A 72,089-nucleotide genomic window follows, 5' to 3' on the forward strand; every position below is an offset into this window, starting at 1 on the left:
GAAATGGTCTTGGAATCGGCTTTCTGAAAGATTTTCTCAGTTCAAATTAGCTACAGTGGTGTTGTTAATCTCCTTTGTTATGGGATTAGAATATATCATTGCACTGAGATTAGAGCTGGAGAGATAAGTTTGGAGGAGTGTGGATTCAACTCAAAATTCCAAGCAATGCTGTCTTCCCCACAGGCTTCATGGTCTTTGGCTGGGACAATGGCACCATCTTGTGGCCACAATGACCCCTATTTGGAAGGGTTTCCTTTGGGGCACATTTCATCAACTCTTGAGCCAGAAATACAATGATGATTGACATAGGCTAAGTCCTCCCTCAAGGGGCTTGCAGGCTGATGGGCCTAACTAGTCCCAGTCCCATGCTTCCCATCAATGATAGCCCCCAGGGACTGCATGCTGGGCAGCATGGACTGACCTTTGCAGAGCCCAGAGCTGACATTAGTGTGGATGTCTACAGAGTGGGATTTCAGTGATTATAAAATAGCCTCTTAGATCCACCTGCTCTCTGATGCCTTAAGTCCCTTCCACACACAGTTGACTGAACCTGTTCCTGTGCTTACTCATTGATCAGCACATATTTATCATTGGCCTCTATTAACTGGACACTATGCTTAGGGCTGAGACATAGAAATGTTTAAAGACCAGCCCCTACCTTCCATGCATGGCCCAAGAGAAGAAGACCAGTCCTCCCTTTGGCCCTGGTACAGACCTTGGAGCCCTCTCTGAGGCTGGCAGGGCCATGCATCAGCTTCAACTTGCTTCCCCCAACACATTGTGCCCTCTGCCCCACTCCCCACTGTTCCCCATGCACCCAGGCCCAGGCCTGCCACCACGCCTTTCCTGGGCTGCTCCACCTAGAGAAATGCCTTCCTTCTCTCCTCAAGGGTGGCTGCTTCTGGATGCTCTAGGCAGGGAGGGCCAAGCTTGTTAGAGAAAAGTGACTTCCCACAGCAGATACGTATGTGAGCAGCTGCACTCTGGCTGCTGCTCTGGGTGGGCAGGTGAGGCTGGACCCGGGGAGAACAGAGACAGAAGCCCAAGGGGCAGAGAGGGGAGAAGAGCATTCCATGAGCAAAGACTCTGGTTCCACCCAGGGACTATAGGAAGGACATAGCGAGAGGGTTTGCATCTAGCAGCTACTAAGCATGAGGAAATGAGAAGGCCGTGTTTTATCCTGAAACTCAAGAGAGCGTGGGAAAGGAGGAGATGGTAGTTCTGTGGGTGAAAGGTGAGGGAACCCTATAGGGTGGAGAGTGAGTGTGCCTGGATCTGATGACCACAAGATAATGTAAGTGTGGGAGTGGCTAGTGTCAAACCTACCTGTATTACTGGATGGAAATCCATCTTCTACCCCCCTCCCCAATCATCCAGGAAGGGTACTGCATTCACATTAATGGGAAGCCTTGTGTGCATAGAAAAGGAATTACCTAAGAAAAGGAATGTATTTCCATATCTAAGTCATGGAGAAAGCACCCACAGGCCCAAGAATCTGAGTCACATGGAGGCAATGGGTACATAAGCCCCTTGGAAATTCACTAGCTAGAGGAGGGCTTTGAGCTTCCACGTGGCATAGACAGGGTTCTAAGCCAATCTGAGGTCCCAGTGACCAAGAATGCCAGCAGATATCTGGTCCACCCATGCATTTCTACAGCCTTTCTCAGATGTTGAAAATATGGACCCATTTTTATGTCCATGGTTTCTCTGTTTTCTTTTTGTTAACTACCTGGTCTTGAGATGTGATGCTACATAGAAGAAATAATTCAAGTCTTTAGATCTAAAAATATATGAATGTTCTTCCTATCTAGGTGAACTTAACAAATTGCTCAACCTCTATAAGCCTCAATTCCACATCTGTAAGATGGGGCTGTTGGAAGTCTGAGAGGTAATGTATAGAAACAATGTTTTTGAGAGACATCAGCTTCATCACTATGGATGGAAGCTCCTGATTTGTTGTGGACCTTACCTAGTGAGCAGTTGGTCCAAGGAGGGAAAAGAGAACCCAGTCTGGGGGGAGGGAGGAAGCTAGTGCTCCCAAGACTAAATTAATACCATAAGCCCTAAGAATAAGATGATAAGCATCTGAGACATAGGTCTGGTCATAGCTCCACCTGGAATCAGAAATATGTGCTCTGTGTCCTTCCCAGCCCCTTTCCATAAGTAGGTATTTACATACTTCCCTGTCATAACTTGAATTCCAAGGCAGCAGGAGTCAGAGCTAGTTATCCATTTGTGGGGTGAATCTGGGCTCTTGCTAGCAATGTAATGGGCACTTCTTGGATTATCATCCTACTATTGCTTCCTAGGAATTGACCCTTCCTCACCCCATCCATAGGGTTGTAGCAGAAGTTCCATGTGACGATGCAGCCCACCCCCTGCTTACTGTGGACTGGTCCTGGGAAGGGCCCTGCATTTGGGGAAGGGTCAGACTCTCTGGGAGGCATGTAAATTTGGGAGCTGGCAGTGATGACTGTGTCCCAGCAGGAGAAGTGAGGAACACAGGAGGCTGGACTAAGGGATGATAGAAGGACAGAGAGAAACATGAGTGACACAGAGTAGCATCCCGGCTCAGGATAGCACTATGGGCCAGCTGTGGTCTGTTGCCTGGCTTCATCTCTGAGGCTGGATTTAGCAACACACCCTGAGATTCTTCCAACCAAGTTCTTTTTCACTTGAAGTAGTTGGAGTGAAGTTTGCAGAGCTGACATCCAGAAGAAGCCCAACTAACACGCAGACCGAGGTTTCACTGGGAGGAGGGGAAGGACAATGATATTGAATGCATGTCTCCCCAGATGAGGAGCAAATTGCCTGGCAGCTCAGCAGTTTGGGAGCATGGACTCCAGTATTGTACACCTAACGAGCTGACGTTTCCGTGGATGAAAATTCCACTCAGGCACAGAAGTCACATTTTACTGTTTAATAGGCTGCTTAGAGAGGCATTCCTCCACAATGAGGCCATTTCCTATTACAGGAGCAAAACGAAAAAGGAGTCATTCATTCCCCACAAAAAACAGGGGTGTCAAAAAGTGGAAACACTGTCAATTGGGCAGAATCACAGCTGGGATTAAAGACTCCAGACTTTTCCCATTAATGTGTGAGCACATTTGAATTTTAGCCCAACACCAAGCCTGTACTACAGAACGTCTGATATCTTTTGCTTTGAACTTAATGCCAAACATGTTGTAGAAGTAGAATACTTATCGCCTAAGTAAGTGCAAGCAAATTTTGGTCTTTTATTCAAGAAACAGTCACAGCACCTCATTTACAACCTTAACTCAAAACTAGGTCTTCCTAACCAGGGAAATGATGATAAAACTGGTCTGACTTTGTTCTACTGGTGTGTGAAGCATCATTTGTGGAAGAAAAGCCAGACTCTCCTGAGAAGCAATCTTCTACCTCCAGCCCACGACTGCTGTGGCCGGCGATGGATCCATTTTGCTGCTCCGGACCAATAATGACTGAGTCCCTGCACTGGGGACTGGGAATATAAGTGAGACATGGTCCCTGCCCTCAAGGAACTCACCAGCTCATAAAGAATGACACTCAAGTAAAAGGACAATTAACTTTACCAAGAGGCTGTGGGCACACAGAGGAGAGGCCTGGGGCAGGGGGGGCTATGGGAAAAGGCTCCAAGGAGGAGCAAGGTTAGTCCTCAGAAGAGGGCGAAGGCCTTCAGGCAACAGAGAGCGGCATGAGCAGGGGCACAGGTGTGAGGAGCAGAGCACAGGTGGGGAAGAACGTGTCATATGGGTAGCTCTCCACCTGGCCACACTTGCCCAGGGGCATGCAGTGACCTCTTCCCAGAACCTGCGAGGCCAGAAACTGAGGGGCATTCCTGCTCTGAGAGGCAGGGGTGTCCGGAGTCATAAGCAGGCCCAAGGAAAAGAGAGGCAACCAGGTTTCTTTAATGATCTGACGTGCTTCCAGAGATGGCCCTGGTCCAACTGGTGGGCCAACTGAGGAGGAGATTAGAGAGTTTTAGCCCAATGCTCTGATGCATTGAAGGGAAAGGCCAAGGGAGGCCTCAGCTCAGAACCCATCAGCTTTTCCAACCCTGGGGCAGGTGCCTTTGCTGACCGCTCTGGGGCCTCTGCTGACCTCAGGGGCAGTGAGGTCACCACTTCCTACAAGGTCAAGGCATCTTCCTTGAACCCATTTCTTCTTCTGTGCCCCTCCCCCAACATTCATCAGCAATTCCTCTCACCTTTACCTCCAATGCTGTCCCTCCTTTGACCATGCCTGTCCCTCTCCTCTGCCACCGCCGAGCCCGAGCCACCATCAGCTCTCACCCGGACAACTACAAGGATGGACCGTGTTCCACTGTAAACCAGATCACAATGTTTCCCCACTCAAGACCCTCCAGAGATTTTTCTTCCCACTTGGAATAAATCTAAGCTCTTTTCCATGGCCCACAGTCCCTACCTACTCAGGGTCCTAGCTCTCCAGTCCCACCGTAGACCAGCCTTCCAAGCTCACCAGGCCAGGCCCCATCCCCTCACTCCTGTGCCCGCCTTTGCTCTAGCTCTTCTCTCTGCCTAGAACAGCCGTGGGCAAACTATGGCCCCGGGCCAAATCCGGCCCGTTTGAAATTAATAAAACTAAAAAAAAAAAAAAAAAAAGACCGTACCCTTTTATGTAATGATGTTTACTTTGAATTTATATTAGTTCACACAAACACTCCATCCATGCTTTTGTTCCGGCCCTCTGGTCCAGTTTAAGAACCCATTGTGGCCCTCGAGTCAAAAAGTTTGCCCACCCCTGGCCTAGAAGGTGCTTCTCACCTAATGTCTGTCTCAAGAAGCCAATACAAAGCCTGACTGATTGTCTTCACACAGCATCACTATTTCCTTATAGTCTGCTCTCCCATCCCTGCTACTGATCTGTACACCAAAAAATGGTTAAGCTGTTTCGCATGATGTGTGTTTTCACTACAAATATTAAAAATTTTAATAAAATAAAATCAGATTAATGCTGCCAGTGGTAAGAATAAATAGGCTGTTATCCCTTCAGGTCAGCCAAGGATCCTGACACTGCCCAGACAGTGAGGGAAGGGCCCTCCGGCTCTCAGGCCTTCCGTTTACAGGGGTGGCAACTGGAACCCTGAAGGAGTAAGTAGCGCTTGCTCACAGCCACACAGCAGGGAGCAGGGCAGGGACTCAACCCCAGCAAGTCCCGCTCCAGAGCCAACTCTTTATCACTGTGCTACCCTCTGGAGATCAATGCATACCCCGTGGGCAGGTCAAATCACAGAGCTGATGTAAGAATTAGATGAGATCATGTAAAGTGCCTCACATGGCTCCTGGCCAATACTCAGTGCTCAAAAATGTAGGAGAAAATGAAGCTCCACTGGGAGCTGTCACTGGATCCCAGGGCAGGAGGAAACTTCTCCCCTCTCTCCCTCTCTCCCTCACTCCTTCCATCCTCCATTCTCTAACCCCTGCATCATCTCATCACCTTCTCTTATAAGGACCCTGTGATTACACTGGGGCCACCTGGATAATCCAAGATAATCTCCCATCTCAAGATCCTTCACTTAATCACATCTGCAAAGTCCCTCTGCCATGTGAGGTAACATATTCACAGGTTTCAGGGATTAGAACATGGACATCTTTGGGGGGACACTATTCTGACTACCACAATGGCCAAAGACCACACAGCTACTAGGGCAAATATCTCTAGGATTCAAACCCAGGTCTTGCTCACACAATCTAAGGTTTTTGTTTTATTTTTCCACACTACTCCACTCTTCCTTCTAATATATGTGCATATGTTGGTAGAAATACTGTGTTTGAAAACAGAGTGAGCCATTGTGTGGGTGGAAAACGGACTCATGCAATTTCATTTCCTTCAGCTGTGGAGCCATCTGAGTCCCCTGCAGACAGCTAAGGCAAACATGAGGGAGCTGCCCCTTTAAGCTCTAACCCAGACAGAGCATCAGGAATGCAACCAGCAGCCGTAGCCCAGAAAGCCCAGCGATAAGTCACCTGGAGAGCACAGGCATGCATCTCAGGAGTGACGGGGTTTTGTTCAGCAAGGACAATGTTCCTTGGCAGTGTTGAATTTTTATTCCCGGGCAGATGGATAAATAGATATGTGATTCTTATCAGCAAGAAGAATCGCCTGCATGCAGTTTCTGCAGGAAGACATTAAGATAATCCAGCAGCAGCAATCCACTGCCGGCCCCAATCAATTCTTCGTGGGAAGCATTTATAAATCAAACACAGAGGACTCCAGAATACCTCAAGAGCTTGTTCTGTGATGTGTGGTTGATGCAAACGCTGGCACCATCCACTGTGTGGGGGTTGTTAAATCAGAGCGTTTTGCTCATTGATTCCACCTTGTCCCACATCAAGCCCCAAGACCATCAGCCCTCTAAGGGCTGTGGACTGCCTCCCAGGGCAGCACCGGGAAAGGACAGCAGAGACACTGCTGGACACACAAGACCAAGGGCTCCCACCTCGCTGTGCTCCTGGGCCCAGAGCTGAGAAGCTATCACTCCTCTCTGGCCCTGACCAGTGGGGTTGAGGTGTCGGGGCCTGAACAGGAGCAGGCACCTGGCACTTCCTGTCTAACGATGTGGCTCAAGGAGCTGAGGAGCTGTTCCAGAGTCCTCAAGAGACTGCAGACCAGAGCCAGGACCCACCCCAGCAAGCCAGGACCAGGACACAAAGGCAGATGGGGCTGATTCTGGAGCCAGAGGATGTAGAAGAGGAGCTGGAGTCCTCCCTGACCATCTCAGGAGCTCTTTACCTAATCCAGAGTCACCGGGCTCCGGCAGTCCAAGAGCAATGAAAGGGGCCTTCTGGGCCAAGAGACATAGGAAAACATGCTCAAAGTCACTAATCATCAGAGAGATGCAAATCAAAACGACAATGCGGTACCATCTCACACCTGTCAGAATGGCTATGACAAGTGCTGGAGAGGATGTGGAGAAAAAGGAACCCTCGTGCACTGCTGGTGGGAATGCAGACTGGTGCAGCCACTGTGAAGAACTGTATGGAGTTTTCTCAAAAAGTTAAAAATGGAACTCCCATTTGACCCAGTAATCCCACTTCTAGGAATATATCCCAAGAAATTAGAAACACCAATCAGAAAGGATATATGCACAATTTACAATAGCTAAAATTTGGAAACAGCCTAAATGCCCATCAGCAGATGAGTGGATTAAAAAACTGTAATACATCTACACAATGGAATACTACGCTGCTATAAAAAAGAAAGAACTTCTACCATTTGCAATAGCATGGATGGACCTGGAGAGCATTATGCTAAGTTAAATAAAGCTAGGCAGTGAAATAAAAATACCATATGATCTCACTCATTTATGGATAATAAAGAACATTATAACCTAATGAACAAAAAGATACAGAGGCAGAGAAACATTGAACAAACTGTCAAATTACAGCGGGAAGGCTGGGGAGTGTTGGGGGGGGGGGCAAGAGATCAATCGAAGGACTTATATGCATGCATATAAGCATAACCAATGCACACAAGACACTGGGGGGGTGGTAAGGACATGTGCTTGGGGGTAGGGGAGGTTGGGGGAAGGTCAATGGGGTAAAAAACAAAAGAGACATATGTACTACTATTTGTAATACTTTAAACAAGAAAAAAGAAACACCAAACAGACCGTCCAACCTCAGAGAGAAGGCAGGGGAGGGTGTGTGTGTGTGTGTGTGTGTGTGTGTGTGTGTGTGTGTGTTGCGGGGGGACGGTGGTAAGAGAACAACCAAAGGGCGGTGGGGCTTGTCCTGGGGGTGGGACTGGCCGGGGGAAAAAGGAGACTATGTAATACTTTAAACAATAAAAAGAAAAAAGAAAGGGTCCTTCTGCAGCAGTATTAGTACCGCCCTCCCCGCTCCCTTTCAAGACTGCACCCACCTCTGTCTTAGGGCGTCCCATTGGTTGTATGAATACGTCTTTACTTGTCTGCAGGGCTGCTATTTATGGATGCTTGGACTGTGCACTGTGCAGGGCACCTCACCTAAGGAATGCCATTGAGATCCAAACATGCGCTCAATTCTCTGAGAGCTCATTGGCCAGTGTGTAGACTCCAGACACCCCAGCCACATGTGCCCTGGGCCAGCAGTCATGAGCCACCTCTGACATAAACCCTTCGTGAACACAGCCATCCTAGTGCACACTCAGGAGAGAAGGCCTATACACGTTCACTGGCTCACCCAGGTGTGCAGCTGTGCCTTATTCCCATTGCAGTTTAGGCCTCTCTTTCTCTTGTGGACCCATTGCTCTGGCACATATAATTCCTCTCCCAGCACCCCTGCTTCAGCTCTGATCTTAACTCAGTTGCTTGCTGGGAGGTGGAGGCCAGGCAGGGAACCTGGGCATCCAGCGGTGGTAGGTGGGCGTGTGTGTGCTTGCAGCCCCAGGACTGCCTTGTGGGTTCTAGAAAGTTCCCCCAGAAAGAGACATGGCTGCTGGGCACATTGTTCGGGTGAAACGAACGTATTGATTTTTTTTTCACTTAAAGAAATAAAGCACCTTTTTCTTCAATAAAAAACAAGCACCTCTTTAAACTTTTCAGAACGATGGGTTCTGCTCCAGCAGTAACCCTGATTGTCTCCCCCTCCCTAAGCTGGCTGTGAGCTCACTGAGAGTTTGGATTGTGGGCACTGCTCTGTGTCCCCACAACCAGCAGGTGACTGGCTCCTAGACTGATTTATGGACAAAAGGAGGAAAAAAGGAAAAATGGAAAAGAGGAAGGGAAGGAAGAAAAAAAGGGGAGGAGGAACAGATAAATATTTGAATAGGTGGATGGAGGGATGGTGGGTGAATAGATGGAGGGGTGGATGAATTTCCTATACCCATGAGACACAGATATCCAGCCTGCTCTCCCCTGCTCCTTCTGTTTTGACCATTTCAGGTCATGCCCACCGCTTTCCCCTTTTACAGTATCTTGCTTCCTCCTCACCCTCTGGGCTATCCCTGAGCCAGCAAATCTAGACTGAATCACTGCCGAGGTCCATGCATGGCCCTTCCATAGGTGTGGCCTGGGACTCTACCCCTATTTCCACCTCCCTACCCTGTCAAGGAAGCACAGCCCTGGAGCCAGACCCCTGGCCAGAGGGTGCCCTGTGGTATGGCTATGCACAGCTCTGTCCTCAGCACTCACCCCGGAAAGTAAGTGGGTCTCCCTCTCCCATCTCCCTGGGCAGCAGGTACCCCAGACAGATCTTGCTACCATCACCTCACTCCTGGAATACAGAACACCCTCCTCTATTCAGCCCAATCTCCCCAAACCCTACTTCAGCTTCATTTTTCTTTGGGGAGTTATTGTTCCATGACATTCTTAGTGCCTAGTGCTCTGAAGTTTCTTATGAAGCCTATTCCAAACAACACTGAGCATTTTCAAAGCTCCAAGAAGTTAACTCCAAAATGAATCCTCTCAGGGGGCCTTCCAGTGGACACCCAACAGGCTGACGCTGGGCAAGGTATGTTTTGAGCACCTAATCTGTGCTGGACATTGTCCTGCACCCTGGGTCACAACAGTAGACAAGAGAGATCCCAGTTCTCATAGAACTTCCATTCTGATGGACAAGAGAGAAATAATAAAATGGTAGCACGTGCTGCATCATGTCGGATAGTCATGGGTCATGATGGCATGATGGGGGCAGGAAGACTCTTGAGCCCAGGTGGTCTCTGCAGAGATGACTTAAATTTGAGACCTGAGTGATGAGGAGGAACTAATGAGTGCAGATACAAGGGTCAGGTGAGAAGGGAATGGGCTTGGACACCTGGGGGGACAGGCGGAGGCCAGTGTGGCTGGAGCCTTACTGAGCCATGAGAGGAGAGGGGGTGGAGGTGACAAGTGGACAGGGACCTGATCAAATACCTACTCAGGCACAGCTATTGATATCTACATTGATTACTCTGTATTGTGCCTGTTGTGTGCCCACCACTATGCTAAGTCTTTCACATAAGCTGTCATGTAATCGTCACAACAACTCTCTGAGATGGTGATTATTAGCCCATTTAACAGATACTAACAATAATGACATGCACTGAATATCAATTATGGACCACGTACTGGGCTGAATGTGTCATGGGCATTATCTCATTGGTTCCTTCTGACAACCCTATGAGGTTCCAGCATTCTTAATTCTCGCTTTGTAGAGATGAAAAAACAGGCTGGGAACACGTGGGTGATTTGATCAAGGTCCCAACACTACATCCGATTGTCCACACCATAGGGGTTCTCCCTATACATCACCGCCCTCTTGTCCCCTTGCACTTCTGGACTGCCTTTATGTTTCACTCTGGAAAAAATAGGGGCATGATCCCCACCAGAGGAAAACATTGGGGACATGTAAGGATGTGTCCTTCCGTCCGGGCTCTTCCTGGGGCTGTGGGAAGGACGCTGTAGAAAGGCCCCGAGACGTACATGGTGTGGGAGGTGTAGCTGTAGCTGTAGCTTCAAGACTCCCCCAAAGTGGGCCTGGCCCACACTCCATCTCCGAAGATTCAATCCAATCCCACGCTGCCTTTAAAACCTCTGCCACGCTTGAGGAATATTCCTCCTCCAAAGCAAACCTCCCGACAGCACCATTTTCATTCTTCTCTGTCACAGCCCGGACCAAGCCCAATCGACTTTAAAGCGATTTGCCTTCCAGAACTCTCCCAGTCCTCCTCAACAGTTTTCAGGCCAATAGATCATTTGAAATGTTTTTATAACATAAAAATCCAATCCTTTATAGCAAGCAATCAGCAGTCTTAAAATAATTACCCGTAACTAAAGAGAAACCACAGTAAGATCAAATGAAATGTGATTAATGGTGGGAAAGACCAGTGTTCTTTAAATAATTCCTTAGAATAAATTTCAATGAGATAATGTCTGCATGAAGATATTTCTTTAGGGGCTTAAGATAAATAGACTTTTTTTCCAAAGCACCTCACAACTAAATTACACACCGTTTGGGGGAGGTTCTGGTTATTTTTCCTAAGCAGAGAATTTTCTGTGTGCTTCTGTTTTCCCTCAAGGCCATTACAGAAAGAGAATAAAATTTCATTTTCCCCTGCAATTATGTAGCTATATTATTTTTGTAATAGGCTTACAAAGAACAAGCTTCCGATACGCAATCCTCCAGCTGAAGTTCATGGGTTGGAATCAAGAAACAAATCCTCTTTGCTTCTTACTGAACTCTTTTTTTTTTAAGGTCACTGTTGAGACAATTCAGAAAACTCAATTTCTCCTCAAGTACCAAGGTTTCTAGGACACACCTGGTAAAAATTTGGAGCAGGGCCACGCTGCTATATGAGTGAAATGGAGGGCTGGCAAGATCCAATTCCTACCCCACCCCTGCCCTCCACTGGCCTCACACTTTGAGCTCCAAAGTGCTATAACATAGGGGTTGGGGAACTTAATGATGAGGAAATTGCCCAGCTAATGAGGAGATGAGAAATCCAAAGGTGATCAAAGAACCCTTCCAAGATGAGAAGAATAAGTGGCGTTGGTCAGGTAGAGGGAACAGAATATGTAAACACGAGGAAAGGAAAATTGAGACCCAGTTGGAGCAAGTGGTCCTCCACCAGATCTTTTTCCTTATGAGACCAGAAAGAAAAAGACAAAGCTTAGTGGGGGTAGAGGTGGTTTTGGAAAGTGGAGCAAGAATCCCCTCTGAGCATCTACTTTCTCAGCTCAGTCAGAGGCCAAGTCAATCCCCAGTGGTGCAGGTAGAGGTATTGGAATAGAAGGTTTCAAGAGAGAGGAGAAACTGTGGATGAGCTTCTGAGTGGAACAGAGGAGAGCACCACTGGGGAAACATGTCTTCTCATGCAGAGTTGAGCACCTAACTCAAGTAATACAAGTACTGGACCATGAGTTTCTGGTGGCCCAATCAGCAAAGTTGTGTAAATGTGCCCAGCAGCACTTGACCGCCCAGCGATGGAACGGAGAAGGTAGACAGCCTGATCCAGTGTGCAGGATATTCGTGGTGTGGGTGGTCCCGAAGGACAAATTAGGTAAAAGGAGGAATGATAAGAGAGAGATTGAAGTGATGGACCCCAAGATTGGGAGTTGATAGGAAAGGAAGTGAGTAAATGAAGGGTGAAAATTAGAAGTATAGGGGATAGAAATCTTAATATGAACAAAGAGCAGATGAGGGTGAGAGGGATAGAAAGATGGGAGGGGTGGTGAGAGAATAACCACAGTTTGGGACGTCAGAGTGGAGGAGGTCCAAGTGATAACAAGGTTATGGCCCTGGTGTGGCCATGAGAATAGATGGCTGAAGTGGAGGGGAGATGAAGGCTTCTGGAGTTATGGAGATCAAGACTCTGAGGGGGCAGAGCATAGAATGGACTACCCATGAAGACTTTGAAGTCCCCAAGAATGACAGCAGGACTTGACATGGGGAGAAACTCTGCCTGTGCCTTTGTGGAATCTTGGGACAATCACTTTGAGGGACTGGGACCCACTTTACTCCTACCCATAAAACAAGCAAGCATTTTTATAAGAGAACTTTCTCCCTTTGATCAATGAACTGTATCATAAATTACCTGTAGACCTTAAGCTAAGGAACTAAAATTTATTCTTTTTTTTTAATCCTCACCCAAGGATATGTTTATTGATTTTATAGAGAGGGGGAGGGAGAGAGAGAGAGAAACATCAATCAGTTGCCTCCCACATGCATCCCAACCAGGGATCAAACCCAAAACCTGGTATGTGCCCAGACTGAGAATGGAACCCGCAACCTTTGGTGTGTGAGACAATGCTCCAACCAACTAAGCCATACTGGCTAGAGCTAGAAACTAAAATTTAAAAGCAGTATTGTGTTTAAAATGTTAACTCCAAAATATGTCTTAAACCCACTAGCTGCTCTCACTCTGCATGCCCCTTGATCCCTATTCCAAGCTACCACCATCCCCTGCTCTTCCAATAGCTTCTTACTGATCCTTCTATTCTCGCACCCACACCCCAAAAATTGATCTCTGCACTTCAGTCCACTTAGTCTTAAAATGCAAGTCTGGTCGTCTCCTACCATGGTGGTGGTTCCCAAACCCTCACCCCAGTGGCATGTTATGGAGAACTAACATATACAGCATATCAATCTGGAATTTCTTGGTTGAAAAGGGAACTTTAGAGACCTCTGCCCATTTAGCCTCCCCCTCACTTGGTCTTCCGCATCCCCATGAGTCTTAATGCCTATTTTTATGTCCACATACATAAAACAACGACCACATAAGAAGAATGGCAGTAACATCTGACACAAAATAGCAGAGTGGGTACCATTCAATTAAGGGCACAGTACAGCACAGAAGTTACAAGCAGGGGTTCAGGATATAGGTGCTGGGTTTAAAATCTGGCTTCTTCATTTACTGTGTGATCCTTAATCTCTTAGTTCCTCATTTCCCACTATAGTTAAATGAGAATAACAGTACTTGGTAATTGTTAATAACTTATACCTACCAACCCCTGCAACAAAATTCTCAGGCCTCCCTTCCAGCAGTGTCAAGAAGATACTGGTAACTCTGCAGGATGACTGAGCATGCCGAGAAGGACCTGGGTTGGTGGTCCTCCTCCAGTGCCCAGTGGTGGCTCAGGGGGTTAACCCTACACTCTGGAATCTTCAGTGACCTAGACACCCAGAACCAACTTGGAGAAACCTTCACTTGACCCTTTTGAGAGGTTTTACTCTGACCCACTTCCTCAAAGCCCAGGGTTGTCAAACTTTGATCACCTCACCCCATGACCCATCCTGGCAACTAACAGACTCACTGCTGTTCAAGGGCTGGAATTTACTCTCCTTTCAGCATCCTTTGTCTTTCTTGTAATTTCAGGGCTGGCTCTTCTCTTCTGTCTTTATCAGCTCAGGCTGCTATAACAAAATACCACAGACTGGGTGGCTGAAACAACAGACATTTGTTTCTCACATTTCTGGAGGCTGAAGTCCAAGATTGAAATGCTGGCAGATTTGACTCCTGGTAAGGGCCCTCTTCCTGGCTAACAGATGACTGCCTTCTTGCTGTGTTCTCACATGGTGGAGACAGTGCGAGCTCTGGTCTCTCTTCCTCTTCTTATAAGGACACCAATACCATCATAGGGGCCTCACCCCCATGACCTCATCTAAACCCAGTTACCGCTCAAAGGCCCCACCTCCAAATAGCATCACTTGGGATTAGGGCTTCAACATATGAGTTTGGGGGACACAAACATTCACTTCATAACATCTTCCCTTTAGCTTCCTTTCCCCGGCCCCCCAACTCTTCCATGAGGAGCTAATAACTTCCACAAATATACTCAGTTACTAAACCCCAAATTCTCATGAAAGCTAACAAAAATGCACAGATATGAAAGTGCATCTCAGAGAGTGAAAATGCACATTGGGGAAAGCAGGATCTAAGGCCACAAGACTGGGTTGGAGCCTCACTCAGCCACTAGCCTGCCCTGTGTCATTGGGTAAATCTCTTCCTGTTGTCTCACCTGTGATAGGAGAATAACACTCACCCCAAAGGGTTTCTATGAGGACTTAATGAATTAGTTTAGGTAAAGTGGGTAGAATAATCCCTGGTATATAATAAGTGCTAGCTCCATGTTTTCATTATGTGAGGTGATAAGTGAGCTATAGTATTGATGATGAATCAACACAAATAAGGAGCAAGTAGCCAAGTTTAGCCCAATCCCAGACTCACAGAAGGGACAATATCTGAAGAACATGGGCCACCTGTCTTAGCTTGGGTTGCCCCAGAAGCAGATCCTGAGACAAGCCATCTATGGGGACGTGCAAAGAACAGGGGTCGGAGAGAAGGCAAGGGGTATGGGAGGCAAAGACAACCAGTAAAGGCATGTTATTAAGCCAACTACCACAGTGGAAGATTAAAGCTTAGTCACATGGGTAAACTAAAAAATAGCACAAAATCATGGCTCAGTATTATCCAGGCCAAGGCGCCAAGGGGCTGGAATACTCCAGTGATGGCAGGCTGACCCCAGGGGAAGTTAACTCATAAGCACTTGCAGCCAGCTGTGCCCAGGGACACACTGGGTTCCAGTAGCCTAAGTGCAAATCCAACAAAGATGCAGGTGTTGGCTCCCAGATGTCAGGCTGGCATCCAGGTGAAACAGTGAAAGCACCTGAGGACATATAAGTAGAGCACCTACTACAGCTACACTTGTCAAGCTTTTATCGGCTTCCTCATTGGGGTTACAATGCTGATGCAGTTGTCCTAAGGTGCAAATGTTGTTCTTCATTCTCACCCATGCCCTGCCCTTCCACTTCCCTTGAGACCTGTGTGATTGGTTTAGTCGAGTTTCTCATGATAGCGCCCACTCTGCCCTAGCTGTATGTACTGCTGAAAATGCTCAGGGTGAAATCGCTGGGGGCTTCCATCAGTAAAGGTTAATGTTTGTGCGAAGAACACTGTGCAACACTGATACACTGATTCTGTGCCGTGAGTGTTCAATGTATTATTTACAGTGCCAATTGGGGGAGGTGGGGCAGGGGCTGAGCAAGAAGAGAGGGAATCATATTTGCTGAGCACCTACTATGTGCCAGCACGGTGCTGGGTCTTTTCACCTTACTGAATCTGCAGCCAGCTCTGCGAGCCAGCCAAACTGAAAGTGACAACTGATTCATCTCAGTGCTGTTTGGGCTTGAGTTTGCTTATAAATGAGGCTGAGCAGCGTTTTGTGTTTATTGTTCCCCAGCCTTTTAGCCTGTATATCTTCGCCTTCCTCAGCATGCACATACCTCCCCTCTCCTGTTTACATTGTTCTCCTGGGAAAGCAGACTCTGATCTGAGATGCAGTCTGGAGGAGCCAGCTGTGTTCCAAGCCTGCTGTGCTCACAGGAGAAGCAAAGTCAAAGGGCAGAACAAAGGGGTCAGGGCAGCAGTTCCTCTGTGCCTTTGGGATGGATCCCCTGCTACCCCTGACTCTGAACTTGAGGGATATGGAAGCCAGAGGCAGGGCTGGCTGTGCTTATTCTCCACTTACAGGCACCCTCCACTCACTCTCCGCCCTGCCCTGTGCCCCGAGGCTGACCTCTAGGGACCACATAGCCACTTCCCTCTCCTGCTTCCAGGTGGGTGTGGCCAGTGAGAGGCACCATCATGAGAGAAGGCAGGAGGGCAGAGATGAAGGAATTGTTCCATTCCTGCCTGTTTTGGTTCCCTAGGGCTGCCATAACACTACCACAGCCTTGGATGGCTTAAAACAACACATATGTATTGTCACAGTGCTAGAGGATGGAAGACCAGAATCAAGGTGTCGGCAGGATTGGTTCCTACTGGAGGCTGAGGAAAACCTGATCTGTGCTTCGGTGGTTGCCTGCGATCCTTGGTGCTCCTTGCCTTGTCGACCTATCACTCCAATCTCTGTCTCCATCTTCACATGACATTACCCCCGTGGGTCTGTATCTGTGTCTCTGTCTTCTCTTCTTATAAAGACACCAGTCATTGGATTAGAGCCCACTATTATGGCCTCATCTTAACTTGATTTTATCTGCAAAGACCTATTTCCAAATAAGGTCACATTCACAGATACCAGGGGTTAGGCCTTCAACTTATCTTTTTTGGGGAGACACAATTCAAATCATAATACACCCCAACTGGCCACTGCTCTAGCTCTAGCTGGTTCCTCGTAGCCACCACGTCTGTCCAGTAGCCTGTCTTTCAAGTACACCCTTTCCTCTCCTATTCCTTTGGGGGCACAGTGCTAGGATCTGGGAGCCTCACCACCTTTTGTCCTTACCCTGCCACACCTCTGTCCATAGTCCTTTCATTAAACCCTCCTTGGTTGCACTCTGAATGCCCACAGCCAAATTGTGAAGTCGAGAAAATCCAAAAAGGACATCGCCTTGTGCCTTTGGAGTGTGACAGGTACAGAGACAGGTGCAACACCTCGGTCTAAAGAAGTGTAGTGTATGGCTTGAATGGCCTGGGGGAAGTTGCCCTCCACCAACAGTGGTGCAAAGAGGCATGTTCTATTTTACCCAGGGCTCCATCATGGAAGCTGAATGTTTCATTTTAAAAAACCAAGACTGTTTTCTATACCAGGACAAGGCAACCTCTGGAGGTGGAAGCTTCCAGGTAAGCTGGATCTCCCATCCAACTCAGGAGCAGGAAGCAGTCTGGAGAAGAGGGTGGGAGTGGTTAGAAGAGCAATTTAGGGAAAGAGCGATGTTGACTGTAGATGCTGGGAACCCCCAGTCCCACCCCCCAACCACCTTTAACAAAGTTCCCATCCAAAGTAGGCTCAGAGCTGAAGACATTTAACCTGGAAGGAAGTTCTGAATTTTGGTTAAAGCTCTGGACTGGACATTGTCATTATTAAGATGAGACCAATCTTATGATTGAAAATGAACAAGGGATGATTTTCCCTAAGAGTGGCAAAAAAACGTTATGGGACTTAATAGCAATTTCATCTAAGGTGCAGGGAGAATGGTCCATGAGTGGGTCTGCTGAGACAACGATGGAAAAAAAGAAATACAAAAAACACTTGTCTTCTACTAGCACTCAATTGGGATCTACTCATTCTGTATGTTTGATTGAAGGAGCTAGAGCTAGAGACATGCATATAAATATACATCAAGTAAAATCAGAAAAGATGAGGTGTTAATAAATAGAAAGATGAATCAAGGGGCAGCAAATATAAATATGGGCTCCCAGGGTCGTCCACTGGTAAAAAAGTTGGACTGCAAACATGGCCCTGAGTTTCCTGGCAGCCAAAGCAAGACGATCAATTACAAAATTGAATCTGTCCACAGAAAATGAAGCATAGCAGTTTTTCAAATGAAACAATGCCCTTCTTGTACTCAAGCCTTAAATTTTTCATGTGACTCTCCAAACGGGCTCCACTGATTTAGTGGACAATATCCTCCGCAACAAGCTGCGATAAATATCGTAGAGGGTTTCACCCATCAGTTCCTCGCATCATCTATCAGAGGAAGCCTACAGCAGGGCAGAAAGGCGCGTTGTGGGAAGTTCACACAATTGGATACAAACAAGTAGGCAGCTCCCGTGGTCTGACCTGATAGGGTTTTACTGTTGTGGTCGGAACTGCCATAGAGCAACGCACACCTGATGAATTTCACACAGCGGGAGGCGGGGGCAGGGGCAGGTGGAAGGGTCCTGGGCAAAGCAGTGGGGTCACCACTTTTCATCAGCTACCTTCTGCCATGCCCAGGAAGGGAAATTCATCCATCACTCATTGCGAACACTGGCACAAATGGCCTCACCAGCCTGGCTGAGTGAAGCAATGTCAGGTTTTGCAGGGTACCCAGAAGGCACCATATATAAAAATTCTATTCTCTTTTTGAGGCAATTTTAAAAATTTTTTCTCTAGGTTTTGATTCACAAAGCACAATTAGAAGCTCATTCATGTTAATTCCGGCTCAAGTGAACACTCAAACCGAATGGTGTCAGCAAATGGAAAGATAGTCCACCCAGATTACATATGTGTGTCCTGAAAGGCTGTTTCAGAAGTGTGGGGTTATTCTAACAAGGAATTGATTTGGATGTACAAGTATACTATTATTCAAATAACTTTCAAACATAACGGGGCTTAAAGAAAAATGCCATTTTCTACCTCAGCAGAGCATGTAATGGTTTGTCACTGCACGTAAAGTTTAATTTGTACAAAGGCTCAATATGCCTTCCTGCAGGCCTCCCTCTCTGAGACTCACGCTGGGTTATCTGGACCTTCTTTCTCCTCTGTCTGCCTGTGAAGTTTTAGGAGAGAATGACAAAATAGGAGAAAGTGTGTCATCAGCTGGGCTGCTCCACTTAAACTAAAAGAAAGATCAAAGGTGCTGTTTGAGCCCAGCCGGCGTGGCTCAGTGGTTGAGTGTCAACCTATGAATCAGGAGGTCATGTTCAATTCCCAGTCAGGGCACATGCACGGGTTGCAGGCTCCATCCCCAGTAGGGGGCATGCAGGAGGCAGCTGATTGATGACTCTCTCTCATCATTGATATTTCTATCCCACTCTTCCTCTTCCTTCCTCTCTGAAATCAATAAAAATCCTATCTAATAAAGAGGGAATGTGCTCATTGATCCTCACGCCGTTGCAAAGATGGTGGCGCCCACAGCCACAAGATGGCGGTGCCCAGTCCCCTCAGCCCTGCCTGCCTCTGGAGTCCCCCAGTCCCCTCAGCCCCCCAGCCGCCCAGGGCCAGCCTGAGGTGCAGGCAAGCCTCAGATGGCAGCTGCCCAGCTGCCCAAGGCCACCTGAGGCTCAGGTAACCAGGGCCAGCTGAGGCTTGCGCTGCCGATAGTGGCAGCAGCAGAGGTGTGATGGAGGTGTCACCTCCCGCCCCTGAGGGCTCCCAGACTGTGAGAGGGGGCAGGCTGGACTGAGGGCCCCCCCTCCAGTGCATGAATTTTCATGCACCGGGCCTCTAGTGTGTGTGTGTATGTGTGTGTGTGTGTGTGTGTGCGCGCGCGCGCGTAATTTTTTTAAGTGCTCTTTGGGAGGAAATTCCCAAGCCCCATGGGTGTAGCGATGGGTAGAAACCAAGTAAGAGTTAGCCAGATGGAGAAGGGTAGCAGGGGTCAGGTCAGCAGGAGGGCACATAAGGGCATCTAGACAGAGAGAGCAGCATGGCCAAGGCTGAGAGACTGCAGAGCCCCAAGGGCAGGACCCTGTGGGTGGTGGTCCTGGAGCACCCAAGGGGCTGGTGATGGCAGGGATCAGGTCTCAAAGGGCCTCCTTGTGTGTCCTGCAAAGAAGCTGGGGATTTCTTTCTCCTGAAGGTGACGAGAGGCATACCAGTGAAGGGCTTTGAGCAGAGGAGCAAACCTGACCATCAGGAAACCTGGTAGAGCATGTCCCCAGACAGAAGCCCAACATCTAAACTACCAGCTATATTGCCGGTACAGTACATCATCACTGCATTTGGTCATTTGCTTACACTTGTCTCCGGTGTGTGACTTTCTCCCCAGGTGGACTGTCAGCTGCCAGAGGCAGGAGCCAGGTGTTCTTCAAGGTCCCAAGGTCCTGCCTCACAGCTCACGCTCCCATGGTGTGGAGTTCTCCTAGCTCCTTGCACACATGGCCTTGAGTCACCCTCCTGCCTTGCTCCAACGTTACACTAGTTTGGTCTGTTCTCTAGTTACACCAGTAGCCTGGAACTTTCTCAAGGAACCAATGCCTTTGTCGTAATGAGGAAAAGCCATCCTTCCTTCCAGGGCCCCTTCCCTGGCTGCATGAAGCTGGGGGGTAGGGGGGCCATGAACTTGGGCAACAGCACAGAGCACAGCCTGTGCAGCCACACCCAGCAATCCCCTTTGCTCCATCATGCCTCATCTCCCTACTCTCAGGGACTATGCACTGTCACACCAAGCCACAGGCACACACAAATGTTTCATAAATAACTACTCAAATCCTTCCACCTAATACATGGGATGAACTGGGGTGGGGGGATCCTTGTGCTTTATTTGTGGCTTGGATGTGTGTGCTTATATACACTAGAGGCCCAGTGCACAGGTAGGGTCCCTAGGCCTGGCTGGTGATCAGGGCCGATAGGGGCCTTCCAGCTGCCGACCAGGGCCTTCCTTCGTTCCATGCCGCCCCCTGGTGGTCAGTGCATGTCATAGTGAGTAATCAAACTCCCGGTCTCCTGGTCAAACTCGCAAGGGGACACTTTGCATGTTAGCCTTTTATATAAATAGATTTTAAAAAGATCTGGAAGGACAAAGAGCTAACTGCTATGAGAGGTTATCCTGCCGAAGTGAGACCAGATGGAAGGGAGTTTTATTTTATTCCGTAGTTGTTTTTTATACAAAGCATATATATCTATTATAATGTAATCTTTTAAGTTAAAAAAATTCTTCAAGGCATAAGTTTAGGTCCCAGCCTCCACAGGAAACCTCCGCAGACTCCCAGATCTGGTGTCCTGTCCTATCGCTGAACACCCCTCGAGCAGACCCGAGTCCCCAGCCAAGTTCATTGCCACATGTGATCTGATGCTGCCCACTTGTCTATGCATGAACACAGGGTGAATGTGGCCCAAAATCGCAGCCTCATGGCTAAGGGTCTTCAGTATTAAGTGCCCCAAACTATAAAGCAAGCACCAAGATTCTTGTTAAGAAACAAATTAGTGATCCTGGTGTCTCCCCTGTTCTCATAAAACAGCTGAGGACATTTAGAAAATACTGTCCTACGCATCACTGACCCAGCATATGCCAGGGCAGCTTCTCCCAGCCCCCAGCCATGCGACCTTCCTTCTTTCATTTGTTTCAGAAACATTTCAGCATCTGTACTCTGCAGCAATGTATTAGGGCTCTCTTTCCCTCTCCCTTCCTCTCTGAAATCAATAAAAATATGTTTTTAAAATTAGCACACTGATGCTAAACTATTAAAAAAAGAAGAAACAAATTAGTGTCCTGTAACACTGACCCCACCACCTCACCCTTCCTTATACACAGCCGAAATAGTCATGGAGGGGAGAGGCAGCCCTTGGGGGAGATGCCTGGGAAAAGGAGGTGGGTTTCTGTCCAATGGAGACAGGTGAGGAGGGCTCTTGGGGCACCACTTGGAAAGGTGGGTGATGCTGCCCAAAAGGAGCCTGCCTCAAGGCTGCCCCAGTGCAAAAGGTTGGGAGGCCTGATTTGGGGAGGCCTGGCCATGGGTCTTCAGGACATTGGAGGAGAGGGGCCAGTCTTTTGGGTGCTACCTGGAGACGTCTGAAGGCGAGAGGCTGAGCAGAGCAGCCCAGGACAGCCCCATGAGGTGAGAGAGCCACTGAGTGGAGGCCGCAGCCAGTGCCAGGGGAGGAAACAGACTGGCAACACCGCAGGGGACAGCCTGCCGGGCAAGGGGCCCCAGCAGGAACGCCTGTGTGGGAGGGGCATGTCACAAAGGGTCAGGGACATGGCAGCCCTCTCCTGATGGGCTTTGAAAAGCTCACAGGTGTACCTGAAAGCCAGCCAGCCGGTCCCTGCCTGTCCCTGGAGACTCTATCGCCAGCCCAGGAGCAAAGAGCCCATTAAGCAAAAAGGCTTTGGCCCTTTAATGTTATTCTCCTCCTCCTGCCCATCAGAAGAACTGACAATAAAGAGAAAATGAAAGAAGTGCCCTAGCTGGTATGGTTCCGTGGATAGGGCCTCGGCCTACGGACTGAATGGTCCCAGGTTCAATTCTGGTCAAGGGCCCATGCCTGGGTTGTGGGCTCGATCCCCAGTAGGGGGCGTGCAGGAGGCAGCTGATCAATGATTCTCTCTCAGAATTGATGTTTTTCTCTCTCTCTCTCTCTTTCTCTCCCTTCCTCCCTGAAATCAATGGGGGGGAAAATTTTTTTTAAAGAAATAGAAGGATCACAGGCCACCACTAAGCTGGGGGAGGAAGAAGCACTGGATGGGGGACAGGCCAAAGTGGTAATTCAATCCCAAGGACTGCTGCTGCCTGAATGTGTCAGCGGTGAAAATGGCCATTCCTGCAGCTAAAGGGACCATGAAATTACGGGTCTACAGAGCCGCTGTCAAAGGGTCAGGAAGGAAAGCACAGCACAGCATGTTTGAAGGCTGTGGCTGGGAAATAAGTTTGAGTTTGGACTACCTAAGATCCCAGTTGCAGATAAGTATCTGTATCCCCAACACGATGAGTCTTTTGACATGGAAGGGTTGTGTCTCCTATGCGTCTGACATCACCTTGTCCAGCACAGGGAGCCCTTGAAACACCCAAGAAATCCATGTTGGTCGGTGAAAGTGGGGGAGGAGAGAGAGATGCTTGGATTCAGTAAAACTCACGACCCAAATAGCCTCCCCTGGCCCCATTTGGAAACCTTGGCCTCAGTTAAACAATAGTTACCCTTTTTAAGCAGATCTGGCAGAACCTTTACCATGGTGATGTGCACCTCAGCTCTCCTAGAGGGGAACAAAATATGCCACTTTTTGAAACTTATTTACCCACCAACATTCCCTCTGTTAGAATCTTTAGTAAGTTCTCATAAACCAGCTGAGGAAGGTTAGAAAATGCTGTCCTATGCATCACTGACCCAGCATCTGCCAGGGACAGTGTCTCCCAGCCCCCAGCCATGCACCCCTCCTCTCTCCTGTTCTTTCATTTAGTCCAGAAACATTTAGCGTGTGTACTCTGCAGCAATGTTCTGGGTGCTGGAGACACAGCGAGGACCAGACAGATGCTGCTGTTTTCCTTCTGGAGTTTACGCTCCAGTGAGGGAGAGTCATAGTGCACGTGCACCATCAATGGGAAGGGGACACAGCACTGAGGACAGCTGGGGGCCATGGAGCCCATAACAGGAGACTTGATGCAGGCAGAGGTGTCAGGGACCGGGTCGCTGAGGAAGGGGCATTCAGGCTGAGAACTGGAGGATGGATAGAAGGCAGTGGAGGAGAGAGAGAACTGGAGGGAATTCCATGCTGGAGAAGCAGCATGCCCAAGAGGCAGGGAAAAGCTTGGCTACTTTCCAAATGTGTGTTTCAGCCCCTAAAACCAGTGGCACCACCAGACACTACGGAGAAAAAAAAAATACACAAAAGGAAAAGTGCACTTCAGAAGTCTCTTGAAAGTTACAATATATATAGACAATCTTTGTGTTTTGCAGGAACCACTAACATTTTCCTTCCATGCAGAGCCTACCGACTTTAAATTACGGAACAGCACCCTCCCTGCGAGTCTGGGCATCTCCTATCTCCTCAAGTGAGGAGGCATTGATGGATGTGCCAGTGTTTTCCTTTACTGCGTGGCCCAATCCATCATAATGCGTTTTATAAATTAGTATTCTTAAACTCCCATCGTGCATCCATGTCTTTTGATTTATATAATACAGATCTAATTTATGGATCATTGCAGTAATTTATAGCTCAGATAACTAATTTGTCTACTCTGCACCAAAATGTGTAAGTCACCTAGTACTTTTCTCAGTGACACAGATGGGTCCTAAATGATTCGGATGATTTATAATGGCCGGGCATGAAACCATGGGAAGCCCTCGCTTGCAATCACGCTGAGGATCCCTCTTCCAAAAGGTCCCAAAATGAGGGGTGATCAAATGCCCTTGAACCCACACACCCCACTCCAAGCAATTTTCTCTAAAGCAAATAAACAGTCGAGAAGAAATGGCCATCAGCATGCCTCCTGCAGTACAATTTAGAATGGCAAAATGTTAGATGTCCAGTAATAGAAAATAATTTGACAAAGAGTCTTCAACTAAATGTATATATTGCTAGGCAGCGTATAAAAATTATTTCCAGAATTCAGTGGTTCTCAATCAGGGAAGATTTTGCCTCCCAGGGAACATTTGGCAATGCCTGCAGGCATTTTTTATTGTCACACTGGGGTGTTGGAGTCTACTGGAATCTAGTGAGTAGAGATCAGAAATGCTACTAAGTATCCTATAATACACAGGAAAACTTCCCACAACAAATTATAATCAGGTGCAAAATGGCAACATTGCCAAGGTTAATAAAGTTTGCCGTCATTACATACAACATAAACAAGGTGCTTTACTGATATAAGTGAACCACAAGAGCACAAAATTGTATCCATGCTATAACTTCAGCTATAAAAACTGTGTATGCATATGCACCAGGACCACAGAGAGACAAGATAAAAAGAAAGCGGTGTGTTGTTTGGAGGGTGAAACTATGGGCAAGTATTTAAATTTTATTTTTGCAAACCAGTTTTTCAAGAAATAAAAATGGACAAAGTACTTTATGGCAAATGAATAATATTGAAGAGAAAGGAGATAGATGACAGGATGAAAGAAAAAGAAAAAGTAAAGAACTCAAACACAAAACAGCTGAGTTAGGCAAATAGTTCACCAACCTGTATGAAGCTCAAAATCCTTTATAGAGATGTTTGAACAAAAATGTAGCCCCTCACTACGAAATTATCCTTTTATCTCTGGTAATGCTCCTTATGTGAGATTAATATAGCTACATCAGTTTTTTTTAACGCTTAGTATTTACATAGTATTTAAGTGTGTATCTCTTAAACCCTTGTACTCTAGGTTTGAGCCTTGCTTTTTTATCCAGTTTTAGAATCTCTGCCTTTTAAATAGCATGTTTAATCCACTTATAGTTAATGTAATTCTTATTTTCTACTTATTTCCTCTGTTCTCTTTTCCTTTGTTCCTCCTCTCATTTGAGTTAATCAAGCATTTTTTAGTTCTAGTCTATCTCCTCCATTGGCTATATAACTAACATTTTTGTTTATGTTTTGTGATTGCTCTCATAATTAAAATATGCATCCTTATACAGTCTATCTGGAATTAATATTACATCACTTTCTTTATAATGAGCAAACTTACAAAGTATAATTCTCTTTACACCCTTTCCTACCCTTGCACTATTGTATATTTCACTTCTACATATATTTTAAATTCCACAATACATTGCCATTATTTTTGCTTTAAACAAACAGTCAATTGACTTTTAAGGAATACAGAAAATAAATAAAAACAGCATTTTCTAGTCTCCATTTCTAGTGGTCTTCTATCCTTCTTATAGATTCAAATTTCCATCTGGTATCATCTCCATGCCACCCAAAAAACTTCCTTAGCATTTTGTGTAGCATACGTCTGTTGGAAGCAAATTCTCGCAGCTTTTATCTGAAAATGTTTTATTTCACCTTACATTTTTTATCAACTTTTTACTATAAAGGCTTTCAAACATATAGGAAAGTTGAAAGTTTAGATTCTACATGTCAACACATGTACAAGGCATGCATCCCCAAGTCTCACTCCATCCCTTTCCAAGGCTGGTGGCCCCAAGTCTGCCCTGGGCCAAGGCAGCAGAAACTGCTTGGATGTGGAGCCTAGCGCTGCCATTGACTGGCCAGGTGATCTTGGCTAGCTTCTTATCCTGTCTGTGTGTCAGTTTTCTCGTCTGCAAACTCAGTATAAACATAATAACACCTACCCCTTTGAGTGGTTCTCAGGATTACACTAGTTATTTGTAGAATGGATTGTGTCAGAGGATGTGCTAATCATTACCAACCCAGTTAAACTTTGAGGTGGGTGCTATGATAATTCCTGTTTAGCTGATAAGAAAAATGAGGTTTAGTCAGGTGAAGTAACTTACCTAATGTCATTATATGGCTAGCAGGTGAAAGAGTCTGCTTTCAAACCCAAATCTAACCAGAATCTAATCTCTTAACTATTCTGCAAATGTTCCCAAGACTTACCAGAGTGTAAGAATCCCCTGCAGCACAGAGTAATATCACAGATTCCCAGACCTAACCCCAGACACACTAAATCATCTCTGGGGTAGGGCCTAGAAATCTGTATTTTACCAAGGGCCCTGGGTGACTCTTACTAGACAGTCTTGGAGGCACTGGATAAGCTCTACCCATATGCACTGTACAACTTCCACTAATTGTTAAAACAATGTGTGCTAATGACAGCTCATGGAGAACCAGACAGGTACATGCATAGTTAATTCTGCAAAATGTTTTCCCTTCATCTATAGAGCTAAGTGTGGGCATTCTGGGAGGACAGAGGAGGGACACTCAGCTCACAGGGAGAGATTCCCAGAAGAAGCAGTGCATGAGCCGAATCTCAAAATGACTGCAGCCCTGGCCAGTGTGGCTCAGTTGGTTGGGTGCCATCCTGTGCACCAAAAAGTCCCAGTTCGATTGCTGGTCAGGGCACAAGCCCAGGTTAAAGGCTTGATCCCTGGGGTGCGTGCAGAAGGCAATGGATCCATGTTTCTTTCTCTCTACCTCTCCATTTCTCTCTCCTTAAAATAAATAAATAAATAAATAAATAAATAAATAAATAAATAAATAAATAAATAAAATAAAATAAAATAATTACCGAAGTTATCCAGCAAAGGAGGCAAAGGCATCTCTGGTCAAACTCACAGCTCTGGCAAAGGTACAGAGGCATAGGAATGTGCTTCTATGTGCAGAGGACCCCATGTTCCAGGCACACATATGGTTAAGTAGCCAGAAACCTGGTGGAGACAGAGGTGGGGTCCAGGCCTGAAGGGCCACTGGCCTTGGTTTCACACAGCCTGTGAAACATGACCTGTATGTTTTACATCTTTTTTCTCTCCCACCAGCAGTTTCATATGAAGTTGGTGGAACAGGCCTCACCATTCCTGCCTCCCCACCCCCGACCAGGCCCTGTCTCTCACTCCCTTTCCTGTCTCAAGAAACCATTGCTAAAGGAAACCCTCAATCAAATCTTCTTATGGGACCCTGAGCTATCACCCTGGCATGGTCTCTCCTTCTAACTCGAAAACTGATGGGAATAACAGGCTCTGGCTACTTTTTACAAGTCTTAAGAAAACTCACTGAAGATCTGTGTGCTGATTCCCGGGACACTGACAAGGCAAATGCGACATAGGAAAGGAGCGTGTAATGTTGGCCAGGTCTATGCGAGCCATGCCCCTTTGTCTAGCGTTGAAGAAAGCGGGAGAATGTCAATTGGATACCACCAGTGACCCAACATTTCTGCCCCAGGAAAGCCATCAGGAGAGTGCCATCCCCTTCCAGCTTTGAAATGATTGCCCAGGAGTGCTGGCAGAGACTCAGAGCAGATAGCAGCTGCCTGCCTGCCCTGAGCACCAATAACAATAAGAGCAAACCCTTACACAGCACTCGCTGTGCCAGGTACTGTTTTACATACTCCACATGAGTGAGCTTATTGAAACCCTTCAACAGCCCTGTGAGGTGGGGAGAAGTGTAAGCGTCTCTAGTTTACAGACAAAGAAATGGAGACACTGACATCAAGTGATTTGCCCAATGCCACACACTAGCAAATGGCAGAGCTGAGATTTGAGCCCAGAGTCTCTACTCTGAGGCCCTGGACCAACCAACCAGGTAAGTGATCACCTGGCAACATAAATGAGAGCCAATTTTGACTTGACTTGATTGTTGGTGTCTGTCCCTTAGCCTCCTAACCAGTCAGAATGTATGATGTGGCCAGGAGAGGGGAGGCGTGAAGACCCCCACTGAGAGGTGAGTAACTGGCAAACACCAGGGTAGAGTTTTTGCTCTTTAACAAGTGAGAGCAGGAAGCTAAAGGGATAAAAGGAATAGAGAGATTTCAGGTTTGATCCAGGAAGTCTGAAAAGATTTGGAGTTAAGTGGGGGAGGGAATAAAGGTCTTCCCGGGCCTACTGCCCACCTGGGCAGGCTGATGGCTGTGTTCCCCATGGCTGCCTATGAGATTCTTTGATGTTCAATTTAACTGAACCACATCTGCATTTACTGAGCATCCACTATGGATTAGATGCTGCACTATGTGTTATGAATAAGGCCTGGGACATAGTCCTCATGGAGCTCAAAACCCAGGGTGGGGGGTAGGCGGCAGACATGCCAATTAATGGCACTTGTGTAGTAGAAAAGTATCGAAAAATAATGTTAGGATCCATGGTATGGGAGATCAGATCCCCATCAATCTGACACCTCCTAAGCGACTTGCAGTCTGAAACGGTGATGTGCTGGCTCCCTCGAACCATGGTTGCATCTCCTCCTCATTAACCTCCTGCCCCCATCAACAGCATTAGAGGATGACTTCAAAGCAAACCCTCAGAGCCTGCTGGACTCTCAAAAGCAACAGAGGCCTCCGAAGGCCATGCTCAGCTAAATGTTTTTGCTTCTTGCCTTTTCCTCTTTAATTACAGCACAATTTGCATTTATATGATTTTATCCTGCCATATTGTGGGCAGCGTTGATGATGATCGACACTCCATAACTTCCCATCGTAGCTGGAGAGTCAGGAGGGCGGCCGCCATCTCCAATAAAATTCTTTCCAATTAAACAGTTCATTGGACATGTCATGGTTTGGGGTTCTCGTTATCCTCTAATGTGCACGTCTCGTGGATATTTCTTTACACCCATCACCGTAAGAAGGTCTTAGTGCAGAAGACGCTTGGAGAATTATGCTCCCCACTGAATGGCTGTAATGACATTGACTTGAAAACGGGCCTCCCTAGACTTGCACTAGAAGCAGAGCCATCCTCCTCCCTTCATTGGAACTTCCTGGGCTTTACTTTCCCAGGTCTTCTGTCCTAAATGGTATCAGATGTGCCACAAGGTGAACCATGGCAAAGATGTCGACAAAATAATGTCGGACCACTAACAGGGAGCATCTACAGAGGGCAATGTGCCTGCAGGTTTCTCCAACCAACACCTCAGCACGTAGCCCCTGCTCTAGATGGTGTGGCTCACCTGGCCAATGTGCTTCACCTGGCCAGATCACATGGTTGAAAATACAAGGTCAAGAATTGCCTATTTACAACCGAAATAGCATAAAGAAAATTCACCAAAATACCAATGCTAGTTACTCTGGATGGTCTGATTACTGGTGTTTTTTTCTTTTCTTCTCCCTTTGTTTTCATGTTCTCCAAGTTGTTGTTTTTTAACCATTCGGTACATTTTATTTTTATAATAAAATATTTTAAAATAATACCATAGAAGAGGAAAATAAGCAAATCGTAAGTGTGGTTTATTTACAACTGATTCTATAGCCACAACCGTGACAAAGGGAAAGGGAAATAAACAATGAGAGGCCCCTTTATAGTGTCTGACTGGATCCTATACCTTTAGGGCCACCTAACAAGCCTAACTACATCAGTGCCCCTCCTACCCCCCACCCCTCTGCACTCGAATCAGCAATCACAAACTTAGAGTGCCCCAGTGCCAGCAGCAACCACCCAGACCACAGCACTGTGTTCCAGAGCCACTCCCACTTCTCCCATGCCCAACCTGACTCCGGACTGACCGTCCAGGCCTCTTTTACATCCTTCCCCCTGTGCCATGTCTCGCTGTTGATTTCGGCTTTGACTCAGACACTGGTTTCTGGTCACTTCCACCCAGACCACCTCAAGAAGCCCCTCCCAGTACTGGCCCTGGTGGGCACCCTGGCTCTTGTAGGAAAGAGCTGACTTAATCCATAGGTGAGATTGTGCCAAATGGCTTGAGCCAGGCTGCCCTGGGACCCTAATTAGTGAGCTGCTTACTCCGAAAAAAGGCATGAATGCAGCTTTTCTTAACTTCCTCCTCCAAACACTCATTATGGCTCTTCTTGAAGCTTGAGGCCTCCGTGAGAAGGATTACCAACAAGAAAGTGTTGCCTCCAGAGGGACCCCAGGGGGAGAAAGAAAAGTTTGTGAGGGTTAGACATGTCTAATGCTTTAGCATCCACCAACCCTGCGGCTGCCCCTCTCCCTGGACTAAGTGATACTTCAGTTATTTTTAATTAGGATAAAATGAAAGTTTTCAAAACCCAATGTGACCGAGACTGGCTAACAGGTCTCAGGCATCTTTTAAATTCTGTCAAACGCAAAATCCAAGCAATACCTTGCTATAGCCTGTATTTCGCCCAACCATTTCCCTAAGTCCTGCAGAGTGCTCCCTTCTGTGGAAGTCCCTGACCCCAGCTCCGACCTCTCTTCCTCAGTGACTGGAGCCAGTAACAAAGGGATTGCCTGCAACTTTGAGCTGAAATTCACAGGCCCAAGCAAGTTGTCCAGGAAAAGGAGAACTTCAATGTCATGACCCTTTGTATTCCTTTTCCTGGGCGAAAATTGTGGGTTCAAGGCAAACTCCAACAGAAACTTCCTTTCACTTTAATTGGGAGTCAAAGGAACCCATTTCTCTTTCATTCATTTATTCTTTTCTGTAGGGCTGTAAAAACCAAATACAAATTCCTTTTGCTATAAACTACAGACGTATCAAAAGGTAAAACAAGTGGGATTTCTAAACATAGGAGCTTTACACAGGAGAATGAGCACAATGTTCTCCCTCCCCCAGTGTGGATACCCAGCAAACATCCCAAGCCAGGGTGCAGTGGTTTGGGCCTCTCTTAGTTAAAGACAAGACTCTAAAATTATTAATGATCTGTGTTCTTACAAGAAGGAAAAATCATATATGGCCATCCCAGGAGTTTCGGGCCCCATTGAAGGACTCAACTAAAGAGCCCATATAATACTAACACCACCTTCAGCTACTGCAGACACCAACTGTCACACCCCAGCAGACATCATGATTTAGGCAAAAATCTCATATTTCCAAAAGTACTTGGCGGCAAATGACATGCATGGCATGTTCCAAAAAGAAATAGAGCCCGGCCAGCATGGCTCAGTGGTTGAGCATCAACCTATAACCCAAGAGGTCATGGTTTGATTCCCAGTCAGAGCACATGCCTGGGTTGCAGGCTCTATTCCCAGTGTGGGGCGTGCAGGAGGCAGGCAGTCATTCTCTCACATCATTGATGTTTCTATCTCTCTCTCCCTCTCCCTTCTTCTCTGAAACCAATAAAAAAAATTATTTTTAAAAAAGAAGAAATTTCCTTATAAATGAGCAAAAAAGTCACTTCTAGCCCTTTTTGTGGAAATCAAGCCCTTCTATTTCTCTGTGACATACTCTACTCAAGGTCCCACTCACCAGCATGTTCTGTTCATCAGCGCAAAAGCATGAATAAAGCCATGCAACTCTCAGGCAGCACACTCCAATGCCCTAGCAATACCTCTAAAAACCCCAGTTGTCTGGAAATTCCAGTGCCAGCCAAAATGAATGAAGTCCAACTGAACCCTCTCGCCTACTGGTTACAACTAAAAATTTAGGTAAAATGCAAAAAGCAACTACTTGCAGCCTCTGAAAAGTTAACAAAAGTAAGTAGATTAGAGAAGGGAGCCAACACTTAAAGAGTGATCCATACCAGTGAGTGAGAATCCTAGTTTTTCCTCTTTTTTCTTTTTTTAAATTTTTTAAATATATTTTATTGATTTTTTACAGAGAGGAAGGTAGAGGGATAGTTAGAAACATCGATGAGAGAGAAACATCAATCAGCTGCCTCCTGCACACTCCCTAATGGGTATGTGCCCACAACCAAGGTATGTGCCCTTGACCGGAATCAAACCTGGCACCCTTGAGTCTGCAGGCCTATCCACTGAGCCAAACAGGTTAGGGCCTCTTTTTGCTTCTGACTTTGACCAATGGATTGTTTCACTGCAGAACTACACAGTAGACAAGGGTCTTAAAACACAGAGGGAAAAAAAAGCACAAGATGTGGGAAAGGGCTGCTGGGAGTTAAAAGAGTATGGAAGAATCTTAGAGAGGGGAGAGCTGGAGAAAGGAATCCTTTATTCTGTCACAAGTCCCAGGAACACCTCTAAGCTGTTTGTGCATAAGATCAACCCAAAGCACATAGCCAAGGCCCTGGCCAGTGTGTCTCAGTTGGTTGGGCGTTGTCCTGTACACCAAAAGGTTGCTGGTTTGATTACTGGTCAGGGCACATGCCTGGGTTGCTGACTCGATTCCCACAGCAGGGGGGTATGTAGGAAGCAGCTGATTGATGTTTCACTCCCATCAATGTTTCTCTCTCTGTCTCCCTTCTCCCTTCCTCTCTCTCTAAATATCAATTTTTTTAATTAAAGAAAAAAAAAGCACATAGCCAAGACCTTGAAATCTGAAATACAGTATCATCCACTGCCTATGTCCCAGGGAGGCACGTGCCTGGAATAGACCCAAAAAGCATAATGAAGACTTGAAAACCAGATTAACATTGAAATCACTGCCCATGTGTTGGCAAGAGGTAAACTTGCAGTTTGAACCAAATCAGATTGATTGCCTCCTAAAACAATAGAATCAACATTTTGCAGAGAATGTAATAGTAACTGGAGATTCACCACACAGTGTTCCAAATACCCAAAATTATTATAATGAAAAAGCACTCAACTTACAAAGAAGCAGGACAATGTGACGAATTCTCAAGAGAAAGTACTATCAACAGATGCCAATTCTGAGATGATTCAGATGTTGGAATCATCAGATACTTTAAAATTGCTATTTGTAAACATGCTCCTCGAGGTACAGGTAAACACTCTTGAAATGAATGGAAATGCAGGCATCCTCAGCAGAAAAATAAAAGCTATTTTTAAAACGGAAATTTTAGAGCTGAAAAAGAGAATATGAGTATGTGAAATTTAAAGGTCACCAAATGAGCTCAAAAGCAGAATGGAGATGACAGAGGGAAAGAGTCAGCAAACTTAAAAATAGATCAGTAGAAATTATAGAGCCGCATGTGGCTCGCAAGCCGCAATGTGCCAACCACTGCCCTGATGGGACAAGCCAGCCACCTAGTGAGACAATACCAGAGGTCTAACCTTGTAACACTGGAGTCCCAGAATTAGAAGAGAAAGAGGTTGGTGCGGAAAAAAAAGACCAAAACCTTACTAAATTTTTTTAAGGATATGAGAAAGAACCTCTGTATGAATGGGCCCAGAAAAGAAAGATAGTTATGTTGCAAGGACAACCACTGTAGAGGAGACTCTTCATAACATGGACAAGATGAAATGTTACCCTAATGTTTGCTCAATAAATGGTGTACAAAGTGGGCATGTTGGCAGGGATGGCAGCTACCCACAGGCTCAGCACCAAGGCTGAATTACCATTCTACTACCAAGGGTCTTATTTGCCAACAGGGGGCCTAACTCTGAGTCCTTTGTATGACACAATTCCCTAGCAGTAGTTGGCAAACTGAGGCTCGCGAGCCACATGCGGCTCTTTGGCCCCTTGAGTGTGGCTCTTCCACATCAGCCCGGCCTGCACCCTCTCCAATCCGGGACCCCTCGAGGAATGTCCAAATGCCTCTCGCAATCCAGGACCACTAGCTCCTAAATACTCGCCTGCCTGCCTGCCTGGTCGCCCCTAACTACTCCCCTGCTGGCCTGATCACCCCTAACTGCCTCTGCCTCGCCCCACACCTGGGACCCAGGATTCCCTCCCTCTGGCTGGCCGCAGGCACCCAGGACCTGGGCTGGCTTTGCCTGGGCCGGCCGCAGCCGCAGGGGACCGTGGGCGACGGCTTCAACCTGGCCGCAGCCGCTGGCATCTGGGACTGCGGGGGGTGCGGATTGTCCCTCTCCCGGGCCACAGCCTGGCTGGTCCCCATTCCTCTCTCACAAGCTCATTTGTGCCTGGCTGGTCCCCATTCCTCTCTCCCCAGTGTTGAGTGTCTGAGCCATTATGGCATGATGGCGTGAGTGCGTGATGACCATTTGCCTATTAGCTCTTTATTATATAGGATTGCCAAAACTTGGAAGCAAACAAAATGTCCTTCAGTGGGTGAATGGATAAATATATGGAGGTGCGTCCAGACAATGGAATATTATTCAGTTCTAAAAGAAATGAGCTATCAAACCATAATAATACATGGAGGAAACTTCAATGAATATTACTAAGGTGCGGGGGAGCCAACCTGTATGATTCCAACTATATGACATTCTGGAAAAGGCAAATCTATGGAGAGAGTAAAAATATCAGTGGTTGCCAAGGGGTAGAGGGGAGGTAGAGATGACTTGTCGGAGGACAGAGGATTTTTAGAAGAGTGAAACCACCTTGCATAATACTATAATGTGAACACTTGTCCTTATATGCTTGTTCAAACCCAGGAATGTACAACACCAAGAGTGAGCTCCAACATAAACTATGGACTTTGGGTGATAAACATGTGTCAATGTAAGTTCATCGATTATAACAAATGTACCACTCTGGTGAGGATGTTTACAATGAGGGAGGCTATTCATGTGTGGGAGTAGATGGTATGTATGAAATCTCTTACCTCCCACTCAAGTTTGCTGTGAACTAAAACTGCTCTAAAAATTAAGTCTTTTTTAAAAATGCACTCCCAAAAGGTTATATACTGTTATATAAATGGTTCCATTACTATAACATTCTGGGAATGACAAAAGTATAGATTCGGAGAACAGATTAGTTGTTTCCAGGGGTTTATAAGGAGGGGGGTGTGAGGAAAGGGAATGTAGCTAGAAAAGGGCAACAACAGGGATTCCCACCTTGTGATGATTGCCTCTCAATGTCAATATCCAGTGTGTGACAGTATACTGTATTTTTGCAAGCTGTTGCCCCTGGGGGTAACTGGGTACAGGATATGCAGGATCTCTCTGTATTATTTCTTACAATGCACATGAATCTATAATTTCTCAAAAATATTAATTTTAAAAAAGAATGGCCTAATATACTCAACAACATGGATAAATTTTAAAACATTATGCTCAGTGAAAGAGGCCAAACACAAAAGAAATCATACTATATTATTTCATTTTTGTAATATACAAACTATTCTATACGTGGCCAAAAATAGATCAGTGGTCACATGGGGCCAGGGGTAAGGGGAAAAGGAATGCAATAAGGCAAAAGGCGATAAAAATGTTTTTTGTCCTGATGTGGTAGTGGTTTTGTGAATGTAAATAACTGATAAAACTCATTGAATTGCACACTTTAAATGAATGTGATTTATCTTAAATGAATTGTTTTGCAATAAGGTTGATAAGAAATAGAGATAAGTTAATGGTCTGGAAATTAAGGTCTACAGGTCATTATATTGTAACTGAAAGCCTCAGCCCAAGCAGGCAGGATTCACCAAGGTTCTGAGAAAGTTTTAAGAGCCAATCCAGCAATTACTAGTAATCAACAAACATCTTTTTATTCCCTATTCACATGAAAATTACACAAGGAATTCTCCACAGAACAGAACCCAGAGGAGCAATGAACCCACGGAGATGACCACCTGGTGGAGAGATGTGCACACACGAGGGATGGATATGGCTGTGCAGGGTGCACCTGAGCCAAGGACAGTGCTCAGAAAAGGGGACAGCACCAAACACTCAGAAGCTGGGAGGTGGTACCACAATGAAAGAGAGATTTGGACAGGGCCCCATCAGCATCCACTATAATGGCCTTTCCAACAAACTTATCTAATTTCATCATGTCTTTGATTAAAACTGTCAGATGATTCCAACTGCACTGGGCTAGGCTGGGGGCATATAGCCCAAACTCTCTCCATCTTCATGTAAAACTATCACAATCTAATCCAAATTAAATTAACTCTCTCTCTCTCTCTCTCTCTCTCTCTCTCTCTCTCTCTTTCTAAAAATCAATTTTTTTAAATATATTTTTATTAATTTCAGAGAGGAAGGGAGAGGGAGAGATAGAAATATCAATGATGAGAGAGAATCATTGATCAGCTGCCTCCTGCATGACCCCTACTGGGGACCAAGCCCACAATCCAGGCATGTGCCCTTGACCTGAATCAAACCCAGGACCCTTCGGTCCGCAGGCTGGTGATCTATCCACTGAGCCAAACCAGCTAGGGCTAAAAATCAATTTTAAAATCTTTAGAAAAACAAAGAAAAAGTAATGATGACAATGTGCCATGCAGCTAAGTGCCGGTGCCCCTCCTCAGGGAGGAAAGACCTGTCCCCGAGGAGCCAGCAGATCTGGCCACTCAGCCCAGGACCTCTGGATCAGATGCCTACACTGCTCTACCCAAATTTAACAATTACAGCATCCCTGTCACAGAGTGTGGCTCATGAGTTCTTCTGCCACACCGTGCGGTAGGTGCTCTTCTGCCCTTTTCATAGGATGGGAACCCGAGGCTTCAAGACAGCCACCTGCTAGCCCCCCTAGCGCCTGAGATTCACATTCAAACCTATTTCCTTCTCCTAACCATTCTACCCCACAGAGAAGAAAACACAACAGCAAACAAAAAGGCTCGGACGAGCAAGACTAAGTCCATGTAATTCCTTTCAGCCCAGGCAAGAAGGAGGTGTTGACATAGGGTTCTAATGACCCTCAACACTGCCTTCCCATGTTGTTCTTCATGAAGCAGGGAGGAGAGGGGGTTCCCTTTATACTGCTTTGGGAAGGGGGCCAACCACAGGATGAGATCAAAGGCGCAAAGTGGGAAGGAGCCTATTGGTGTATTCACAGCGGGGAGATGGAGCAGAGTGGGTGACCAGTAACAGAAGGAATGTGAGGGGGAGCCAGATGGTAAGGGGCCTGAAGGAAAGACAGAAGTCATTGCTAGGAGCCCACAGGGGCTTTGGAAGTGAGGATACTGACCACTGCTCTGTTCCCGTCATGCAGCATGGCACCCAGCTCACAGAAGACAATAAATGAGTAAATAAAGGGGAAATTCTGGAGATACAGAGAAAGGTGTGGCTGCAGAAAGCTATCCTGCTGAGAGCCAGCCCCATTTATCACACCATTTGCCAGAAAATATTCCCCTCCCGTAAACCAGCAGTCCTGTCCTATAAGCCAGCACCAGGCCAGCTGCTGGCTCAGGACCTGTCGCCTGCCTCCTGCCACCCTTAATGAGATGTGATTGCTGAAGGGAAGCAGCTAATTGCATGATGTTTTATTAATCCTCTCTCCATAAAATATTAATTGCAAACTTTCACAAATACAAAGATCTGCCTGCTTTTTAATGGCTTGGGTTTGCCATCTCCCAAGTGAATGTTTGAGAGTTTGCTGTTGAGAGACAATGGTGACAAGCATGATGCCAGATCCGGTAGAAGGAGCACAGCTGACAGCCCAAAACACAAGGGGATGCCAGGAATGCATCCCTCAGTGAGACCTCTGCCCCGCAGTCAGAGTTCTGTTCAGGGGGAAGGAGGGGGAGCATGGCTACATCATGCTATGCAATGAATTAGACTGAGAGATTTATGTTCAAATACCCCACCCCTGTGGACCCCTGCAAGAGGAGGTCATCAGCACCAACATAGCAAGGGCTGTATTGTGAGACTTACTTCTTCCTTCCCCTCTTTTCTCTGAGACTGGTTCACCTGGGGGGGGGGGGGAGCAATAAAGAGAAACATGAGCCTTAAGCCAGATGTTGACTGAATTCTAAGGGTGGTAGTTCCTGGAAACAGGAGGGAAGAGACTGGCTTGCAGGATGGAGTGGGACAGGTGGAGAGAGCTTTAGGAGGACCCTCAGCCCACCTCACACCTAGCCCTGGAAGGCTGCTATGGGATGCCTGCTAGCCTGGAGCCAAGACCCAAGCATTGTACCCCCACAAAGGGACTTCTGTATGAGTGGGAGACGTGGGCACGGCCACTCCCCTAAATCATCTCCACAGCCAGGACCCAGCACCAGATTCAAAGGCTAGTTCCATGGGAATAAGAGATGGTTCCAGGGCCTCAGGAGAGGACGCCCAGCCTGGAGAAAGGGTCCCTGGGATATACCTCTAGGAGCCAAAGGGTGGTAGGGCTGCCCCTCTGGCAGATTCCCTAGAGGTGGAGGGGCCACCTCGAGCACTGGGCCTACACCCCACACAGCACCATCATGGAGACAACCAGCAAAGGCCCTCAGCGATGGCTGGAGCGAGCCTGAAGCAGGATGGGGTCTGCAACACTTCCCATGGCCAACATGAAGGAGGCTAAAGAGGGAGCCTTCACCTCCCCATCTCTCTTCCCTACCCCCAAACCCCTGATGAGATACACTGGGGAAAGGGGGTCATCCCTAAACCAGACCACACACACCCTCCTCAGTCTAAGAAGGCAGGGCCACAGCTCTAGCCTGCACTGGAGAAAGGGGAGAATTTTTACCAAAAAGCTTGAAACCAAAGTAGATATTTCATTATAGAATTGGGGAAATGGTGGCACAGAGAGATGAAGTCACTTATCAAGATCCCACAGAACATGGCGGAGCAGAGACCCAAGCTCCCGGCCAGGCGGTCCTGCCTCTGCCTAGCAGCTGCTGCTCTGATCAACGCTGAGGAGGAGGAAGATAGTAATAAATGACAAACTCCTCACAGGCAGATGAGACTGGATGAAGACTTTTAAATGTTCAAAGCAATGAAAAGATAATGAGGCTCCTATCCCCAAATACCATTAAAATTAAAAATTATAGTGCTCAGTGAAAATAGTCACAAAATGCCCATGTATCCTGAAATTAAAATAGCTTTTCTCTAGATAGGACTGAAATATTCTGGAGTTCACCAAGCTGAGCATTTTGTGATGTACTTTCCATGACCCTACTTAGCTGATGGCCTAAATACTAGTATGTTTGGTACCTTGGGGCCCTGAGGGCGGGGTCCAGGCCTGGTGCTTCTGTGTCCTGTGTCCAGTAGAGGGCCTCACACATTCCTTCTCTAGGAAGGTTTGTTGAATGAATGCTTGACTGTGTTTCCCTATCTAGTTGGGTGGCCAGATTAAATGTGGGCTACCTAGTTAAACTTGAAAATTCAGATAAACAATAACTTTTTAGTGTAAGTGTGTCCCATGTAATGTTTAACTGGCATCCTATATTTTTGTTAGCTAAATCTTGCAATCCTACCCTCTCGGTATAAGAGGAATTCAGAAAAGGGAAAGTTAAGCACAGCTTGGAGCCAAAGCAGAGGCTGTCATGGAAGAACAGAGGTTGAGCTGATTCAAGATGGAAACATAAACCCAGTGTTGATGGCACCTCCTAGAGTTGTGCAACCCAGTGACCCTGAGAGATGGAGGGCATTCCTGGCAGAGAAACCGGCATGAAGGAAGGCCTAGAGGCTGAAGTGAGCATGGCAGGGTGGAGGCAGCTGCCTGGAGCACCTACAATCCAGCATTTCCAAACAACTTCCATTTCCCCATTGCCTATTTTCCTCTGTGCGCCCCGCCCCAACTCCCCGCCATCAAGCCTTTGACCTTGCAGTCCCTCTGCCTGGACTCCTTCCCTTCCTCTCTGCCTGATCACCTCCTTGTGCACTAATGAGCTTCGGTGTATCAGTTGACTCATCTCTGCCCCCAATCCTATGTGTCGATCTTAACAAACTTCCCAATGCTCGAATGGCTTTCCTATAACCTTCCAGCATGCCTCCAACAAATATTAAAGGAAGGAGAGGATGAATCGTGCAGTGACCATATGTGGCCATCATCTGAGGTCTTGTCTGCCCAGAGGAAGTCCCCCGAGCCTGTACCTGCTGGTGGGGCCCCGGCTGCAGGTCACCTATTGAGTGTATAGCCCAGCCTCCATGAGGCTGACAGCAATGGGCTTTAGTACCATCTTGAGAATCCTACTTCAAAAATGCAAGGGTTTAATAAGCCCAAGATCTGATTTACCTGGTTAAACGTTTCCCTGAACCATTCTGACTGGGTTCTTTTTAAATTCCTGACCACTTCTATAAAGGGGGCCCTTAGTGCTGCCCCACAGTCACGTCTCATATCCCAGTCCATGCTCCCCCATTCTCCTAGTCAGCCACCTCACACATCCTCCTCTTTCCTCACACCTCCAACACCTCCTCCCCATCCTTATGCCCATCTTAAAACCCAGCGTCTCATTTCACTAAAAAAGTAGAAAACATCAGAAAAGAATTTCTGCATCACCCACTCCCCAGGCCCCCACCCACCTTCCCGCCTTCTGCAGGAATGAGCTGCCCCCCTCCTGTCCACTTGGTTACTGGATCCCACGCTCTCTCGCCTGCTCAAGGACATCACTCCTGCAGTTATCACTCTGCCCTTCATCATCATTTCCCTTGTCTACTGGATCATTCCCATCAGCACACAAACACGCTGCTCCTCACCCACTTGGAAATATCCTCTCTTCACCCCACTTCCTCCACCAGCTGGAGCTTCACTTACCTGCCCCACCTTTTGCAGCAAAACTCCATAGAAGAAGTGACTCTAATGGCTATCCCCACTTTCCTCTGCTCACACTCTCTTAAGCCCACTCTGTCAGGCCTTTGCCCCACTACTCCTCCACATCTGCTGTGGTGGGTCCACAATGACCTCTAGGCCTCATCTCCATTGCCCTCTCCGCAGCATCTAACAGAGCTGGCTAGTCCCTCTGAAACCCCCTTTTTACTTGGATTACAGGCAGCACACACTTCTTGTCTCCACCTCACCGGCTGCTCCATCTCCTTCGCTAAATCTTTCTTATCTCCCCAACCTCTAAATAATAGAGCTCCCCAAAAGGTCAGACCCCATTTCTTTTCTCTGCAGGCTTACCCAATTGGTGGTCTCAACCTGTCTCGTGGCTTTAAATGACAACTCCCCAAACTCTCCCTTGCATCCTTACTTATTATGTAATGATCTGCCTACACAAAATCTCCAGGTGGATGATTGCCAGACATAATAAACTTCTATCTTTGCTTCTCAGAAACTGTTCTTCTTTCAGTCTTTCCAACTCAGTCAGTGGCAAATCTGATTTAACAAAATCCTTTGAGTCATCATTGATCCCTTTCTCCTCTCACACCCCCACCTAATCATCAGCAAACCTGGCCGTTCTATCTTTAAGTATCCTCAGAATCCAACCATCTCTCCCTCTCTCAACGTGACAAGCTACGTTGCCTGGACCATTGCAAAAGTCTCCTAATCGGTCTCTCCGCACCCACTCTTGCCCATATCAGACCTCCACACCACAGACAAAGAGATCCTCTTAAATGCAAATCTTGTGTGAGACAAGAATGACTTTATCAAGCCCGCAGATACCTCTACAACCTCACCCATCACTTCTGTCTTCCTAGAGCTCTAGGCACCTGGCCTTTCTATAGTTCCCAAACACTCCTAGCATACGTCCTCCAGGGAGACTTTGCTCTAGTTGTTCCTTCTGCCTAAAATGTTCCCCCTCAACCTGCCACCCAGAAAGCCACATGAAAAATTCCTTTAATTCATCAGTTCTCACTCAAGTATCACCTTAACCGAGAGGCCCACACCACCCTATTTAAAATCACATGCACACACACATACAAGAACACACACTCTAATATCTTACTTTCATTTTTTTCAATCACACCTAATATATTATCTATTTTTATTTATTTATTCATTGTCCACTCATCCCTATAGAATGTATGCTCTGTGAGATCAGGTGATTTGCTCATTTGGTTTACAGAGCCTGGAACACTGTTTAGACCGGAGACCTGCTCAAAAAATATCTATTCAATCATTGTTGATTGAATAGATAAATTGATATCCTCTATATGATGGCAGCCAAAGGCAACCCAGCACCCTAAGGTCAGGTGAGGTACCTCTCAACAGCCTTAGGGAGGGTTTGAACATCTCCAGTCACACCTTTAGGTCTCAGCTTTTCTGACCCCCTCCTCCCCTCAATAAGATTAAGTGCTCTTGCTATCTGCTCCCATAGTATTCTATGTTTCTCATTCCAAGGTACTTATCACATCATGTTATAATTGTGTCTTCACTGTCTTCCTTATAAGATTGTATATTTTCTGAAGATACATATGGAATCCCCAGTGAATAGTTGTTGAATGAATAGATGAATGAAGTTGAATGAGCATTGTGTGGCCATGAAGTTGTAGCTAAGGGAACTGAGCTTGGCATCGAGGAAGAGGATGAACTGAAAGGAGGGGGGTGTTAAGCTTGAAATATTTCATAATAATAAAGGAAGGAGGGAAGGACAAAGGTGAAGGGAGAAAGAAGAGAGGAGAGAGGAAGAAGGAGAGGAAAGATTATTTTACACTCTTGCCAAATGTCAGCAAACTAACTTTGGCTCCCTCAGTGCCTACACACACAAGCGGGCGTAATCTGGTCAAATGTCCTCCATGCAGCCACAGCACCTGCCTGGCTGGCTGTACTGCCTTCAGTTTTCCACCTGCCATTCTAATGAGATGTTCCTATGGGGAATTCTCCTCCTCTAGGCAGGGTGCCCCAAAGTGGAACGGAATTGATTCTGAAAGCAAAGGTACAGAGCAAGATACCCTTGCACGTTTTATGGTTCTGCTGGCCACCTGCATGCGCCTCCAGGTTCCTCCACTGCCTATCTAACCTCATTTCTCTCCTGCAATCTCTACCCTCACACTGGGAAATGCAGCCTGTCTCGCCTCACTAAAGCCTTCCCACCAACAAGGCCCAGCCCTAGAGGGAACTTCCAGACTGATCCAGCCAATACAGTTCTCTCTTCTCTGACCTCTAATTGTTTATTTCGAAATATGTTCTGAGTGATTTCTTAGTGTATTCTATCAGTATGCACATAGTAAGTAGTAGATAAACAAAAGCAATTAGCATCAACATCACATAATTAGAATTAATGTGGCTTTTGTCCCCAACTAAACCATAGGCTTATCAAGGGTAGAGATCATATATTTTCTTTCTTTTGACTCCCTCAGAGAACTTACCCCAGGGCTAAACAAAATTAAGTACCCAGAAAATAGTTTTTTAAACCTGTCCTATTTAAAGTTATTATAGAATAAAACCAAGGAGCATAAAAATGGCTTCCCTGTTGTAAGAGATGGGACGTTATCTCACAGATGTCTTTAAAATGCTGTGTGTTGCCCTGGTCCTTTCTGAGGAGCACACGGTTTACTCCAGGAGAGAAGCCGTAATAGATGGAAGGTACGTTTCTGCTGAGTCAGGGGTTATCATGTTCCCTGGATCCAGACTCCAGATTGATGGGCTATGCCTCTATGATTTATAATACACTAATCTCACCGGAGAGTGAAGCACAATTAATCTTAGAATCTTGCAGCTTGCACTTAACAATGTTAGAACCTTCTTTGTGTACTTGGCCTGTATAGCAAACGCCCGTGCCTCCCCCAGACGCTGGGACAACTGGGCACTGAGAACACAAAACGCCCCTCTCTGCAAGGCAGTAGAATGCTACTGCAAATGTTTTCTTTGGGCCTTTCCATAGTATTTCCAAGGGGAGGAGACAATATGATGGAATTTTAAACTAGAGTTACAATGTTCATCACAATAATATCATTAAGCGTATATGTGATCAAAACCAGGAAAACACCTCATGTGTCAGAAATGTAACTATTCAACCTCCTTTCCCTTTTGTGATATGTCCCTGCTAAATGTCAGCAAGCTGACTTTGACCTCACTAGTGACTACACGCACAACCCAGCCGGCGTAATCTGGTTAACAGGCTCTGTGGAGCCTACAGCACCTGTCCATCTAGCTGTATTGCATTATTCACTTTTCCACCCGCCATTTGATGAGGTGGTCCCTCATGAATTCTCTTCTTCTAGGTGGAGTGCCTCAAAGAGAGATGGGGCTGCTGAGATCCAAGAAACAACAGATTCCCAGGCAACTGAAGCAGTCTGGGCAGTGAGTGTCACTTTATTCATGGGAGAGTCCCTCGGATCATGCCCAAAGTATACTCACTTTTACTCCATATGTAATTCCAGCAATCTTTGTTGTCTGAATCATGAGCCTCCATCAAATTCAAAGAGGATAGGCAAATACTATATACTGCAGCAGCAAGAAAGGACCCCATAAAGAAAATGTACTCACAGGATAAAAGGGGGAAAACTATGTTTGACAAAAACACTCAAACATAAACTTCAGAGCCCCTTCTTATGGAAGGCAACACCTTCACTCCTTTAATAAAATAGCCATGTTTTAGCACAAAATATCATAATAACCCCTCGTATCCAATCGTCCACACAGAGTACGTTCTTCCAGCTCCCAAAAAAAGCAAGAAATATGTTAGTGTTTAGAAAGATTTCCTTCCTAAAAGATTCAAGTAGAAAAGATTAGTGCTTAAAGTTTTAACTCAGATTTACCTAAAATAATGCATTATTCCTTTACTTTACAGATAGCCAAAGTCATGAGTGTTTTTAAAAATCTGTAATCGCATTTATTATTAAGTCTGGGGTGGGGGGCAGTCTTCCAAGGACTTTCAAACCACAGTTCTTCAGTGTTTCACAAGAAAAACCCTTAATGATAAATAACCTTAAAATCATCTTAGGAGCTTCTTGTATGAACATGGCAGCATAGTTCAGCTCATGTGTCCATCCTCTTCATAAAAATCAAGTGAAAGGAGCAACGAGAATTGAAAAATATCCACAACTTCCATTTTCATTGAAACTAGAAGCCAATTATAATCTGCACACTCCAAAATAGGCTTATGGGGTGGACAAAAATAACTGAAATCAGACAGAAACCACATGGGGAAAAAAAGAGGAAAGAAGAAAAATTGAGTTGAAAGAGAACTTGATGGCACATCTTAAAAGTGCCAGCAGAAATAACTCCCAGAGGCACGCAACTCACCATGAAGTATGTAAGCTACATACCCTATTTGCAGCAGGGTGCAGGAAGTGAGGAAAGCAGAAATCACAGGAGGAGTCCCCACGGAGTTTGTAGAAACAGAAGAGGTAAGGCCACACAAAGAATAGCACAGTCAAACCGTATTTCTAGCAATCAGTCTTTTGGGGAAACAGCAAAGAAAGAGAAAGTTTTGATTTGTGAAGTATTGCATCAGAAACCTTATGTAAATAGCTAGTACTAAAAAACTCAACACATTTAATAAGTAATTTTTCAAGGTGAACTGGCATAGCATCTATACAAAGTTACTGTAAGGTAAAAGTTTGAATAGAGTAGCAAAATTTACCAACAGATGAACATCATCCAAAAAAAAAAAATGTTGCTATGAAGCAAAAAAAAAAAAAAGTATGTAAATATTTCACATGACTTTTTAAAAATTAATAAAGCAACTACCTCTTTAAATAGAAATGCCGGAATTCAGGGAAGTTGTAGCAAGAAAATAGGAGGATGTGAGCTGCGAGTTAGCAGAACTATAGAAAGTAATTGACAAAACAGTTTAAAAGCCATCAGAAAAACAAAGACAAAATTGGAAAGTTTATAAGAGATTATACACTGCAGAAAAGACATTAAAGGATATAAAGGGCAGATACAAGAAATGCAACAGTCCTAGCTGGTTTGGCTCAGTGGATAGAGCATCGGCCTGCGGACTAAAGGGTCCCGGGTTCGATTCCGGTTAAGGGCACATGTCCAGGTTGCGGGCTCGATCCCCAGTGGGGGGCGTGCAGGAGGCAGTCAATCAATGATTCTCTCTCTTCATTGATGTTTCTATCTCTTTCTTCCTCTCTGAAATCAATAAAAAATATTTTTAAAAAAGAAAGAAATGCAACCAAGATTACATGAAATAAAGGTAGAATTCAAGGGGACTAGAGAGAAAATATTAGCCACAACAAGCAAAGGAGAGCCAACACACACAAAATCAACGTCAATAAGCAAGGAAACAGGAGCAATGATGCTGAATAAACAAAGGAAGACTTGATTCTACTCAGTAAGGACATATCATGAACCAGGGAAAACTGAATCGGAACAGCAGCCATGAGACATACAATGCAAGGCTGGAGAGAGAAACAGGAAGACAAAGAAGGGAGAGGAGCAGCAGGGAAAGCAGAAGGGAAGACAAGGGAGGGCGAGATAAAGGAAGGGAAAGAATCTTCTGGGCACCCAGGCAAAGAGATAAGCCCTAAATAGGGGGGAAATTCAGACAGGCCTCAGACTTCTCCAGGGCAACATGGAAAACAGGAAGACGATGTACTTAAACAACTACAAGAAAGAGAGCTAAGGCTTTTCTATCCAGCAAAGAATGTCCTTCCAAAAGCAAACAAAGTTAACAGTTGTTAAATCTCTGAATTTGTGTAATCTTGTCCCATGAATCTTTCTTGAGGAATTTACAAAAGGTTAAATATTCATCCACCAAGAGATAACAGAGGAGACGAATTGTAGCAAAAAGATGGGTGAAGGGCACTATATACCACAACTGCAAAGTTAAGGAACATCCGGTGTTAACTAGACTTATTGTGGTGATCAGTTTTCTACATATACAAATAACAAGTCATTATGTTATACATCTGAAATTAATATATTGCTATATGTCCATTACACCTTAAAAAGTAAAAGTAATTAATTAAAACATTAAGCAAAGCTGAAGATTGAGGTGACAGGTAGAATGTAAATGATATATAGTTGGACAATGTATAAAGTAATAAAAATGGAACGGGTAAGGAGTAGACAATATAAAAAGTAGAGTAGCTTGCAGGTTGTTGCATTTGTAATAGTGGGAGTCAAAGATATGATTCAAAACTGACAAACCAAGTAAGGAGTCAACATCTTTAACAAGACGGTGGAGAACACTAACATTAACTAAAAGTGTGGGGTGAGAGAGAGGGTAGGAAAATGAAACATATCAATTTCATCGTTATTCATACAAAATAATTAATTAATCCTGTCTAGAGAAATAGAGCACTAACAATTTTATGTAAAGTTATAATTATAAAGGTAGTCATGAGAACAAAAATATAAATCCTGCCAAATATCAAAACTGCAATTGTTTTAAAAGCAAAGAAAACTCGTTTTGTAACAACATGCTGATAAACAGTAAAAGAGAAACATTGCATAAAATAAAATGACATACTAAGATCAAATATATCTGGATCAAATAAATGGGCTTAACTTATCTATTTAAAAATATATTTCAGATAAATCACAAAGCAAAAGCCCTAAGTTATATATAAAAGATACACAAAAAACACAGTGATTCAGAAAAGTTGAAAATAAAAGGAAGGGCAAAGGTAAAACAGGAAAATGCAAACAAACAAAGAAGCAGAGGGCATAATGCATAATGTAAGTATCAGACAAGGTTAAATTCAGGGCATAAGGCATTAAATGATACAAAGAAAGGCACTGTTTATAAGGCCAAAGGGTGCAACTTACATTGAATACATAATAGTTATGAATATCTATGCAACAAGAGACATTAGAAGCAAGAGTCAAAAAACAGTAATTATAGCACCTTCAAGGAGAAATGGGTTTTAAAAAACGACTGGTGGTAGGGAGATTTTAATTCCTCTCTCCATCTATGATAGATCAAGTAGATAAAAGTATTAAATCAGCATATAAATGACCTAAATAACCTAAATACTCAGTAGACCCGATTGATATATGATGAGCACTATATCCTGAAATGCCCTTGCCATAAACATGAAAACCAACAATCATTTAGGTCACACACAAAGGGAGCACTAGATTCTAACACAGACAATACTCTGGTCACAATATAAAATGAGAAATTAAGAACAGTAACAGAAAAGAGATTTAACAAAATTTTTTATTCTTAATCCCTGGTTCAAAAAACAAATAAAAACTACATTTTTATAATTTCTAAAAAACAAAATGTATAAAATATTTACATATCAGCACCTATGGAATAGAACTAAAATACTCCTCAGAAAAAAATTCAAATAGTTAAATTATTATACAAATAGAACATAAAAATCAAAGTGAATGAATTAAGCATCTTAATTAAAGCTGATTCAAAGCTATTTTAAGTTAATTAAATAACTTAAAAATAAAAATCTAAATTTGAAGAGAGTAAAAAAAGTGACATTATCAAAGATAAGAAGCTGAAATGAATTTTTAAAGAGGAAAATAGATCAAAGAAATATTTCAAAGTTAGTTATTTTACTTCACATCACATACAAAAATTAGAATGTATCACATACCTAAATGTAAAAGCTACAGCTATTAAAAGTTTTAGAAAAAAACAGAGACATAAATCTTTATGACCTTAGATAATGCAATGGTTTCTTGGAAAAGACAACAAAAGCACAAACAACGAAGAAGAGATAGATACATTGGACATCATTAAATCATTACCAGTACATTTCAGGTGCCTTGGCCAACAGGCAAGGGGAGAGGGTTTCTGAGTCTCTGTCTCTTGCCCTGCAGATCTCGTGACTAGAGGCATGACAATGCCTTCTACCCTGTCCCCAAGCTGAGCTCAAGAAACTCACAAATTGGGCCAAGTTCAATGATGCTGTACCCATGGCTCTCAACTGCTCATCTGGAAACTCCCTGAGGAGAGGAAGCATGTCTTTCACCTGTATATTCCTAGTGCTGAGCACACAGTGGGTCTTAGCAATCGCCTGATGAATGCATGTGTTATAAACTGAATGTCTGGGACCCCCAAAATGCACAAGTTGAAATCTAATCAATGGAAAGGTATTTGGAGGTGGTGCTTTTGCAAGGTAATTAGACTTAAATGAGGTTATGAGGGTAGAGCCCCATGATGGCATTAGCACCTTTATAAGAAGAAGAGAGACCAGAGCTCTCACTCTCTCCACCAGGTGAGGACAGCTGTCTGCAGACCAGGAAGAGGGCTCTCATCAGGAACCAAATCTGCCAGCACCTTGATCTTGGACTTATCTAGAGGTCTCCAGACTGTGAGAAATAAGTGTTTGTTGTTAAGCAACCCATTGTATGGTACTTTGTTATAGTCACCCACAATGACTAAGACACCATGTATTGATTAATGCATGAAGGCTTTGGATCATTTGTATTTGTATTTTACCCTCAAGAGGCATCATGTCAGACCTCAGTGCGTTGTAGCAAAAGTACAGGGCTATTCAGACAGTGCACCCAAGGCCACCCAGCCTGGTAAGATGGAGAGAGAAAGGTCAGGAGCCAAGCTCTCCTGATGACCAGGTTAGAGCCTTTCCCATGCCACAGTGCTGCTTGCCTGGGTGACAAGGGTCAAATGGAATGCAGGCACAGGACTCACTACTGCACCTCAGAGGCCACCAAGATATCCCTCCATGAGCCAAGTGCCTACATAGGGACACAACAAACACTGATCTGAGCCCTGGGCCCAGCTTCACTGCTAGGAGCTCTCCCTGATACAAGTCACATCCCCTCCCTGAACCTAAGTTCCCCCGTCTGTACAACATAAATATAAGACCAGAGTAGCTCAGAGATTTCCATCTGCTCTAAATTTTTCCAGTACAGAGACTGACTAACGAAGAATGGCTATAATCAGCATTGTCATCTCTCCATTAGGCCCTATAGATGAGTCAAAGTATTTGGAGTGTGTAGGTGGGTGTGTAAGAGATTGAACGGGAGCCTCCTCAACAAAGAGAACAGAGGCAAATTTGAAGATTAGTTCTGAATAGGCAGTTTTTGAACACAGATCAGTCAAATCTGAGAAGCTGCCCTAAAATCAGAGGAAAGGGAAACAGCCTTGAAAGGCTCCCTGAGCAAATCCTGGAGCCACCGTGGTCCACCGAAATCAGGAATTCCTCCTTGGATTTCTAGAGGAAATTAGCCACACACAGAGTCATGCCACAGATCCCTTCCCATCAGCCCCTGGATATCAATAAACAACTGAGGGTGCTCTAGTGCAGAAAACTCAAAATCACCAAATGCTCTGGCCCCTGGGGCCAGATAGAGCCAAATGAACAGAAATTACTACACCTTCACAGCTCCCATCACCCCCAGCCTGCTCATACAGGAACTCCAGCTCCCTGAAAAGTTACCTTGACCAGACCTCTATCAGATATGCTCCCAACACCAGAGGTAGTTGACTACTGGCAGATGCCACTGCTGCCCCACTCACATCCACCAGGCGTCTGCTGGCCATTCCTCATAGGGCATCTGCCAGTTAACAGAAGCAGGCTTGCCAGCATTGTATCAGGTCTGTTCAGTCAGGGATTTCATGATTTTATTGCCCCTCTTCCATATCTTATTCCCTGGGGAATGGCAGGAGGGAGGCAACAGGACAACGGCAGGCAGGAGTCAGGAATGTGACCCTACTGCAGGACTCTCCTGAGGCTTTAGTTCATGGTGCTGACCTTCCCATCCATTTATCTAGCCCCTCGTACCTCTCTGAACCTCCAATTCTTCCTCAGTAACATAGTTTCATAATACAAACCATATCAGCCTATCATAAGGAAAATATAAGATAATGTGTCCAGACCAGTGCTGAAAATAGGAATATAATGCAAGCCACGTATTAATTTTAGATTTTCTTTTAGCCCCATTAAAAAATTAAGTAAAAATTGATGTTAATAATATTTTATTTAACCCAGTATATCCAACATGTTTATAATGTCAACATGTAATTAATTAAAAACCGAATGAGGCATTTCATATTTTTTTCTTTAAAATTCTGTAATTATCATATACTTATCATACATCTCAATCCAGTCTGACGCTTTTTGGGTGCTCAACCGCTACATGTGGCCATTAAATGCTACACCTGGACAGCACAGCTCTAGTCTAAAGTTGGACTTCACTCTATGGACAAGGCAGAGCTATGATGGATTTTTGCCAGAGGAGTGAAGTGCACACACACACAAAAAAAACAGTTTAGGGAGCTTTAATCTGGCCTTGGGGTAGGGGTGCAGCTGTTCTGCCTCAGTGGTCCAAGCAATAGACCAAGAGACAGCAGCTCTATTTTCTGTCTCCTTGCCACTTACGCAGAGCCTGTCAGAGTCGTTGGTTATTGGGTTGGATGAAACAATCAATCAACAAATCGCTAAAACGGACAGCTGCCTGGGTCTGTAGAGCAAGTTAAATAGAAGGGTCAAGATATGTCTGAAGGTCAGAGCCTGGAATTGGGGCAGCAGGATGGGGTGCTATGAGAAATAAAGAGGCTGGATGAGAAACTGGAGAGTGGCAGAATGACTTTCACTGTACATTTGTGTTCAACTATGACAGGAGGCTTCTGAGACCAATGAATTAGGGAACTGGGGCTCAGAAAATGTGAGGCACCAGGTAGCTGGGAGGCGCCAAGCACTCCTGAGCCACTGGGAGGGAAGCAGTCACAGTAAAGAAGTGAAGAGACAGTGAAGGCTTCAACACATGTAACAATGAAAGAAAAAATTCAAGTTCATGTGGACACTGAGGTCCCAGATGCTCAGAATGGCTGGGAGACAGGACAGATGAACTGGAGAAGTGAGGAGCAGACTAGGCAGCTGGTTGTTGCTGCAGCCGGCAGGGCATCTTCCACCAGCAGAGCCCTGGTCGAACCCTTTGCATTCATTACCCACTTCTCAGGGTACCTGGGGTGAGGCTGCTTAGCAAAAGCAGCTGCTTTCACGTTAAATAGTTTTAGATCAAACCCCGTGGCATATAAGCTCTGTGACACTGGTAATGAAGAAGAAAGTCTCCCTGCAGCTCAAAAGAAATAATGAAAATAAAAGGTTTTGACACTCGCCTTGAAGAAGCTTGCTTCTCGATATTTGCGATTTCCGTGTGTATGTGTGTCAAGGCTGGGAAATGTCGGGGGTAATGAGTTAACAGTCTGTGGTCATGCCAGGACCACAGCATGCTCAGGGAGCTGCCTCGGACAGGGGCTGTGGCCTTTGGACTCAGCTCGGTAACCTCCTAAGTCACCCAGCCCAGGCGCTCAGGCTAACTCCAGATATCATCCTTGGGGAGAACGGAAGTAGAAAATGCACAGTCCCCTGATCACAAAGAAAGATCTCAAAGAACTTCTGTAGACATTCTCTCCTTTGAGCCTCGCAAGAACTCCCTCAATCAACCTGGTTGAACACCATTAACCAGATTTGACGGGTGAGAAAACTTAGGCTCGTTATTCACCATTGCCAGTGAAAGAAAACCAAAACATGACAGGCGTGGCCAGGAAAGGCAGGGTACCTGGCCTGAATGCCTGGACCCAGGGCTCCCAACACCATCAGGACTCCCCCACTCTCTGCCTCATACCTCTGCCTCTCTGGCTTCGTTTTCTTGGGCCAGCTTTCCCAGCAGCTCCAAGCCAGCATCCTTACAGCCTCATGACTAGTGAGGGAAAAAAGTCTGTGTTGCCAGCCTCAGTTAGCAGAACCTTGGGGAAGCACTCTGGTTGATCAGGCTTGGGTCACATGCCCATTCCTGGGTCACATCTGAGGCCATGCGGGGAGAACCATCGTCTGCCCAGCCAGGTCAACATGCTTCACCCACTCCCTCCCGGGTGTGTTTCTAGACTAAATAAGAACAGTTGCTGGGCAACCAAGAACAGTAGCATCTACAGCCACTGATAGGACGGCTATAACACACCAAAGCCAGAAAGCAACCTCCTGGCTGGACTTCATCCATTATTATCAATTCAACAAGTATATGTTGCTTTAAGTAGGTTTCAGTAACCAAGATGCATCTGGTCCCTGTCCAAATGGGCACACAATCTAGGGATAGAGGCAGACAATAAAAAGGTAAACAGATAAATAATTGCAAATTGTGACAAATGCCATGAAGGAAACAAACAGGGTGAAGTGACATAGGACATTGGGGAGCTGTTCAGATAGGATGTTTAAAGAAGGTTCTCAGAGGGGGAGCCATGAAGCTGTGATTGAGACCTGGAAGAGATTCAAAGTCAATGAACATTTCAGTGAATTGGAGGTAGATTCAATTTATCTCCTTTATAAATTGGCTGTCTGTGGTGAGTTCTCATTTGAACACAGTGTTCTCGGGCTTTAAAATGTGTACCCATGAAACTAGATATTCCCCAAGGTCCCTTCCATATGTGTCATTCTAAATTTCTACAAGAAATCCTTTTTCAAAAGTCATAAAGCAATTATCCAAGACTGGTGCCTTAGCCTGTTTGGGCTGCCATATCAAACTGCCATAGATTGAGGGCTTAAACAACCAACATTTATTTCTCACAGTTCTGCAGGCTGGGCAGATCGAGGGGCCAGTAGATTTGGTAGCTGGTGAGAACCTGCTTCCTGGTTCATAGATGACCATTTCTCATTGTGTCCTCATGTGGCAGAAGAAGCAAAAAGCTCTCTGGAGTCTCTTTTTTCTAAAACAATATCAAACAGCGAGTGTATTTAATCATATTCAGCTCTTAACAGAGTAAATGGGTGCTTGAAATAATAATTCATGCTGTAGCATGTTTAGTAAGTTGGCAACAGAGAAAGTTGGTTGAAGGAAAGCGGAGAAACTTTGTCATTTAAGAATTAGAACTGAAGGGCTCCACAGTCATCTGGTATCTGCACAATGTTGTACCTATAGTTAGAAATGTACATGATGGGAACTCCACGGACCTTCCTGATTCTTCTTTTAAGGTCCCAGTCGACTGTGGCCACAGTGTAACTTGTGCTGAGTTACTCTCTGTCTAAGCAGCCATGCAGCACCTACACATGTAGTTCTCATTCAATATCCACTCACCAGACATGAAGCATCTGGCACCTGCCAGGCTCTATGCTAAGCACACCTCAGTCAGCTCCTCCTTAAAGTGGGAGAGATGAGACTCTGCTCACCCTTCCTCACAAGATCATTATTATGAGACTCAAATGGAAAATATGGGCTAAGAAAACCTTTGCAAATACTAGAGTACCTTAGAAAGCTAAAACGCCCTCAGCTGCTTGTAATGAAACTGAGGGAATGAGAAAGAAGCACAGGAGGGGGTGGAATCACCACGGTGGGCATCAGGCACAGGCTGCTTCACATGCCTTCTCTCAGCTGTTACACCCACACCTTGATGTGGGCATCATCACTCCCACCATAAAGATGCAGAGACTGGTGTTGGAGAGGTTAAATTGCAGAATTCTAGTCAGATAGTTAAGAGTCAAAAATGGATGAAAAGCTAGGTCTGTTTTCCAAACCCTATCCTTTCAAAAATATTTTCTTTCACATAAAAGTAAATCCTGGGAAGCATTCAAAGTCATGTCCCTGAAAACTGGGAATGGGGTGGGTGAGGGAGGAGGAATGATTGTTTACTGCATATTTATTGAACACTAAACCCTGTGCGTTACATCAATTCTTATTTGTGATATAGTGTCTACCCCATTTTTCACACTAACACGAATGTCAGCTCAAGTCCCCAGTCCACTGATGTTTACCTAACATTGGCTCAAGGATTTCCTCTCATTCTATGGAAAAATCCTACAGTCTTTTCAAGATTTTTAAAAATTCCCCGTGAGTTCATGCAAAGCCACTCACCACCTGCAGCTTCTCTCCCCATTCTGCTGGGCACCAGTCCAGACATAAGATCAGACCCTTTTATTTCACCCAAATCACTAAGACAGGCATTAAAAACATGTGGTGGGCTTTGCAGTATGGTTGGGAGACAGAGTAGTGGGACATCCCAGCAAAGCAAACAGCTTAAGACTATCAGTCATCCCTGCTCATCATGTCCTTTGTTCAGGGGCTTCTAGGGGCTTCTCACTGCCCACCTGTTTCTAGAGGCTCCAGCCTTTCCGTCATGCCAACTAGCACCCCTTATTCTAAATCCCCATCCCCTTAGCCATTCATATGGATCCTAGAGTTATGGGAGGTGCAGAGTTCTTACGTGATTGCAGGTGATTGGTCAAGGTGTGGCTGTCTAATTCCTGTTCATCCAATGAGACCCTTCCCTGGGAGTTTTGGAATTCTGACCAGAGAAGCAATCAAGTCATCCCTCCTCTGGTCACAGAGGCTGTAACATAACTTTCAAAAGGCTGGCTGCCATGTTTTAGACCATGAAGAAAGCCACTTTGCAGGAAGAAAATGAAGCATATATACAAAAAAAAGGAGCCATACCACAAGATGAAGGGAGAGAGAGAGACAATCTAAGGCTGGTCTGGAAGCTCCTGGAGCCCAACTGCATTCCTGTTCATCAATCCCATCTCTCCGGCTCTTGCCTTATGGCTGCAGGAACTGAGAGGATGTGGAGAGCAGGTGTTGCTTCTCTCCTTCACCAGACTTGCACGTATTGACAGCAATAGACAACTGCATCCCCCTCCCCAATTGATTTATGCCCGTCATGTCTGAAGACAGAATGAGCTCACTCTGGGTGAAGAACTAGGCAAGCACAGACCACCCTGCCAAATTCTGAGTGAAGCAAAGGCACATTTTCAAGCCTCTCATCAGGCATCCCTACCCAGCCCCTGGGAGGGTCCGGTGTCCGGTTCCTACCACCACCCTGCACCCAGGTAGCTGCTGTGATGGCCTTATCCATCGTCCATGAAACACAAAAGGAAACAGAGTCTCCAGAAATGTAAAGACCTTTCCAAAGTCGCAACCAGTAAGAAGCAGAAGCAGAAGTTGATCCCTGTGTGTGTTTCACTAACACGCTGTTGGCCCAGAAATGCAGACCCAGGAGAGCAGGGCTGGGTGTGGGGCTGGAACCCATCCATCAGGGGACTACCATGCTCTGCCTCTTCCAGTATTGTTATTCCTTTCTCCCCTTCCTCCTTTTCTCTCCTCCTACCATCCCTTTCTTCCTCCTTCTCCTCCAAGGCTTCTGGGGCCTCAATCAGCAGGAAGGGACCCAGGTGATCCCCACTCTGAGTGCTGACCATCCCTCTAAGGCCTGTCAGGAGACCTTGACCACTGGCTCATCCTGAAGAACAAGACAATCTTGTGCAGAGGTCACTGTGCTCCCCTGAGGACAGGTCACCACAGAGAAAATTCTGAGTGAGAAACAAAGGGGCCTGGGCAGAGGGCCGCACTTTGCTCTCCGCAGTCCATGAATGGCCTTCCCTGGCCTCCTTGGGTCCTCTCTCTTCTCGTTTCTTAAAAAGTGAAAGTTACCCCACAGCCTACTATCTATTAAACAAAATGTTTGTTCTTCGTCCTGCACACCATAATCCCAGCTCCCACCCGCTTCCTCAGTGGGAAAAAACAGGTGTTCCTGTCCCCAGGACTCCCTATTCTTCTGCAATCCCCACGCCATGTGTGTGCTCAGCTCTGTGCCTGCTGGGTGGCGGGGAGCCCATGAATCTGGGCTCCCTGAGGGGCCAGGTGCTGCTCATCGAGAACACGGCCTGGCTCTGAGGCACAAGGGGTCCGACTATACCAGCGGTTCTCAACCTGTGGGTCGCCAACCTGTGGGTCGCGACCCCTTTGGGGGTCGAACGACCCTTTCACAGGGGTCGCCTAAGACCATCAGAAAACACATAGATAATTACATATTGTTTTTGTGATTAATCACTATGCTTTAATTATGTTCAATCTTTAACAATGAAAATACATCCTGCATATAAGATATTTACATTATGATTCATAACAGTAGCAAAATTACAGTTATGAAGTAGCAATGAAAATAATTTTATGGTTGGGGGTCACCACAACATGAGGAACTATTATTAAAGGGTCACAGCATTAGGAAGGTTGAGAACCACTGGACTACACCCAAATGAACGAGCTGCAGCAGCGACTTGGGTTGCGGGGCCTGGTCATGCTCGGCTTCCCCTGCAACCAGTTCGGGCATCAGGAGAACACCAAGAACGAAGAGATCCTGAACTCCCTCAAGTACCAGTATGTCAGGCCTGGTGGCGGGTTCGAGCCCAACTTCACGCTCTTTGAGACGTGCGAGGTGAATGGCGCACAGGTGCACCCCCCCTTTGTCTTCCTGCAGGAAGCTCTGCCCGCACCCAGTGACGACGCCACTGCGCTCATGACAGACTCCAAGCTCATCACCTGGTCTCCGGTGTGTGTGCCACAATGACGTGGCCTGGAACTTCAAGAAGCTCCTGGTGGGCTTGAACGGCGTGCCTGTGCCCAGATACAGCCACTGCTTTCCCACCATTGACATCGAGCCCGCATAGAAGCCCTGCTGCTCAAGGGGCCCAACAGTGCCTAGGGCACCCCCACCCAACCCACCCGGCCATCTGGGGGGTTTATCTATGAAGGTGTTGCCTCTAAACCTACACGGAGGAATGCCTGATGTCCAGCTAAATCCCCCGAGATGGGCCCTGGTCCTGTCCATCCCAGCCCCCCCCTCCCACACCATGGCTTTTCACAATAAACTGTCAATAAACTGTCCAGTGTTGGCAGAAAAGAAAAAAGAAAAAGAAGAAAAATAAAAGTCAAGAAGTGTGAGCGTGGACGTGTGCTTGCACAAAGGATAAAGGCCACGTTTAAATGCATCACAATGTTCCATAGAAGGGAATTCCGGTAATTTCTTCTTTAGACTTTGCTGTGCTTTCCACTGTTGGTACAAAGAGCCTGCATTACTTTTATAATTAGAAAATCCCTCCCTGAATATCTCCGGGTACCAGTGTGGATCGCACCTGCCATGCTCTGTCATAGTGCTACTTTTGGAATGATGAGATAATGCCCGAATCTGCCTGATCCACATCACCAGCTGAGGTTACAAACACCAGCATGTTTCTTTCATTTTCCCAATTAATCACTTGAGCAGCTGCAAGCCTTGTTGTTAAGCAACACAGTGCCTGCCCTCTTAGGCCTCTCCTTTGTGGCTAAGAATGGGATTCACTGCCCATTCTAAGAAACAAAGCAAATGAACAAACAGAAACAAACTCATAGATGCAGAGCTGATGGTTGCCATGTCAAAGTGCGTAGGAGGATGGGCAAAAAAGATAAAGGGGAATAAAAGGTATAAATTGCTGGTTATAGAATAATCCAAATAAGTCAAAGGGATATGATGAACAGCATAGGAAACAGAGTCCATAATATCGTAATAACTATATATGGTCACAGATGGCTACCAGACTTATCATGGTGATCACTATATAAGATCTATAAACACCTAATCACTATGTTGTATACCAGAAACTAACATAATATTGTATGTCAACTATAACTTTAAAATATATGTTTTAAATGAATGGGTTCCACTACAAGCAACAGGAAATTCAACCAACAATGCCTTACACAAATGAGGTATATTTTCCTCCTATAATAAGAAACCCAAAGTTAAGCAGTCCAGGGCTAAAATGCTGCTCAGAGATATCCTCAAGGATCCAGGCTCCTGGCTCAGCAACCTTAGTTTGTGATTCATCCTTGTGGTCACAGAAAATCTGCTTCCTCTCCAGGCAAGGAGGAGGAAGAGCAAAGAGCAAAGGGTTTTGTCTTGTCACTTCAAATGGGAATTCTGCCTATATGCTAATGGCTAGCACTAGATCACATGACCACCCCTAGCTGCAAGGGAAGCTGGAAAGTTCACTTTTTTCTCTCTATGGTAGAGAAAAGCAAGTTGTGAGTGGTTTGTAGGTATGCAAGCCCCCAAGTCTACCACATCATTGGAGTTTACTCAACTTGAGGGCTTCCTTTCCACTTCTGAAGGCCAGGGGGGGTGAGAACTGAAATGTCTGACCTGTCCACAAGAAAGCCCAAATTTTCATTTGTCACTGTGTGGCTGCCTTGCAAGGCTGCTGTTAACAACTGGTCCCACACAATCAATTGACCCTTGTGCTCTTCAGAGGTGATGCTGTTACCATGCCAGTTCCCTCCACAAGCCATGGTGGGAGAACAGTCAACAGAATGGCGTATAATTCATCAACTCCCTCCCCTCTCGCAGAATGAAGATGACAAAGAAGCCTGCTACCCTGAGTGATACAGGCAGGTGGGCAGCTGACTGTACCACACAGCAATGGGGCTGGAGGAGGCACTGTCTATGTTGTCACTGGGGCATCTGAGACTCCAGTCCTAAGTTGAAAAGCAGCCAGAATCCTTGATAACTGGACCTCATGCCCTCTCCTGGATTCCAGAAGAGGGCAGGCCACATGCTGGTTTCTGAGAGCCTGCTGGGATGAACTCAGGCTGATTCAATAAGGAGAACCTCTCTCTCCCTCTAATAAGAAAATCATATCTAATGAGGAGGAAACTATGGAACAATTTCTAGGACCCAAAAGCACTTTTTAAATTAAGATGCTGTCTGTAAAATGATAAGAAAACTGAATATTCGCATTTTTTAATTAAGCAAAGAACTTTTGTTCAGCTGACTGACAAACAGAGGTGAAGGTCCTCCGTAAGAGGAGACATACCACACCCTGCTCTGTACTGAGGTGCCTGATTCCCTTCTGAGTGTTTCAGAGCTTATCTTTACTCACCTAAGTGGCAGCCCATTATCTGCATAGATGTCTAAGTGTGAAACTTGTTTAAGAAAGTTGTGGAATGCCATAAAATTTGTAAGAGTAGGAGATACTCATAGTTCATTAATTGCATTTATGACTTATCATAAATTGAGATGTTGGGATGTTAACTCAAAATGAACATTTAAAAATTCTTTTCCTGACTCTCTGGGTTTTCCAAACCATAAAATCCCAGCAGTCTTCGTTTCTGCAATGGGCAATTATAATTTGTGACTTTCCTTCTGAAGAAGTTTATAGTACATTTAAACAAAATTAAAAGTGCTTCCACTACTTTTTAGATCTAAACACAATGCAGAGCTTGTTAAAAAGGTCCTTTTTGTTACTATTCTACCTGATTCGAGCTATATTTGAATGTTTTAATGTAGCGCTAAACCAGGCAGCTTTAAACATGAGATCTCTTCCTGCATCTCTACCCCTTCCGTGTGGTCTGTGTGGTCGGGTGGAGGTCCTGGGTGGAAGGCTGACTCTGTGTGATGGTGGGAGAGGAAGACAGGTTGCCAGGGCAAGAAGCTTCTGAGGGTACCCATCACACCTCTCCACACAGCCTCTCTCCCCAACTGCTGACTGGCTTCCTCTACACCAGGAAATAAGTTTTTATTCTGCAATTAGAGAAGGCATTGATTTAAATTATTCATTGAAAGAAAATTGTGATGAAGTTAGGGGAGAAATAATTCAACACTCAATTTGTATAAATTCCAAATAAGGTAGATTGCTACTGAATGTTGTACCCTTCCAAAATTCAAATGTTAAATCTTAACCCACAATGTGATGCTATTAGGAGTTGGGGCCTTTGGGGGTTGTTAGATCATGAGAATGGAGCCCTCATGAATGGGATTAGTGCTTTTGTAAAAAGGATCCCAGAGAGCTCCTTCCCCCACTCAACAACGGGAGGACACAGTGAGAAGGTAGCCATCTATGAACCAGTAAGCAGGCCCTCCCCAGACACCAAATCTGCCAACACCCTGATCTGGGGCTTTTAGCTCCAGAACTGTGAAAAATAAATTTCTGTTGTTTATATGGTATTTTGTTACAACATACATGCATGGTCTTTTTCTAGTCCCCACAAGCCTATTAGGTCAGCAGTATTAATATTCTCATTTTACAGACAAGGACCCCAAAGCTTAGAAATATTCAGCAACTCTCTCCGGGTCCCAGAGCAAGTAAAGAAAGAGTAGGGATTTGCTCTTAGCCACCATGCTCGGACCCTGAGAAATGGTATAGGAAATAGCAAATGCAAACCGATCCTGTCCAGGCTGGGTGTGCAAGTTCTGAGAAGGTACAAGATGAGTGGTTGTACCAACATTCTGTGTCTGCTTCCATACTCATGACACCCGATTAAGAATGCTTTTCATGCATTTTCATTTGAATGTCATTCAAAGTTGCAACCATGGAGGTCACTGATTACTTTGTTTGCCTAGCCTGAGTCTCCTGAAAACAGAGCTTCCTCACCCACCCAGGTGCACTGGAAGGCCTCCTCCCTGACCCACGAAAGAGGAAGTAATGAGGTTAAGGTGGGCTTCTTTCTTTTCTCTTGGTTTCACCATTCGGTATTTTGTGGAAGAGCCGGTATTTTGTGGAAGAGCCACACTGAAGGGGCCAAAGAGCCGCACGTGGCTCCAAAGTTGCAACCATGGAGGTCACTGATTACTTTGTTTGCCTAGCCTGAGTCTCCTGAAAACAGAGCTTCCTCACCCACCCAGGTGCACTGGAAGGCCTCCTCCCTGACCCATGAAAGAGGAAGTAATGAGGTTAAGGTGGGCTTCTTTCTTTTCTCTTGGTTTCACCATTGAAATCCAAAACTGAGATGGGAAAGACAATAAATTTCCCCATGTTCTCAGTTCCGGAAGTCTCAGCAGTGGGGCAGCATTCCTCACCGGGCCTTCAGTTCCAGAGTTCCATACTCACCTCACCCTTGCCACTCCCACCCACCCCAGTCAGTGGAAGAAGAGAAATGAATGCAACCTATGGGGTCCTCAGCTTTGGGACATACACAGTGATCACACAGAGAGGCCAATCCATCCCCAGCTTTTGCGTTTATCTCCTGCGCTGAGACTGGAGAAGAGGAAGGATTTTACTCTACCTTGCTAACTTCTTTCAGCTGGTCTAACTGTTAAATCTACATGAGACAAATTAACAAGAGAAAATAACCAAGTTTAATTACATACATGCATTTGGGAACCCCACATACATGGAGACCCCACATACATGAGAGGTTCAGAGACAGAAAGGTAAAATGAGTTATATATGGGTTGGCAAAAGTAGGTTTACAGCTGCGTGTACATGAAACACAGCGTGTTCTTGTATTATTATTTATTAATTATTGTATTGTTTTCCAGTCAAACAACTGTAAACCTACTTTTTCCCACTGCTGTGTATGACATGCTGAGCTAAATATGAGGGAAGGCACCTGAGGTTTCAGAAGGGAGGAAGGTTATTCACAGGATAAGAAGAGCAGATGTTCAGTAATTAGAAGTTTTCCCTGCCCTATAGATAGGTCATAAAAAGTTATTTCTTGTAATTACTCTTATTATGGGCAAGGTCTCCAATTTAAAATCTTTAAGGGAGAGGTAAAAGTTTAATCTGGCCTGGCCGGTGTGGTTAAGTGATTAGAGCATCAGCCTGTGGACCAAAGGATCTTGAGTTCGATTCCTGGTCAAGGGCACATACCTAGATTTCAGGTTCGATCCCAGTCCCCAGTCAGGGCTCAAGCAGGAGGCAACCAATCTAAATCTCTCAATCTCAATATCTCTCTCTCTCCCTCTCTCTCTCTCTCTCTCTCTCTCTCTCTCTCTCTCCTTCCTTACCTCCCTCCCTCTCTCCCTTCCACTTTCCCTAAAAATCAATGGAAAAAATATCCTCAGGTGAAGATTAACAAACTAAAAAAATAAATAAATTTAATCAGGGCATGCAGGGTCTCAATTGCTTTCAGCTCAAAATAATCCACATGTCAAAGTAGCACATCTTGGGGAGACCTGCTCTGAACCCCTTCAAGACCAAGGGAGGAGACTCTATTAGGAGTGACCAAAGCTGCAGACCTCTACAGGAAGGGGCTATGAGGTGGGTTGCCTGGGCAGGGTCTCCAGGTTGGTGGCAGAAACCATCAGGTGGAGCCAGGTCTCCAACACCAGGGAGTGTACAGTGAGAAGATCCCTCAGGTTCTCAAAAGGCCTCAGTGATGCACCCCAAGAAAGCCTGCATTTGGGTGTTCTCCATACAGAAGTCCTAACAGCAGTTGTGTGGATGGACAAACCAGCACTGACCAACAGAAAGGCCTGCAGTCTTCCTGCCAAGTGAGGAGACAGGTGCCCTCTCATGCCCCACCAGACAAGCCAGAACTTAGAACAGAAAAGAAGAGGGGGTTATTGTTAGAGGCAATGTTGGACCTTGGTTCTTGAGATCAGCCAAAAAATAATTCAGAGCCAAGAACTCCTGTGCAAGGGAAAGTTTATTTAGCATGCAAAGTTTAAGTACACTTGAAGAGGTGATTCAAGCAGCTTGCTCAGGGAGCTGCCTTGGCCTTTTAGAAAGAAAGTCAGAGTCAGAAGAAGTGAGCCAGCTAGGCTGCATGGACTCAGAAAACAAGTTATAGAGGCAAAAGAAGGGCCCTTGAAGAGAAGTTCAACCAGTTAGCCCAGGATAAGTTGCCACTGCAAATTTCATCTGAACCCTTAAAGATTAGGAGAAAGAAAGCAGATACATGCATGAAAAAAGAAGGCAGGGGCATGCTCCAGGGAGAGCGAGCACTGGGTCCTTTGTCTTAAGAGTTTTTATCTGTTTTCTAAAGATGGGAATTTTAGGGGAGGTCTCAGGAGAGTATCTCAATAGAATATTCATCAGTTTTCCAAGTGTCCTTTCATAGCTGATGCATCAAAATGAACATATAGGGTCAGGGTCGAGGTCTCTACTGATTGGTTGGTGCTAGGGTAGTGGGTCATTGGTCATTAAACTGGTCCTGATGTCAGCCATGGTGTCACTATCTGGTTTTGCTGCTTTTCTGGGGCTGGATCTGAAACACAAGTGAGGCCTAGATGTTATCTCTAGTTTGACCAAAACTTTGTCTCTGTGGTCAACAGACCTGAGGCTTTGTTCCTAAGATTATTTGATGCTGATCAGAAACTCATTGTCCTGAGGGCTTAATGCGTAAAGGGGTGGCTGTGCAAGGGAGAAGGAGGCAGGTGAGTCAGGGTGCTGGATGAGGCGAGTTTGAATTCCCTATTGTCTCAGTTTCCCCACTCCATTTGCCAAGGAATTTTCCTAGCTTCTTACTATCCTGCCCGTATGATGGCTGATAACACAGCTCTGAGAGGGAAGGCGAGTTTAGAATCAGACATGAATTTGCATTTTTTAAGGGAACAGGATTGAGTCTTTAATACTGAAGTGAGATACTTCTAATATGTAGAAGTAGCTGAAAAGTTGTATAACCTAGTTCAAATGTTGATGAGGGGACAGCTAATGACACCCGCAAAGAAGGGGAGGTCAAGGGAGCGCAGCCTGAGGGCAGCTATTATAAAAAGTAATTTTTACATTTCAAAGTTGAGATACTGTGATGTCCACTTCACACTCACTAGGATGATTACAACTAAAAAAATCATAGTAAGTGTTGACAAGGATGTGGACAAATCAGAACCCTCATTCATTATTGGTGGGAATGTAAATGGGTAGCCACTTTGGAGAACAGTGTGGAAGTTCGTCAAAAAGTTAAACATACAGTTATCATTTCACACACAAATTTCAACCCTAGGTGTATTATGCCCAAAAGCATGAAAACATGTCCACACAAAAACTTGAATGCAAATATTCATAGTATTATTACTCATAATAGTTAAAAAGTGAAAACAACCGAAATGTCCATTAACAGATGAATGGATAAAGTTGTTAGATCCATATAATGGAATATTACTCAATCATTAAAAGGAATGACATACTGGTGCTAAGCATGGGTGAAACTTGAAAACTTTATGCTAAGTGCAAGAAGCCAGTCACAATACGTCACATATTATATCATTCCATTTATAGAAAATGTCCAGAATGTATAAATCAGTAGAGATCGAAAGTATACTATTGGTTCCCTAGAGCTATAGGAGTTGGAAGGTAACAGCTACAGGATACAGGGTTTCTTTTCAGGGTGATGAAATGTTCTAAAAATGATAGAGGTGGTGGTTTACACTATAAATAGGTAAATGATGTAGTGTATCAATTATGTCTCAATAAAGCTGTTAACAGAAAGAAAAACCAAAAAAATGGTGACATAATAGAAGACAACAACCAGACAAAAACAGAGAAGCAGTTCTGCAGATGGACAGCTCTGGCCTGGAATTGTGCCTGCCCTCATACAGAGTGCCCTGACCATGTGGACAGCACGGCCCTAGAGGTGTACCCTTAGGGCTGTGGACACCTGTACCAGAAACTAAGATGCAGGAGAAGATGAGAGCTTTCTCCTGCATCCCACTGGGTTTCCTCAGCAAATTAGCTGCTCTCTCTGAGCCTCAGCTCTATTACCTACATTCCCCTCTCAATGTGCAACCAGCATGATCAAGCTTGTCAGACATGCAGAATCTCAGGTCATGCCCCAGAACTACCGAACCAGAATCTGTGTTCTGTTAAAGTCTAGCAAGCACTGGCTTACACCGTGGAAGTTAACAACACCTTCTTCAAGAGGGTTTTTTTGAGGATCCTTATTAACAGTAATTACTTCCATTTACCTGACACCCTCTATTTGTCAGATACTGAGATAATATAGAGAGTGCCTAGTTTATTGCCTGCACATAGTAGGTGTTCAATGTGTGACAGTTATTGCTTAAAAGAGCCACACTGGGGAGGAGGAAAGAGCACAAGTATTGGAATCCATTCTTCATACGAACTCTGGCCTTCTGCAAATTGAAATCTTGGGCACCTCAACTTGCTCTTCTGAAAACTGGCCTTACCTCACCTGGTGGTTGTGAAGATTCAGCAAGAAAACGTGTCCAGTGGCCACCTCATACCTAGCAGCCCAGAGGAGTCCAGCAGATGTTCAGTCATTTCCTCCTCCCCTACAACAGATGGCACAGCATGTCATTGCAGAAGTGACCCAACCATCTTGAATGTTACTCAGTCCCACCTCTTTCTATTATCCATTCATGTATCCACGGAGCCAATTCTTCCTGTGCGCCTACTATATGCCAGATGCTGTGCTTGGAGCACAGACATTGCAGCTGTGATCCCTGAGGGTCATGAAACCCTGTCTGGCCTTGAAGAGAGAATAAAACAGACCTGTTTATCCACCTGCTTTGAGAGCTGTAGAAACAAAGCCCATTTCCTCTCAGCAGCCATCTGAAACAATTAGTCTCAACTCCCAACCCTAATGTGCTTCCACACTGTGAAAAAGCACTTTTTCAAGGGGGGCAGGAAACATAAATTAGTATAATAATGCAATTAAAATGCATTTTCCTTCCACTTATTTAAATTACTCTTTTTTACATCTTGAGAAAATGCATCCTTCCTTAGAGGTATTTAAGGAGATTCAAAGAGGCTGTTGAGATGATGCAAGAAATGCTGCAAACAGAAAACACAAATACCGTTCCCTGCAAGCCCATTTCTACAAAAAGGCTCAGCCCTCCAGGGCTCCACAGAGGCCCTTGGGCAGAATTTCCCCAGATCTGATCACTGCCCTCTCTGTAAACACTCATTTGTTCATTCATTCACTCAACAGCTTTGTTTTTTTGTTTGTTTTCTGCACTGCCCCCCCCCATGCCTGGCACTAGGAATAACCTCATGAATAGGACATAGTGCCCACCCTCAAGGAGACTGTCTAGGACAGTGATGGCGAACCTATGACACGCATGTCAGAGGTGACACGCGAACTCATTTTTTTGGTTGATTTTTCTTTGTTAAATGGCATTTAAATATATAAAATAAATATCAAAAATATAAATCTTTGTTTTACTATGGTTGCAAATATCAAAAAATTTCTATATGTGACACGGCACCAGAGTTAAGTTAGGGTTTTTCAAAATGCTGACACGCCGAGCTCAAAAGGTTCGCCATCACTGGTCTAGGAGGAAGGCAGCCATGCCAAAAGGCGTAGGACCCAGGGCCACCAGTGCTGTGACAGATGGGAGCACAGAGAAGGGGCTCCACCAACCTGGGCATGTTGGGGGGGTGAGGGTTCGGGGGAAGGGGCTGGGCAGAATGGGCCTCCCTATAGGTGATCCTTGAGCTGAGTCCCCAAGACTGAGAAGGCATTACCCAGACTGGGGGAGGGGGAAGGGGTCCTCTAGGGTGGGTTGTCAGAGTGAAGAGCAAGGACAAGGGCATGGAGTGTGGGAGCGCACAGTGCTCTTTGAGATTAGCAGACAGGGAGTGAGACAAAGGGCAACAGGAGCAGGGACTCAAACTCACCAGACCAGAACGGTCTAGAGCAGTGGTTCTAACCTTGGCTGCGCATTAGAATCACCTGGGAATCTTTTTAAAATCCTGATTTCTGGGCCTCATCCTCCGGAAATTCTGTTTCTTTGTTACTAATTGTTGTGCCCCACCCATAACAAAGAAACAGAATTCCCGGAGGATGAGGCCCCAGAAATCAGGATTTTAAAAAGATTCCCAGGTGATTCTAATGTGCAGCCAAGGTTGAGAACCACTGCTCTAGAGCGTGAGGACTTCGTCCTGAGAGCCTTAGGAAATTAGGGTGAGCCTCCAGGTAGCAGAGGCTGAGAATACAGAAACCCAAAAATCACAAGATGAAGGCAGACCCAGGCAAGGACACAGCAGGGATCCACGACCTCCTGCAGAAAGCCTTGACGGGTATCCTGAGTTACTGGTTTTGGGTCGCCATCTACTGGCAAGATTTCTTCAATGCAGCCGGTTCTATCAATGTTCAAAGAGAGAATGAATATCTTTTAAAAACAGTAACAGGCACAGGGAACTTCCTTGACCAAATTAGTGTAACACTTATTATAGAAAGAACATTATTAGAGTTTCATTCAAAATTCAAAGAAAAGAACATCATATGAGAGCCGTGGGTTCAAACCCCAGCTCTGCCACTTATTATGTGGAAAATCACTTTACTTCTCTTAGCTTTGTTTTTAACATCCGTAAAGTAAAGATAATATCTAACTCACCATTGTTGACAGGAATAAAAGATACCAAGTGTATAAAGAGAAATCCAACAGATATTAGGTTAGGGTGGTGGAAAACCAGCATTTGACGTATGGCCATATCCTCCGCCTGCTGCTGCTCCTCCTCCTCCTCCTCCTGCTCCTCATCCTCATCCTCCTCAACCTCCACCTCCTCTTTCTCCACCCACCTCCTTCAATTCTTACTCCTCCACCTCCACCCCCACCTCATCATCACCATGCTCTACTTCCACCTTCTCCTCTCCACCTCTTCCACCTCCTCCTCATACATAATATGTGATTCCATGGATATAAAATTGAAGCACAGAGAAAACCACTCTGTGGTAACAGAAGTGAGAACAGTGGCTACCTTTGGGGCAGGTACTGGCAGAAGAGTACAGGACAGAGTACAGGGGAGCTGAATAGGTGTGTGCACTTGGCAACAATTCATGGCGCTGTTTACTTAATTTTGACTGGCATAAACCAAGGGAAATAAGTGTCATATCCACCAAAAGATTTTACAAGAATGTGCATGGTGGCTTTATTCATAATAGTTCCAAATTAGAAACAATCCAAACATCCTTCAATAAAAAAAAAGGGACAAACTCTCAACAGCATACTATGGCTATATCTATCTACATACGGATTCATGGTTGAATCTCACAGACATTATCTTAAGTGAAAAAAGGCAGACACAAAGGAGTACATCATATATACAGTCAGGCCCTGCATAATGACATTTTGGTCACTTAGAGACCACATATATGAATATGCTCCCATCTATATATATAAAAGCCTAAGCGACCATTTGACCATTCAACCAGTAGCTATGACGAACACTGACTACCAGGGTGCAGACACTCAATGCAGGAGCAGAAACCACAGGCATGGAAACATGGAACAGACTGATGAATCTCAGAGGGAAGGAGAAGGGGGGAGGGCAGGAAGAGATTAACCAAAGATTTCATATGCATACTAGAGGCCCAGTGCACTCAGGGCACATGCCTGGGTTGCAGGCTCGATCCCCAGTAGGGGGTTATGCAGGAGGCAGCTGATCAATGATTCTCTCTCATCATTGATGTGTCTGTCTCTCTCTCTCCCTCTCCCTTCCTCTCTGAAATCAATAAAATATATATTTTTTTAATGTGCATAACTCAATCCTAGCCATGAGGAAACATAGGACAAATTCAACATGAGAGACATCTACAAAATAACTATCCTATAGTCTCTAAAATGTAAATGTCATGAAAGACCAAGGAATCTCTAAGGGACTATTTCAGAGTAAAGGAAATCTAAGAGCAATAACAACTAAATACAGCCTGAATTCAGTGATGGGCCAGAAAAAAATAATGCTAGAGAAGACATTATTGGGACAACTAGCAAAAGTGGAATGTGAACTGTGCCAAACAGTCTAACAGTTAGATAAATATTAAATTTCTTGAATTATTAATTTCCCTCTGGTTATGTAAGAGAGGGCCCTTATTCTTAAGAAGCAAATAGTAAGTACTGAGGTTGAAAGGGGCATGATATCTGAAACTTACTCTCAAATGATTCAAAGGGGAAAAGATTTAAAAAGAAAGACTTTTTCCAACTTGGGCCCAGCATAATGGCTCCTGCAAAGAAGGGTGGCGAGAAAAAGAAGGGCCGTTCTGCCATCAACGTGGTAGTGACCAGAGAATACACCATCAACGTTCACAAGCACACTCATGAAGCGGGTTTCAAGAAGTGTGGCTCCTCAGGCACTCAAAGAGATCCAGAAACCTTCCGGGAAGGAGATGGGAACTCCAGATGTGTGCATGGACACCAGGTTGAGCAAAGCTGTCTGGGCCAAAGGAATAGGAATGTCCACAGTGTATCCAGGTGCAGTTGTCCAGAAAACGTAATGAGGATGAAGATTCACTAAACAAGCTCTGTGTACCTTTTACCACTGCCAAAAATCAGCAGTTAAAGTGGATGAAAACTAACTGCTGATTATCAAATAAAGTTATAAAACTGCAAGAAAGAGTCCTGGCCAGTGTGGCTCAGTTAGTTGGAGTGTGTAGGAGGCAGCCCATCAATGATTCCCTCTCATCATTGATGTCTGTATCTCTCTCTCCCTCTCCCTTCCTCTCTGAAATCAATAAAAATATATCCTAAAATTTTTTTAAAGTAAAGGTGAGTTCTACCAAACTTTCAAAGAACAGATATTTTAAACTCCCCACCTTTATTCTTTGAAATTATTGTAACTGATATCAAAAGCCTAGATAGATAAGATAATCAAGGACCCATCGCACTCATTCACATACATACAAAAATCATAAACTGAATATTGGCAACCTGAATCTAGCAACTTATGAAAAAGATAATATATTCATTACCAAATTGAGTTTATCCTAGGAATTCAAAGTATCTATATATATATAAAACCTTAATATGCAAATAGACCGAACGGTGGAACAACCGAACAACCAGTCACTATGACATGCGCTGACCACCAGGGGGTGTGCGCAGAACATGGCAGGAGCCTGCAGCAGGTGGCAGAGCATGGCACATGGCGAGCCTCAGCCGTGGCAGGATGGTGGAACAGGTGAGCGGGGGCGCCAGACCAAGGCAGGGCACCGGTAGCTGTCATCGGGCGAGCCTCTGGTGTTTACTGAAAATTCTTTGCTCCCGTGCACAGTGGTCCCACCGGGCACTCACACCCCCTGCCAACACCGGCCCCAATCACTCGGTGCCGTCAGCGGCTGCCGGCCCTGATAGCCCCTCAGGACTTCTCCACCTCCTGAGGGGCAATTGGGGCCGGCAGCTGCCGCTCCCACCCACTGTCAGCGATGGCCCCGCTCGCACCCATTGCCGGCACCAGAGCTGCCGCTCGCACCCACTGCTGGTGCCCGGCGCTGGTCCCGATCAGTTGGCACTATCAGTGGGTGCGAGCGGTGGTTGCCAACCCCGATCGCCCCTGAGGGCTTCTCCACCTCCCCCTGCTCCTGAGGGGCGGTCAGGGCATCAGTCGCCGCTCGCACCCACTTACAGCGCCCGTCCTGCTCACACGTGCTGCTGGTGCCGGCAGCAGGTGTGAGCGGGGCCAGCGCCGTCAGCACAGGGGAGCGGCGGTGGTGGGAGCAGGGCTGCCTGCAGACAGGGGGTCAAGGGGCTATGACGGGAGGGGCCAGGCAAGGGGCAGAGGATGGGCTGAGACCTGCCCCTGTGCCCACCACAGCCTCTTGGCCCACAGTTCCTTTCAAGGTGCACGAATTCATGCACTGGGCCCCTAGTATTTAATGTTAGAACCCTCAAATCTGTAGCCAGTTATTCAGAAGTGAGGGTGGCCCGGGAAACGCCCTAGCCCAGTGGTCGGCAAACTGCGGCTCGGCAAACCGAGGCTCGCGAGCCACATGCGGCTCTTTGGCCCTTTCAGTGTGGCTCTTCCACAAAATACCACATGCGGGCGTGCACGTACAATGTGATTGAAACTTCGTGGCCCATGCGCAGAAGTCGGTATTTTGAGGAAGAGCCGGTATTTTGTGGAAGAGCCACACTGAAGGGGCCAAAAAACCGCATGTGGCTCTCGAGCCACGGTTTGCTGATCACGGCCCTAGCCTATGGCTGGTATTTGAAATGGGGGTCAGTCTGTGGAGCACTGTACTATTTTGTTTCTTTTTCTTTTTTTGGAGCACAGTACTCTTAACCTATGAAGTCTGGCCTAATTCTGGGTAGCTAGTGTCAGAAGTCGTTGCAGCAATTAACAAATAAACCAAAACCTAACAGTAAATGGTCATATAATAAAAAAAGGGGGGGGGGAGGAAGAAAAAAAGATGGTCTGGAATAGTACAGAAGCTAGACTTCTCTAAATGTACCTTGTTTTATGGTGTTAAAAACAAGACAACAGCCCTGGTTGGTTTGGCTCAGTCGTTACAGCGTTGGCCCGAGAACCAAAGGGTCTTGGGTTCGATTCCAGTTCAAAGGCACGTATCTGCATTGCAGGCTCGATCCCTGACTGCTTGCAGAAGGCAACCAGTTGATGTGTCTCTCTCACATCAATGTTTCTGTGCGTCTCTCCCCCTCCTTTCAACTCTCTCTAAAAATCAATGGAAAAATATTCTCAGGTGAGGATTAACATAAATAATAATAACAACAGTAAGGATTTCCCTACTGTTACCACTTCTCACGAACATTAGTTCGAGAACCTAATTAGTATAATAAGAAAAACAAATAAGCGATATAATGATTGGAAAGAAAAAAAATGAGTTAATTTTCTCAAATGAAATGATTGTCTACATAGAAATCTCAAAGAAACAATAAATTATTAGAATAATTCTCAGAATAACTAAGAGTTTAGCAAATGAATGATAAAGAAAACAAAATGGTATTTACCCTCAAAGGGTAGAGAGAGGATTCAATGGGAAAAGGACACAGGTAGCTTTCGAAAGTTCTGGCAATATCCAATTTTTTATGATGGATGGTGGAGAAAAGATCATTTATTATTTCACATGCCCTATAATAAATATGTATTTGTGTGATTTTGTTCGTATGAAATATTACATAATAAATAATTAAAAGCAAATAAAATTAATAAAAAAATAAAAGCAAGTAAAATTAATTTATTTCCTATTTTCTGGAATTTCTAAAGTATAAAACATATGGCCACATCTGTTGGGGATATCATAGAGATAATTCTTTCTTTGACTGAGAAAATCCTAACTTGCTCTTGAATGTCATCTGTCATTTTCAAAAGTCCTCTAACAACCATTATATTGCCAGATTGTTGCCATGTAAACTTGGAGTTGCCAAATATTCAGATATTTAGAAAAGAGCTGGAAATAAAAACATTTTAATGAATGAAACTATTTTGAGACACTGTATGCATCAACACTGTGAAGGCCACACAAAGGACATCTAGCTGTACAGGCTGCCAGGTTATGACCTCTGTTCTAGACTCACAGTCCTGTAGAAGCAGCCTTCCACCCTGAGTGAGTAGGTCATTCCCTTTTAGAAGAGGCCTGAG

The 72,089-nt window shown here is 45.4% G+C and overlaps 1 pseudogene; it reads left to right on the forward strand.

Annotated features, from left to right (window-relative positions):
- Window positions 1-38,364: 38,364 nt before the first annotated feature.
- Window positions 38,365-56,726, forward strand: LOC102418617 (annotated as a pseudogene).
- The last annotated feature ends 15,363 nt before the right edge of the window (window positions 56,727-72,089 follow it).

Source organism: Myotis lucifugus, unplaced genomic scaffold (assembly GCF_000147115.1).
Source record: "Myotis lucifugus unplaced genomic scaffold, Myoluc2.0 scaffold_8, whole genome shotgun sequence".
In the NCBI taxonomy this organism is placed as follows: Eukaryota; Metazoa; Chordata; class Mammalia; order Chiroptera; family Vespertilionidae; genus Myotis; species Myotis lucifugus.